Source organism: Chlorocebus sabaeus, chromosome 4 (genome assembly GCF_047675955.1).
Source record: "Chlorocebus sabaeus isolate Y175 chromosome 4, mChlSab1.0.hap1, whole genome shotgun sequence".
Taxonomy (NCBI): domain Eukaryota; kingdom Metazoa; phylum Chordata; class Mammalia; order Primates; family Cercopithecidae; genus Chlorocebus; species Chlorocebus sabaeus.
Genome location: NC_132907.1, coordinates 24,305,943 through 24,376,323, shown reverse-complemented (window position 1 = coordinate 24,376,323; position 70,381 = coordinate 24,305,943). Strand labels below are relative to the sequence as shown.

At 41.6% G+C, this 70,381-nt stretch overlaps 2 long non-coding RNA genes and 1 pseudogene across 2 annotated transcripts; all 3 read left to right on the top strand.

Moving 5' to 3' along the window:
• Positions 1-12,914: 12,914 nt before the first annotated feature.
• On the top strand, positions 12,915-14,942 carry LOC103225142 (cold shock domain-containing protein E1 pseudogene; annotated as a pseudogene).
• Positions 14,943-16,681: 1,739 nt separating this feature from the next.
• On the top strand, positions 16,682-42,212 carry LOC140711568 (uncharacterized). The gene is made up of 3 exons (XR_012092845.1): positions 16,682-17,472; positions 39,034-39,119; positions 41,858-42,212. It is a non-coding gene; the product is annotated as an uncharacterized lncRNA (long non-coding RNA).
• Positions 42,213-47,466: 5,254 nt separating this feature from the next.
• On the top strand, positions 47,467-60,843 carry LOC119628312 (uncharacterized). Its single transcript, XR_005244585.2, has 2 exons — positions 47,467-47,697; positions 60,394-60,843. It is a non-coding gene; the product is annotated as an uncharacterized lncRNA (long non-coding RNA).
• Positions 60,844-70,381: the final 9,538 nt, after the last annotated feature.

Here is a 70,381-nt window from a genome sequence, read left to right as displayed (position 1 = left end):
GGGAGTGAGGTGGGGTGAGCAGAAGCAATAGGGAGGGGGCCAGGTGTTGGGGGCATCAGCAGCAGAGGAAAGGAGGGATCCAAGGAACAAGAAGCTCAGGGTACCAACTCCTCGCAGGCAGGAAACCACCTCTGATCAGCTGAAGAATCCATCGCAGCTACACACAATCTTTCCCATATTTTATTCCGCTTTGCAGCCCCAGGGCAAGGCCAGGGCGGAGCCCCAGGAGTCCGGGCAGAATCGAAAGGATTTCCCTTTTAAGTCTGCAGAATGTGGGGACTGTCACGTTGAGGGCGTGTTGTTTTCTCCAGGCCAGCTGACCCGCGGGGACATGCGCCATTTCAGGCTGCATGGCTTTGACTGAATGGGGCAGTATCCAGGATCTGACATCATCCCGGCATCCAGCCAGGGGACTCAACACTGCTTTATGCCAGGCTGCTCCATGCTCACACAGCGTTGTAACCCTGCCTGTGACATTCACAGAAAAGACTTTTCCCTCTTTGCCTGCGCTGCCAATCACCTGAACAGTCACCCTTTAAAACTTGTGAAACCACCCACTGGGTGTCAGGAGCTGAAACTCCCAACCCTCTCATTAAGCTTGGATGGAAAGATTTCTAATCAGGCCACTGGCGCTCCAGCTCCGTCCTGGCTTATCTGGATCCTGACTGAAAGTGAAGGGAATGGAAGTTTGAGCTGAGCCAACTGAGATGCATGAGCACGAATGGGATATGGCCTTGGCTCAGACCCAGTAAATAAGTTTCGAATTGTGTGCCATTTCACAGCTTGAATAAGAGCCAGAGGTCTGACAGCTCTAGTGATGAGGTGGGGAGATGGAGGAGGACCATGGCCTGTGATTGATGAGGTAGAAGCAGCAGTAGCAGAACTCTGAATGGGCACTGCAAAATCCTAAACTCTATTCAAAATGGCTTTCCACCTCTAAGGTGTCTTTATTCCCACTTCATGTGCAGTCATCCAGACCAACAGGATGATCCTTTCAACCTAGGACTAACTTAACATCAGAACACCATGAGATTTTGTTATTTTTAAAAAATGTTATTAAAAAGACAAATCATAGTCAGCTCCATTAATTTTTTTTTTTTTTTTTTTTTTTTGAGACAGTCTCGCTCTGTCGCCCAGGCTGGAGTGCAGTGGTATGATCTCAGCTCACTGCAAGCTCCACCTCCCGGGTTCACGCCATTCTTCTGCCTCAGCCTCCCAAGTAGCTGGGACCACAGGCGCCCACCACCACGCCTGGCTAATTTTTTGTATTTTTAGTAGAGATGGGGTTTCACGTGTTAGCCAGGGTGGTCTCAATCTCCTGACCTTGTGATCCACCCACCTCGGCCTCCCAAAGTGCTGGGATTACAGGCGTGAGCCACCACTCACGGCCAGTCAGCTCTATTTTTTTTTTTTTATTGAAAAATGTTTATTGATGCATAATATACATCGTTTGGGGGTACATGTGATAATTTAATACGTTCATATAGTTGGCAAAGATTAAATCAGTGTACTTGGAATATCCATCACCTTAAATATTTGCCTTTTCTTTCTGCTGGAATCATTTGACTTCTCTTCTAGCTATTTTGAAATATACAACAGACATTGTATTGCTTTATAGAAGTGTCTTTATAAAAAAGATATTATAAAGTCTAGTCAAGCTACTGATCTATCTAAAACTAGATCTTATTTATTCTATCAAACATACATTTGTACCCGTTATTCAACTTTTCTTCATTTCTCCCTCCTGTCTACCCTTCCCAGTCTCTGGGAACCACCAATCTACTCTCTCTCTTTATGAGATTACTTTTTAGCTCCCACGTAAGAGTGAGAATGATTTTTGTCTTTCTGTGCTTGGCTTATTTTACTTAACATAATGACATCCAGTTCCATCCATGTTGCTGCAGATGGCAGGATTTCATTCTTTTTCAAGGGTAAATAATATTTCATTGTGTATATATGCCACATTTTCTTTATCCATTAGTCCACTGATAAACACTTAGGTTGATTCCATATTTTGGCTATCGTGAATAGTGCTGCAATATATAGGGAATGCAGATGTCTTTTTAATACATTGATTTCCTTTCTTTTGGGTATATACCAACTAGTGACATTGCTGGATTATATGGTGGTTCCATTTTCAGTTTTTTGAGGACGCTTCATACTGTTCTCCATAGTGGCTGTGCTAATTTACATTCCCACCAATAGGGCACAGGGTTCTCCTTTCTCTGCATCCTCACCAGCATCCATTATTGCTTGCCTTTTAGATAATAGCCATTTTAACTGGAGTGAGATATCTCATTGTAGTTTTAATTCGCATTTTTCCAATGATTAGTGATAGTGAGCATTTTTTTGGATATCTCTTGGCCATTTGTATGTCTTCTTTTGAGAAATGTCTATTCAGATCTTTTGCCCAGTTTTCAATTGAATTATTTGTTTCTTTGCTATTGAGTTGTTTGTATCCCTTATATACTCTGGTTTTTAATTTCTTGTGAGATGGGTAGTTTGCCAATATTTTCTCCTACTCTGTGGGTTGTCACATCACCCTTTTGGTTGTTTCATTTGCTGTGCAGCAGCTTTATAGCTTGATGTAACCGCATTCGTCTATTTTTGCTTTGGCTGTCTGTGGTTTTGGGGTCTTGCACAAGAAAATTTTGTCCAGACCAATGTAACGGAGCATTTTCCCAATGTTTTCTTCTAGTACTTTCAGACTAGTTTCAGGTCTTAGATTTAAGTTTTTAAACCAGTTTGATTTGATTTTTATATATGGTGAGAGACAGGGGCCTAGTCTCATTCTTCTGCATATAGTCACCCTGTTTTCCCAGCACCATTTATTGAAGAGACTTGTCTTTCCCCCATTACATGTTCATGGTGCCTTTGTTGAAGATGAGTTGGCTATAAACGTATGGATTTGTATCTGGGTTCTCTGTTCTGTTCCTTGGTCCATGTGTCTGTTTTTATGCCAGTACCATTCTGATTTGGTTACTATAGCTTTGTATAAATTCTGAAGTCAAAGAGTGTGATGCCTCCAGCTTCTTTCTTTTTGCTCAGGATTATTTTGGCTTTTTCGGGTCTTTTGTGGTTCTATATCAGTTTTAGGAATGTTTTTTCATTTTTGTGAATGATGCCATTGGTACTTTGATAGGTACTGCATTGAATCTGTAAATTGCCTTGGGTACTGTTGTCATTTTAACAATATTAATTCCTTTAATTTATGAGCATGGAATATCTATTATTTTGCATCTTCTTTAGTTTCTTTCATCACTGTTTTATAGTTTTCCTTATATAGATCTTTCACTTCTTTATTAGATTGATTTCTAGGTATTTTGTATTCTTTTATTGTAAATGGGGTTGCTTTTTTTTTTTTTTTTTTTTTTTTTTTTTGAGACTAGACAGAGTCTCGCATAGTCCCCCAAGCTGGAGTGCAGTGGTGCTATCTCAGCTCACTGCAAGCTCCACCTCCTGGATTCACGCCATTCTCCTGCCTCAGCCTCCCAAGTAGCTGGGACTACAGGCATCTGCCACCACACCCGGCTATCTTTTTGTGTTTTTAGTAGAGATGGGGTTTCACTGTGTTAGCCAGGATGGTCTTGATCTCCTGACCTTGTGATCCGCCTGCCTCAGCCTCCCAAAGTGTTGGGATTACAGGCATGAGCCACCACGCCCAGCCTGGGTTGCTCTCTTGATTTCTTTTTCAGATTATTTGCTTTCAGTGTATTATAAATGCCACCAATTTTTGAATATTGATTTTGCATCTTGAAACTTTACTGGATTCATTTATCAATTCTAACAGTTTTTGTAGAGTCTTTAGGTTTTCCTAAATATAAGATCATGTAATCTGCAAACAAGGCTAATTTGATTTCTTCATTCCAATTTGAATGCCCTTTATTTCTTTCTCTTGCCTAATTACTCTGGCCAGGATTTACAGTATTATATAGAATAAAAGAGGTGAAAGTGGGCATCTTTGTCTTGTTCCAGATTTTAAAGTAAGGAAAGGCCTTCCATTTTTCCCCTTTCTGTACAATGTTGTTAGCTGTGAGTCTGTCATATATGGCCTTTGTTAATTTGTTATATATTCCATCTATACCCAATTTGATGATGGCTTTTAATAAAGGAATGTTGAATTTTATCAAATGTTTTCTGGCATCTATTGAAGTAATCATGTGGCTTTTGCTCTTGGTTCTGTTAATGTGATATATTATGTTTATTAATTTGCTTATAGTGAACCATCCTTGCATCCCTGGGATGAATCCCTCTTGATCATGGTGAATTATATTTTTAATGTGTGGTTAAATTCAGTTTGATAGTACTTTGTTGAGAATTTTTACATCTATGTTCATCACTGATATTGGCTTGTAGTTTTCTTTTCGTGTGTGTGTCCCTGCCTGGTTTTGGCATCAAAGTAATTCTAGCCTTGTAGGGTGAGTTTGAAAGCATTTCTTCTTTATCAATTTTTTTGAAGAGTTTGAGTAGATTTGGCATTGGTTCTTTGAATGCTTGGTAGAATTCAGCAGTGAAGCCATCCAGTCCTCGACTTTTCTTTGATGGGAAACTTTCATTATGGCTTGATCTCATTACCTATTACTTATTTATTGAGGTTTTCTATTTCTTCATGGTTCAATCTTGGTAGGTTGTATGTGATCAGGAATTTATCCATTTCTTCCAGGTTTTCCAATTTGTTAGCATATAGTTGTTCATGATAGTCTCTAGTGATTCTTTGTATTTCCGTGGTCTCCTTTGTTATGTCTTCTTCTTCATTTCTGATGTTATTCATTTGGGTCTTCTCCCTTTTTTTCTTGAAAACCAAAGTCCAACCAAAGGTTTGTCAGCTTTGTTTATATTGTCCAAACAATAACTTTCATTTTTCTTCTGTATTGGTTTTTTTTTTTTTTTTTTGGTCTCATTTTCATTTATTTCTGTTCTCATCTTTATTATTTCTTTCCTTCTGCTAATTCAGAGTTTGGTTTGTTTTTACTTTTATAGTTCCTTAAGGAGCATCATTAGATTGTTTATTTGAAGTCTTTCTACTTAATTGATATAAGCATTTATAGCTATAAACTGCCCTCAAAGCACTGCTTTTGCTGTGTCCCATAGATTTTGGTATGTTGTATTTCTGTTTTTATTTGCCTCAAGAAATTATTTAATTTCCTTCTTAATTTCTTCATTGACCCATTTGTTGTCCAGGACCATGTTGTTTAATTTCTATGTGTTTATGACGTTTTCAATGTTCCTCTTGTTATTGATTTGTAGTTTTATTCCATTGTGGCCAGAAAAGATACTTGGTATGATTTCTACCTTTGGGAATTTGTTGAGACTTGTTTTGTAGCATGAGATATGATCTATTCTGGAGAATGTCCCTGTGCTGATGAAAAGAATGTGTATTCCACAGCAGTTCGGTGTGCTGATGAAAAGAATGTGTATTCCACAGCAGTTCGGTGAAACGTCCAGGACATGTTAGTTAGGCCTATTTGGTCTAGTGTATAGTTTAACTCTGATGTTTCTTTGTTGACTTTCTGTCTCGATGATCTATTACAGAAAGTGAGATGTAGAAGTCTTCTACCATTATTGTATTGCAGTCTATCTCTCCCTTTAGTTCTATTTATATTTGTTTTATATACTTAGAAGCTCCAGTGTTGGGTGCATAGATAGTTATAATTGTTATATCCTCTTGGTGAATTGACCTCTTTATCATCATATAATGACCTCCTTTGTCTCTTTTTACAGTCTTTAATGTGTAGTTTTTTACCTAATATAACTACTCTTGCTCTTTTTTTTTTTTTGTTTCTAGTTGCATGGAATATCATTTTCCACCCCTTTACTTTCAGTTTATGTGTGTCTTTATAGGTGAAATGGGCTTCTTTTAGGCAGCATATGGTTGGGTCTTGTTTCTTTATCCATTCAACCACTCTATGCCTTTTAATGGGAGAATTGAGTTCACTTATATTCAGTGTTATTATTAATAAGTAAGGACTTACTACTGCTATTTTGTTGCTTCTTTTCTGGTTGCTTTGTAACTCCTTTTTTCCTTTCTCATCATCTTCCTTTGGGGTTAAGTAATTGCCTCTGGTAGTATGTTTTAATTTATTGTTTTTTAATTTTAGTGAATCTATTATAGGTTTTTGCATTGTAGTTACTGTGAGGCTTACAAAAAACATCTCATCGAAATAAGTTATTTTAAAGAGATGACAACTGGTCTTAGATCACAAAGAATAGAACAGATATATATATACACATTGAGACAACTCAGGTGATCCTCCTGCCTCAGTCTCTAGAGTAGTTAGGACTACAGGTGTGTGCCAGGATGCCTGGCTAATTTTAATTTTTATAGAGATGTGGTTTCATTATGTTGACCAGGCTGGTCTCAAACACCTGGCCTCAAACAATCCTCCTATCTCAGCCTCCCAAAGTGCTAGAATTACAAGCGTACACCACTGCATCCAGCCTCAATTTATATATTTTTATGTTACCTGTCTCTTAACATGTTTCTATAGGTATTATTGTTTTTGATAGATTGATGGGGGACTTCATACTACTGTTATGAGTGTATTATACACCAAAATTATAGTATTAGACTATTCTGGGTTTGTCCATGTACTTAATTTTACCAGTAGGTTTTATATTTTCAAATGTTTGTGGTTTTTTTTTTTAAATATTAGTGTTTTTTTCTTTCAGATTAAAGAACTTCCTTTAGCATTTCTCCTAAGATGGGTCTGGTGGTGATGAATTCTCTGTTTTTGTTTGTCTGGGAAAGCCTATCTCTCCTTTATATTTTAAGGATAACTTTGCTGAATACAGTATTCTTAAATGACCTTTTTTTTGTTGTTTTTTTTTTCTTTCAGGATTCCCTCCTGGACTGTATGGTTTCTGTTGAGAAGTCTGTTGCCAGATGAATTGACACTCCTTTATATGTTATTTACTTGTTTTCTCATGCTGCTTTTAGAATTTTCTATTTGTTCTTGATCTTTGAAAATTTGATTATTATATGCCCTGGGTTAGTCTTATTTGGATCAAATCTGTTTGGTGTTCTTTGACCTTCTTGTACCTGGATATGTATATCTTCCTCAAGTTTTGGGAATTTTTTTCTGTTATTACATCTCTAAATAAGCTTTCTATCCCTTGCTGTTGCTCAGCTCCCTCTTGAACACCAATAGTTCTTAGATTTGGCCTTTTGAGGTAATTTTCTATATTTTGTAGGTGACCTTACATAACATTTTTGTTACTAAACATTATGTTTGTGAGATTCATCCATATTGTGTGTAGTTGCAGTTTCTTGACGCATGGTTTTATTGTTCTACAGTAACCTGTTGTTTAAATATGTGATTTATCTATCCATTCTACTGAAGAGGACATTTGGGTTGGTTAGGTTTGTGAGCATGTGCATAGTGTTTCTGTGAACATTCTTGCATATGCCAGATCTTATTTTAAAAGACCGATGCAGGGCTTCCCATCACTGGACTAGCCCTCTTTACGAGGAAGATAGTTCACTCCCAAGATTAACATTTTTGGAGTTATGGTACCCCATTTTTATTTCATTAGAGCACCTACTCCTCCCAAAATGATGTATAGCATAAGTCTTTCTTGATACAAATTTACCTAGTTTAAGGGCATCGCAATGTCATCAGCATCTACTCATCTCTGTGTGACCACAGCACCTTGTCCAGTGCTCTGCACAAAGAAAGTGTTTATAACACTTGCTTAGTTGAATTGTTTAAGAACAAGCCCCCACATCCCCACCACCTCCACAAGTCCCACCTCTCTTCATCTTCCCCAAGCAAAATACCATAGCTCCCTTAACCATTTCTTACAGCAATGGTACTCAATTCTTTTGTTCTAGTACTTCCAGGGTAAAATAATTTTTGAAAACTCTACACCCATCCACATTTTCAAGCTGACATCTTTACCATTCATTTAAATAAATGTAAAGAGTGAAATTTCTACCATCTTATAAATTGTTTAAATATTTTATTAAAAAAAAAAAAACAATGAAACTGCATGTTTGGCTCATACAATTTACAGAAAAGGTCAACCATATAACATAATTGGCAAAGCTGTTGTCATTGTCAAATTAATTAGCAAATCAGGCTTACTTTCACATAGCCATAGTTTTCTATTATGTTTTCTAAACTATTTCAAATACACATGTTAATACACATCCCTCAGCAAACATTACTTCTGAATTCTCATTCTAAGCTACATAGCTGCATGGATGGATGCATGGCTGGATGGATGGATGGATGGATGGATGGATGGATCGACAGATTGATGGATGGATGGATGGTTGGAGACACAGAAATTCACCATGACTTTCTCACCTGAATGAAACAGTGCCACATCTTTAATATTTCCTCCCAAACCTTCTTTTCCTTTAATTTCCTGTGACTCTCTCTCAGGAGGGATGCATGTCTAAATTCTTTATTTGGTACCCAGAAGTCTTTTAAAGTTCAGGGTAATAATGCTACACAGGAAGATGCAGCATTGCAGGGAGAGCTGGTTTTCTTCTTTTCTAAACTGGGGGCAGAGAAAGGGGAGGTGGGAAGCTATGCTTGGAGCCAATTTGTCCCATGTTTTCTTTCTGAAAGCACATGAAGGGGAAAATGATTGGTGTTTTAAAGATGTTGGGTCACTTTACTTTCTCATGCTATTAGGCCAAGCTATGACCCTTAGTTTCATCTCCAGATAATCAGATATAAAAGGCCCACAGGAATCCAGAAGCTAGACAGAGCTCAGGTGTTCCAATCTCTCAAGAAAATGGGCAGTAAGAGATTTACTAATAGTATGTTTGCTCACCTGGCATTTGGAAAGTTCAAAATTCTCCCTTTTAATTATTCTATTTTGTTTGTTAATATTGTGATCAGGTATTTTCTATATTATGGTAGAATCAGTACTATTATCATTCTTAATTATCTAACGATATTTATTTTGTTCATTACCTGAGGCCAAATTTTAATTCGGGTTGACTTTTCCCTGAAATTTAGCACAACAAACATCTTAGCTCATTTACCCCCCACAGCTCAAATAGTTTAAGCTCATGGAAGGCAAACTAATTTTAAAATAAGCAAGGGACTTGAAAGGCAAGCTTTTGTTGCAAAAAAAAAAAAAGAGGAAAGAAAAGAAAAGAACATAATACATTATTAGTCAATTGGTATTTCTCCGACATCTTGTAACCCCTATTCTCCAGAACAGCTGCAAACCTGAAATAGCCCCAAAGGCCTCTGGGAGTGAGCAGTGGTTCACTTTGGGAAGATTCAACCTTGAAGGTTACAGAAGACGTGAGGCAACTGATTCCTTTTCTAGACAACAGCACACACCTAAGACAACAGGATCTCTGAAGGCTATAGAAGCCAGTCCACAGTAATGTCGAAACCCAGAATCTCAGGAGACCCAGGACAGGAGGAACTGAAAAAAGTGATGAAAATTGGCAACCGACCAACCAAAACAGAGGAGCCAGAGCAAAGCCTAGAAATGTTGATTTGGGAAAAAATAGATGTCCCAAGAGTGAAGAGAGGGGACTTATGGGAACCTGGAAGACTACCAAGGACAAGTAGCCCCAGCCCAAAGAGAAGAGCAAACTGGAGACGCTCAGTGTTAACTACCCTTCCCTGAACACTTCAGGATGGCTGAATGCCTACACATGGTAATGAAGGAAGGGCCCTCATTCTAGCTAGATTCTTCTGGCTTCTAAGAACAGAGATCTCTGCATTTCAGCTCCTTAGTCTTCCCTCAGTTGACTTTATCTGCTTCACCACAGTGACTGCTTTCTCACAGCTTTGCTTACTTAGAGACCATCATGGACTCTTCAGCCCTGACTTTATGTCACAGAGGTTTTGTTTAGGCTCAGCTTGCAAATCTTTACCTCTTTCCATATGTGGCTTAAATTACTGAGCATCCTATTTGTCCAGCTGAACTTTTTAAGCCAGACTGTAGGTTAACGATCATTGACCAGCTTGTGGACTGGCTACTTTTGAAACAGGTGTTCATTTTTATTCAATCAGTTGGGAAGAGAGTCACATGCTTCAAAGCATAGCTACCCTAGGCCTGCTCATCAGTGGAAATTGTGGCAAACAGATGTTACAAAATGTCTAGGGAGACCTTGAGCCACCTAGGAATATTAATTTAGTTTAACATTCTCTGTTTGATAAAAGCAAGAAAATCTGATAAACTGCCAATAAAGATTTTACCTCTTAAAGAAATAACTTTCAATTACGTAAAAAGTTCACTTATTCTGAATACCATATAGAGAGGTTACTAGATATTCTCTTTCAGATGACATAGTAGACTGGTAGATATTTTTTCTTTAGCCTGAGGAGTTAAAGTGGCAGTTGTAATGTTACCATCAGTGAGTCTTCTGCTGAGTATAGCTACTTTTTTTTTTTCTTTTTTTTTTTTTTTTAGACGGAGTCTTGCTCTGTCTCCCAGGCTGGAGTGCAGTGGTGCAATCTCGGCTCACTGCAAGCTCCGCCTCCTGGGTTCGCACCATTCTCCTGCCTCAGCCTCCTGAGTAGCTGGGACTACAGGCACCCGCCAGCACATCCAGCTAATTTTTTTGTATGTTTTTAGTAGAGATGGGGTTTCACTGTGTTAGCCAGGATGGTCTCAATCTCTGATCTTGTGATCCACCCTCCTTGGCCTCCCAAAGTGCTGGGATTACAGGCATAGCTACCTTTTTTAACTGGAATGGTTGAGAGTATTCTTACTGATGCTCCTTAATCCATTTAACCCACAACTTCTCACAACTACAGGAAACATGACTCATACATTTCTTGGGCCTTTCATGGAATTAAGTTTTGGCATTATGTGCAAGTACTGACTTTAAAAATTTTTGTATCACAGCTAAGAAATGTATATATTTGTCCCTGTGCAAAATGGCAAATAGATAGCTCTTCATTCCTACGACAATGATATCATGCTCTTACTAAAAACAGGGTCGTAGTCTAAAAGCCAATGAGAATGAAGTTGGTATAAACCATTATAATTGGACCGCATTTCTCCTGCCCCTCTGCCAAACCACATCCACTTATCCTTCCAAGCCCAGCCAAATCCCACCTTGTCTGTGAAATTCCTGAGATAATAATGATTAAAAGAACAAGGACAGGGAAAGGCAAGATCCTGGGAAATAGCTTGGGTGACTAAGAGAGGTTCCTATAGCCAATAATAAAGAGGGAGTGTAGGGAGAAAGGCGTCAGGGAAGAGGCCTCAGCCAGTAGCTGGAACTGTCCACATGAGCAGCTTCAATGGTAGGGCCAGTTTTGGAAGCTCCAAAGAAGGAAGAAAGGCAAATCTCACTTCCAGTACACTAAAACTGGTGGACACTGGGGACAGGGCAGAGACAGGAGATACTTGTCTAGAATACAAAATCAGAGTGGGAACAACAGAGGGAAGGATGGAATGCTGAGCCGTCATCCTGGCCAAGGGGCAAGGATGGGTAAATGCAGTGTTCAATGTTTGAAATGGGCTGGGCAGAGCTAATGGCAGGGATTATTTGAGCCTACCTTCTAAGTTTAGAGGAATAAAAGAGCAGAAAATTAAGATATCAACTGATCTTTCTCTTCTCTGAACTCTTGGGAATTCTTAATGCATAGAAACATACAATTTAACACTAGCTTGTTCTCACCTTGTCTCTTAATCTAATTTTTTTTAATTGCAAGGGCCAGAAACCTATTCAAACTAACTCAAGTTAAAAGGGATGTCAAATGGCAAGACTATAGCAAGGTCTCAGAGAGATTCAGGAAATGCAAAACAAATAAGATCCAGGAAGGGAGAAAGCCAGGAATCTTGAAGACCAGCCACACTTCATTTCCCTCTCTCTTATGGATTGCCTATTTCTTTGTATAACTATTTCATCTAGATTTCCACTGTTCTTTACCTGGTCCATCTGTACCTCCATTTTCTCAAAACCCCAATGGTCCCATTATAGCTACCCAAACCTGACTTCATGACCTCTCATTCGAGCACCCATCACCAATTTGTTGAGTTTCTCTATTTCCTAAGTGTAAATTCCTTGTTAGGGGAATATAATTGACTTGACTTTTCTTTTCCATAAAGACTCCAAGGCATGGGCGGCTATCTGTGGGTGGGGTGTTCACCTCAAGTGATCTGGGGGATAAGGCAAGTTGAACCCCTTGGTTCTAAACAGTGAATGAGGGGAGGACACCTCTGTGGATTATGAGTAAGGCATATGGGAACACATTTCTAGGACATATTCCCAATACATTGTGAGATTCTGGAGGGCTAGAATAGTGACATGTCTCAGGTATACATGTAGTAGAACCTCCCTTATTCAACCTCCACTTAGCTGACTCTCCAAATTTACTTATGATCTCCATTTCCTCTAGAAAACTTACTGCTCCATGCCCATGGCATAGAGAAGTCTCTCAGCTAGGAAGCCGCTCTGTGTCTACTTCTTCCCTTGAGTTATGAGCTTGCCAAGGATCAGCCATGCTTGTTGCCCTATGTCCTTACACCAGTAGTGCTTTCACTTAATAGATAAATTTAGAGCATGTGAATTAGAAAACTGTTTCTACAAAAACTGATTTGAATGCTGTGAAAAGACACATAAAATTGAATCACACATACACAAAAACTTCACTCTCAAATTAGATGTGAGAAAGACAATCAAATAATGTAGGGGGAAATGTATGAAAAATCTGCAAGTCATACACAGTCAGCTTGCATGAAAACTGTCTTTATGTTGTTGAGTCACTTGAAAGAAACCAAAACTGGAAATAATAGATTATTCATTATGGATATGATTTTTTCCAGAAAGATCATACAGAACTCTTATCAGCTGATCTAGAACCAAAGCACAGGTCTTAGCTTTCCATGAAAAAGTGGCAAATGAATTTATATGTATATGTATTTATATGAATTTATATGTTTACATATTAACTTCAGGTATATGTACAATTAAAAAGTTGGATTTATTGAAACAGCCAATCATGATAAGGAAAACTTTTTCCATTACAGTGAGTTCTCTGGTGATGTTGATAGCTTGGAACTGGGGGTCATGGTCGAGTATAGCTTGTCCAAAGGCAAAGGCAATAAAATCAGTGCAGAAAAAGTGAACAAAACACACTCAGTGAATGGCATTACTGAGGAAGCTGATCCCACCATTTACTCTGGCAAAGTCATTCGCCCCCTGAGAAGTGTTGATCCAACACAGACTGAGTACCGAGGAATGATTGAGATTGTGAAGGAGGGCGATATGAAAGGTGATGTCTATCCATTTGGTGTCGTTGGGATGGCCAACAATAGGGATTGCCTGCAGAAAGGGGAAAGCATCAAGTTCCAATTGTGTGTCCTGGGCCAAAATGCACAAACTATGGCTTACAACATCACACCCCTGCATAGGGCCACAGTGGAATGTGTGAAAGATCAGTTTGGCTTCATTAACTATGAAGTAGGAGATAGCCAGAAGCTCTTTTTCTGTGTGAAAGAAGTTCAGGATGGCATTGAGCTACAGGCAGGAGATGAGGTGGAGTTCTCAGTGATTCTTCATCAGCGCACTGGCAAGTGCAGCGCCTGTAATGTTTGGCGAGTCTATGAGGCCCCAAGGCTGTTGCAGCTCCTCGACCTGATTGGTTGGTCAATCGTTTGAAGAACATCACTCTGGATGATGCCAGTGCTCCTCACCTAATGGTTCTTCATCAGCCAAGGGGACCAGATAACTCAATGGGGTTTGGTGCAGAAACATCCGTCAAGCTGATGTCATTGACTAACCACATCCACAAAACATATCTTTAATCCACTATGATCAAGTTGGGGAGAATCTGGTGAAGGGTTCTTGATATCTCCCTCTTCATCCCTCCCGAATCTGGAATACTTATTCTATTGAGCTATTACACCAGTTTTAACACCTTCTTCGACTTATGTTTAAAAAAAAATAAATTTAAGAAAACCATTTTAAAATAATGCACAGTTCAGCCTGGAAAACTTAAGGTGGTGTCTTATAGTGTCAATTTTAGGAGCTTTATTTGGAGCATTTAACGTAACTGGTAATTGCAAAATCCACTTCGTCTGTGTAAGTGAAAAATATAGACTGTTATCTTGTTGGCCCTATGAAATTCTGCACTTTTCATTATATACTCTACCTTCATTAATTATTTCTGGCAAGATATTCTGCCTTAGCACTCAGTTGCATTCTTTTTCTTTTTCTTCCTGTTCATGATGCTTTAATTCTGAGAACCATATGAGGGTAGAATACATTATCTTTTAAAAATTACACAAATTTGTATAGGCAAACCATTTCTTAAAGTTGATGGCCAAATTTTAAAATGTTATTTTTTATATCATTTATAATCTTGTCACAATCCACTTAAAGAAGTTTGTTTATATTTCAGCGAAAATTATCTTCCAGAGTAGGTTTTATTCTTGAGTTGAGGGGTAACTTTACTACAATTAGTAAGTATGGTACAGAATTTCATGCAAATGAGGAGTGCCAGCAGTGTGATAATTTAAACATATTTAAACAAAAACAAAAAAAATGAATGCACAAACTTGCTGCTGCTTGGATCAATGCAGCTTCTAGGACCCTGTTTCTTTTACTGATTTAAAAACAAAACAAACAAAAAAAATAAAAATGTTGTGCCTGAAATGAATCTTGTTTTTTTTAATAAGTAGCCACCTGGTTAGTGTGTCCTGTAAAATACAGACACTTGACCCTTGGTGTAGCTTCTGTTCAACTTTATATCACGGGAATGGATGGGTGTGTTCTTGACTGTCTTCTTGAATTGGCCATAGACAGGGTCCCTGGCCAGTGGACTGAAGGCTTTGTCTAAGATGACAACCGTCAGCTCAGGGGATGTGGGGAGGGCGCTTTTATCTTCCCTCTTGTCGTTTGAGGTTTTGATCTCTGGGTAAAGAGGCCGTTTGTCTTTGTAAACACAAAACATTTTTGCTTTCTCCAGTTTTCTGTTAATGGTGAAATAATGGAAGTGAATAAAGTTTTACTGATTTTTGAGACACTTAAAAAAAAATGTTTTGGGTAGTTTTTTTGTTTGTTTGTTTGAGATGAAGTCTTGCTCTGTTGCCCAGGCTGGAGTGCAGTGGCGTGATCTCAGCTCACTGCAACCTCTGACTCCTGGGTGCACAAATCTGCCTCAGTCTCCCGAGTAGCTGGGCCTACAGGCGCCCGGCACCACGCCCGGCTAATTTTTTGTATTTTTAGTAGAGACGGGGTTTCACCATATTAGCCAGGATGGTCTGGTAGTAGTCTTCTTTATTATTATTCTCTTCAGTAGCTGCCAGCCATCAGTGCAGTCAGATTAAGCAGGACTTCTGCAATTTTAATCCTTCCTGCCCCTCCCCACTCAGTAACTTGCTTAAGCACCGAATATGTAATAGGCACTAACAAACCCCTACTCCTTGACAACCCCAAAGGAGGTAAGCAGTTAAACATCAACGAACACCCTGTGCCCAAATAAGCTTCATGGCCCAATATTCCTCACCACTGAGCCAACTGTTAGTAATAATGAACTTGAGCCAGTTCACTGTTAATTCCAAGAAAGAAAATAATGTGATCTTTTGCTTTGAATTCATTGTCAAAATATTTGGCATGCTTTTAAATATCCCCCTAGACAGTAGGAAACCTGCCCTAAACATTGTCCTACCCCTAGAGATGGGGTAAGCGAAACAACAGAAAAAATGCAAAGTAATGATAGCGCATTCTTTGCCCTGCCATCTAGTGTAATGGGTAAGAGCACAGCTCTGGGGGCTGAGGCTCCTTGGCATTAACTTGAAACAAGACCTTGACAACTACTTAATCTTTCTGAGTCTCAGTTTCCTCTTCTGTCAAATGGGTTGTTGTAAGAACTAAATGTAAATGAAGTCATGGATGAATGGCAAGATAAAGTTTTCTTTTCCCCTCACCCCCCTTTTTCCCTCCTCTAACCACCTGCCCACCAAGGAGACAGGGAGGGTGGAAAACACAATAAAGAGAAGAAACTGTCCCTCTAACAATGCCTGGAGTATCTACAGAGCAGTCAGCAATAACAAGAAAGAGGTATGTGTTATGTTTGCTGCACTCTGAAGAAGAGGAAGGGCCTAAAACCTTCTCAGCGTCTCATTGTAAGGCCTAGAGCAACAGCGCCTTGAAACTCTTCTTCAGAATGCAATCATTCACTCATTTGTGCAGTGAGTGCCATCTAAGTGCCAGGCATTGATTCCGACACAGCAGTGAAAAAAATAAAGTCTCTACTCTCATGGCGGTTACATGACATTCTAGTTGAAGAAAAAACTAAAAGGTTACATGTGAAACCTATGCATGATACCTGTTACCTAATAAGTACTCAATAAACACCAGCTATTTTAATTATTATTGTCATTATTACCAACCTGATTGCAAAATCTAATTCAGGATGGTTAAAATATGTCCCTTGACTAAGAGATAAATAGCTAGTTCCTACCCTAAAGCTGGATCCATCTTCCATTAGCTATCTCAGGAGCCAATTGGGGGACCCAGTGCCCCTCCAAAGCACACAACTCCTTGTTTTAGGATTTTTTTCCTCCCTTACCTTCCTACCTGTTCTTGGAAGTCAGCACCATTTCGCAGCTCTCCAGAGGTTAGGAATGGAAGCAGGGGAAGTCACAGCTGCAATGGTCTATTAAAATATGAATAACTGATGCCCCACCTCCCATCCTATTCAAGCAGTAAAAGACAGCCACCCTCTGCAAGGGTCTCCAGCTGTATGCACATGTATGAGCACAAGGAAGGGCCCGTCAACTCACAGGGACAGCAGGCTTATCTGGGATTGCCTATTTCGTGCCTAGCAGGTTTACCCCTGGGGCCCACCCAGGTCACTCTCTTTAAAACTGGAACCCCCCACACACTCATGCTGTTAGCCTGCTCTGTTTTTTTAAAATTACCTTCCAATATGTAATGCACTTATTTATTATGTTTGTTCTTTATTTTCTCTTTCCTCCATGATAATGTTAGTTCTTATGAGGGCAAAGATGTCTGTCAGTTAGAACCATGTCTGTTACATATTAGGCACTTGGTAAATATTTGTTCAAGGAATGCATGAAAACCTCAGAGGGAAACGCTTTTTATCAATCCTGGTAGGGCTTTGTGGCACTGAACAAATGCTCCAAAAAGCCCTTCTCCCCGGCGACGGGCCGAGGCAGCAACCTGAGAGCAATGCCCCTTCTGCTTTCTGGGATCTGGGCTGTGTTGCCTTCTCTTGTTTCTATTCTTTTAATCGCTCCCTTCCTGGGTTTTATATTGCACGCCCGGTCTTCCAGCGTCATGATTACTGTAATAAACAAACTGAAGGGCTGAATGCATCTTTTTCTCCCCTTGCAGCATGAAGAGCAGTTCGCGGTATCCGGTAAATAGGAAGCACGAATATATAACGAAACTGGGATTTGAAAGCGCCACCTTCAGTTCTAAGATCTAAGGGTGGACTGCGCGAGCTGAGGCCGGCAGGGCTGCGGGCAGGGCCGCTTTCCTGGGCCTCCTTCGCCTAGACAAGCAGGGCAGAGGTGAGGACAAACGAGGGAAAAGGACGGGAGCACCAGCTCTCTCCTTCCCTCCAACCCCCACGTTAACTGGAAAAGGCAGCGTGTTCTGGGCCTTTCCCGGCTAAAGCAGCAGTAGGCGACCGACGAGGGAGGCGGGTGGAGAAGTGACTGGGAGCCCACAACACGGACCCAGGCGGAGGAAGAGCGAAGGGCGGGGAAGAGCGAGGGGCGGCGGGGAGGGGCCCAGAGGGGCTGCTTCGGGCTAGGGCGGGCGCCTCCTCCCGGCCGCCCGCCAAGCATGCCCGGATCCCCTTAGCCGCGTCCCAGCACATGGGCTTGCTTACACTCGCTGAGAGAGGGAGGAGCCACGCTGCAGAGCGGTCTGGGCGCTTTTTCCCATTTTTGCTCCAGGATCCAGAGATTTGAGCAGGGGTGGGTTGAGGTGAGGCGGCGGGGTCCCTCCCCTTCCTTAGGCCCAGCCAGTGAGGTCCCCCGTCTCTCTGTCCTTTCCTCGCCGTCGCCCTTTCTCTGCCAGGCTCTCCTGTTCGTCCTCCAGGGGCCCACGCTAGCCCCTCACCTCCCCTTGAAGTCTTTTCTAACCGCTGCGGCCTCCTAGGTCCCCGACGCGTGTGTTCCTGTAGGAAGTTTACAGTTCACACGATGTCTCATCTCTTGGTATATGTCTCCCCTCTCGGTATATGTCTTTCAAGTAAATTGTGAAGCATAAAGAGCCATATGCTTTTTTTTGCTTTCAGCCATTTTTTTTTCCTAATTATAAAGTGCTTCCTAGTTTCTGTTGTAAACAATAATGCTGCCCAGCCGCTTACTGTGTGACCTCAGGAAAATCCTGTCTGAGTTTTCTCATGCAAAATGAGATTTGTAAGGTCTCTTCCAGCTCATAAATTCAGGGACTTTCCTGAGCGAGAGAACTGGAAGTTAGATAGAGCTGTCCTAGTACAGTGGTTTGGGGTCTGAATGCGTCGTTTCTGGGGGCCACGGGTAGGTGGCATCTGTGAGCAGCCCTCAGAAAGAGGGGCCAACAGTGACCCCGGGTTTCTTCTGTCCTGGACACTCACCACCTGCCTCAGTTCTTCTAAAACTGGGTCTCCGAGCCACACACGTATGACCACCCAGCCACTGGCTCAGACAAGGAAAAGATCTCTGTTCCTGTAGTTCAGGGCTGAAAGGAGGACATTTTTCACAGAGACATTTTGCTAGGAAATGATGAAGTACAAAAACACAAAACCGTAGAAGCATCCAATCAGAGCCCCCATTCTTGTGAGGAGCTTTAGTAAGAGGCAGACACTGGCAGACAAATTTTAGGCAACCTTGAGGCTCAGGTCATTTTCCTCAACTGAACCATGAAGACAAAGGAGGCCGCGCCAAAGACAGGCTCACTACTACTACACTGAGTATGTGGCCCCTTTCCTGGAGCCGGACAGAGAAGGAGCACGGGCTTCAGGATCATTCACATGTGAATCTGACTCCAGTGTTGCCGTTTTTTGGCTGTCTGAGCTCGGACAAGCTTCTTAACTCTCCGATTCTCGATTTCTGTTCTATTAAATAGGGATAATATCTTCTATCCCACTGGGTTGAATGAATGTTTTTGTTGTTGTTGTTGTTGTTATTTTTTATTATACTTTAAGTTCTAGGGTACATGTGCATAACGTGCAGGTTTGTTACATATGTATACTTGTGCCATGTTGGTGTGCTGCACCCATCAACTCGTCAGCACCCAGCAACTCGTCATTTACATCAGGTATAACTCCCAATGCAGTCCCTCCCTGCTCCCCCCTCCCCATAATAGGCCCCGGTGTGTGATGTTCCCCTTCCTGAGTCCAAGTGATCTCATTGTCCAATTCCCACCTATGAGTGAGAACATGCAGTATTTGGTTTTCTGTTCTTGCAATAGTTTGCTGAAAATGATGGTTTCCAGCTGCATCCATGTCCCTACAAAGGACACGAACTCATCTTTTTTTATGGCTGCATGGTATTCCATGGTGTATATGTGCCACATTTTCTTAATCCAGTCTGTCACTGATGGACATTTGGGTTGACTCCAAGTCTTTGCTATTGTGAATAGTGCCGCAATAAACATACGTGTGCATGTGTCTTTATAGCAGCATGATTTATAATCCTTTGGGTATATACCCAGTAATGGGATGGCTGGGTCATATGGTATTTCTAGTTCTAGATCCTTGAGGAATCACCATACTGTTTTCCACAGTGGTTGACCTAGTTTGCAATCCCACCAACAGTGTAAAAGTATTCCTGTTTCTCCACATCCTCTCCAGCACCTGTTGTTTCCTGACTTTTTAATGATTGCCATTCTAACTGGTGTGAGATGGTATCTCATTGTGGTTTTGATTTGCATTTCTCTGATGGCCAGTGATGACGAGCATTTTTTCATGTGTCTGTTGGCTGTATGCATGTCTTCTTTTGCAAAATGTCTGTTCAGATACTTTGCCCACTTTTTGATGGGGTGGTTTGGTTTTTTCTTGTAAATTTGTTTCAGTTCTTTGTAGGTTCTGGATATTAGCCCTTTGTCAGATGAGTAGATTGCAAAAATTTTCTCCCATTCTGTAGGTTGCCTGTTCACTCTGATGGTAGTTTCTTTGGCTGTGCAGAAGCTCTTTAGTTTAATTAGATCCCATTTGTCAATTTTGGCTTTTGTTGCCGTTGCTTTTGGTGTTTTAGACATGAAGTCCTTGCCCATGCCTATGTCCTGAATGGTATTACCTAGGTTTTCTTCTAGGGTTTTTATGGTATTAGGTCTAACATTTAAGTCTCTAATCCATCTTGAATTAATTTTCGTATAAGGAGTAAGGAAAGGATCCAGTTTCAGCTTTCTACTTATGGCTAACCAATTTTCCCAGCACCATTTATTAAATAGGGAATCCTTTCCTCATTTCTTGTTTTTGTCAGGTTTGTCAAAGATCAGATGGCTGTAGATGTGTGGTATTATTTCTGAGGACTCTGTTCTGTTCCATTGGTCTATATCTCTGTTTTGGTACCAGTACCATGCTGTTTTGGTTACTGTAGCCTTGTAGTAGTTTGAAGTCAGGTAGCGTGATGCCTCCAGCTTTGTTCTTTTGGCTTAGGATTGTCTTGGCAATGCGGGCTCTTTTTTGGTTCCATATGAAGTTTAAAGCAGTTTCTTCCTAGCCTCGATGGTCTTTACATTTTGGCATGTTTTTGCAATGGCTGGTACTGGTTGTTCCTTTCCATGTTTAGTGCTTCCTTCAGGGTCTCTTGTAGGGCAGGCCTGGTGGTGACAAATTCTCTAAGCATTTGCTTGTCTGTAAAGGATTTTATTTCTCCTTCACCTTTGAAACTTAGTTTGGCTGGATATGGAATTCTGGGTTGAAAATTATTTTCTTTAAGAATGTTGAATATTGGCCCCCACTCTCTTCTGGCTTGGAGAGTTTCTGCCGAGAGACCTACTGTTAGTCTGATGGGCTTCCCTTTGTGGGTAACCCGACCTTTCTCTCTGGCTGCCCTTTGTTTTTTTCCTTCATTTCAACTTTGGTGAATCTGACAATTATGTGTCTTGGAGTTGCTCTTCTCGAGGAGTATCTTGTGGCATTCTCTGTATTTCCTGAATTTGAATGTTGGCCTGCCTTACTAGTTTGGGGAAGTTCTCCTGGATGATATCCTGAAGAGTGTTTTCCAACTGGGTTCCATTTTCCCCCTCACTTTCAGGCACCCCAATCAGATGTAGATTTGGTCTTTTCACATAATCCCATACTTCTTGGAGGCTTTGTTCATTTCTTTTTACTCTTTTTTCTTTAGACTTCTCTTCTTGCTTCATTTCATTCATTTGATCCTGAATCGCTGATACTCTTTCTTCCAATTGATCGAGTCCGTTACTGAAGCTTGTGCATTTGTCATGTATTTCTCATGTCATGGTTTTTATCTCTGTCCGTTCGTTTATGGCCTTCTCTGCATTGATTATTCTAGTTATCCATTCTTCCAGTCTTTTTTTCAAGATTTTTAGTTTCTTTGCGCTGGGTACGTAATTCCTCCTTTAGCTCTGAGAAGTCTGATGGACTGAAGCCTTCTTCTCTCAACTCATCAAAGTCATTCTCCATCCAGCTTTGATCCGTTGCTGGCGATGAGCTGCAACCTCCGTGTTGGGAGATCCACTGCTCTCTTCAAAGCTGTCAGACAGGGTCATTTGCATCTGCAGAGGTTTCTGCTGCTTTTTGTTTAGCTGTGCGCTGTCCCCAGAGGTGGAGTCTACAGAGACAGGTGGCCTCCTTGAGCTGCTGTGGGCTCCACCCATTTTGAGCTTCCCAGTGGCTTTGTTTACCTACTTAAGCCTCAGCAATGGTGGGCGCCCCTCCTCCATCCTCGCTGCTGCCTTGCACTTAGATCGCAGACTGCTGTGCTAGCAATGAGGGAGGCTTTGTGGGCGTGGGACCCTCCCAGCCAGGTGTGGGATATAATCTCCTGGTGTGCCATTTGCTAAGACCCTTGGTAAAGTGCAGTGTTAGGGTGGGAGTTACCCGATTTTCCAGGTGTTGTGTGTCTCAGTTCCCCTGGCTAGGAAAAGGGATTCCTTTCACCTTTGCGCTTCCCAGGTGAGGCGATGCCTTGCCCTGCTTCAGCTCTCGCTGGTCGGGCTGCATCAGCTGACCAGCACCGATTGTCCGGCACTCCCCAGTGAGATGAACCCGGTACCTCAGTTGAAAATGCAGAAATCACCCATCTTCTGTGTCGCTCGCATTGGGAGCTGGAGACTGGAGCTGTTCCTATTCAGCCATCTTGCTCCGGAGCCTGAATGAATGTTAAATGAAAATGAATGTCATTCAGAGATATTAATTATAAACACAGAGCTTCTGTTGGTTTAAGCACAACAGCTGCTTATTAAGGGATGCTGAGGACCAGAATCCCTAGATAGGCTGGGGAATCCAGCTTGGAAGTCATGAAGCCAGATAGGCTTCACAAATCCCATCACCAGATTCTCCTGCAGATTCTTCCTGCTGCAGCAGCTGGCATGGGCCTCACAGCTTGCACCACCTGTTCAGGCCTGCAAGGCATCTATTAGGGCTTCTGGCACTGCTGCTTCTGCTAGTTGTGCTTTCTCAAAATACCATGTTCATTGCAGCATTGCCTTCCAAATCAAAGTCTCACACAACCTAACAGTTCTGACTGTTATTATTCCTGCAGGTCTGTCTCTGGTCCTGGGAAGGCCCACCCTCTTCAACCCATATTGTTTGATTCATTCGAGACAGCAATCTATCTGTTTTTAAGGCTGATTTTACCCTTGGGTGAAAGTCAGCTTTTTAAGGTCTTCTTCAGGAACAGAATGGTGGGACCTTGGCAGAAAGCACCAGTGTTTGCTGCAACCTCACCTCTTCTCCCCAACCCCTGATACAGCCCCAAGTTCACTAACTTGTCTTGTTTTCCCCTTCCTGCCCCCCTGCCCACCCCTGTGCTTAAAGCCTACACTATCTTTAGGCCACCTAATAAATTCCTATTTCTTGCGTGAGTCAAGTTTCAGTTACCTGCTGAGCCACCACCTGGTTGTTCTTTGATTCAATACACAAATGCCTCCAAGGCCTAGACCAGTGGTTCTCAGCTCTGGCTGTACGTTAGAATCAAGGAGGAGTGAGGGGCTGGGCCTCAGGCAGTCTGATTTAATAGATCTTGAGTGAGTCCAGATGTAGGTATTTTTGGCAGCTCCCTAGTTTATTTGACCAGGGAAACTGTCTTCTAAAATCCCATCATGGTTTTACTTACAATGCCAAAAGCTTTAAGCAAGGAGTGAACATCAAAAGTACAATATCAAACGAGAAGAAGAGGGTAATATACTCCCACTTTCTGATAACTATCTGCAAATACTAACTTTTGAATTAACCATTTGGCAAGTAGAGGCTACAAATTAGCCTTTTTGGGTCATTTTAGCTTTTGGGCTTGAAAATCATATAAATTCCTCCTAAGTCATTTTGTACCTGTTAATATTGAATTTATATAGAAAAGGGGATTGGGCACAGTGACTCACACCTATAATCTCAGCAGTTTGGGAGGCCAAGGTGGGAGAATTGCTTGAGCCCATGAGTTCAAGACCAACCTGGGCAAAACATGAGACTTTGTCTCTACCAAAAAATATATATATATAATAAAATAAATTAGCCAGGGGTGGTGGCGCATGCCTGTAGTAACAACTACTCAGAAGGCTCACTTGAGCCCAGGACTTCCAGGCCACATTGGGTTATGGTTGCACTACTGCACTCCAGCCTGGTGACAGAGTGACATGGGGCCTCAAAGATAAAGAAATAAATAGAAAAGGGGAGAGAGGAGAAGGAGGCTTTAAGGGAGTGACACAATGCCTCATTGTCCAGTCTCTAAGATAAATGAAGAATGGGAAATTCTAAATTCTACTTATTTCAAACATGTGGTTCATTCATAACATGAATCATCTGATGATAAAGTGATTGAAGTAAAAATATCAACAGCTGTGAAACTACCAGGGTGTTTATTACTCATTCTTGTTTCCATCTCTTGTCAATTTCTCCATCTATTCCCCATTTTGAACTGTCAATTATAATGATAAGAACAGACAGAGGGAAACAACAGGCCTTCAGTGATGAACTAGGTAAGATACTATGAACAATGGAATTGATATTCTACTGCTGCTGCCGCTGTTGAAAACAAGACGACAGACCCCAAATTGCCATTTGGTGTGCAACCAGGTAGCAATGCAGCCGCTAAGGAACACAAGGACCCACCAGTAGGGGGCAGTTGTCATTTTTTTCCCCAATTAACAACTGAATCCCTGCCCTATGTTTGGGAATCACCCACCTCCCCAACAGAAGCTAAGAGCATCAGACACACATTTTGCACGCTGCCTTTGTAGCTAGGGCATAGGCATAGCTACTGGACCAGGGTCCACCAAGCACAGACAACCCACAGTCTTAGAATCAAAAGCTCAGTGACCAGAAGTGACACGTGATGGCAGCTATTTTCAGTTGTCAGATGCAGCAGTGGCAAGGATTCTTACAGATGGGTCCAGTATCAAAGGCATTGGTGGGGGGCAGGCTGCAACATTGGGGATGCAGTGCTGGCAGTGGAGAGGGCACTGCAGGACCAGTTCTATACTAAGATGGAGCTGGCTTTTAGACCTCTTAGATATATATGATGAGCTACCCAATATCCTTTGAATAAAATATTTCTTTTTTTTTTTTGAGACAGAGTCTCTTGTTGCCCAGGCTAGAGTGCATTGGCACAATCTCAGTTCACTGCAACCTCCATCTCCCTGGTTCAAGTGATTCTTCTGCCTCAGCCTCCCAAGTAGGTGGGATTACAGGCATGCACCACCACGCATGGCTATTTTTTTTTTTTTTTTTTTTTTTTTTGGTATTTTCAGTAGAGACAGGTTTTCGCCATATTGGTCAGGCTGGTCCCGAACTCCTGACTTTAGGAGATCCACCCACCTCAGCCTCCCAAAGTGCTGGGATTACAGGCATGAGCCCCTGTACTTGGCCTCTTTTCTTCTTAAATTACCCTGGATTATTGCAACAGTCATGCAGTCATCTCTACCTCGAGCCTTGCCATTTTTTGCAGGTGTTCTCAATGGAGTAGTTAGAGTTCCTGTAACCATATCAATTATAGCATAACATTTCTCTATTCAGAACTCTCCAATGCATCCCATCCCACTCAGTTAAAAGCAGTAGACTTTTACAGTGGCCTACAGGGCCCTATGCATACCCACCCCCATTATGTCTCTGAGCACATAGCCTATCACAGTCTCCTTTACTCAGTCTGCAGCCTTTACTCAATCTGCAGCAGCCACTTAAAGCTATCTGCCTCAAGGACTATTTGTGTGCTAAATTTTACCTGGCAAGTTCTTCCTGCAAATCCTCATGACTCACTCCCTTACCTCCTTCAAGCCTTTGCTGAAATATTCCCTTTGTGAAGGCTTCTCTAACAATGCTACATAAAACTGCACCCCATCACCCCCTTTTCCTGCTTCCCTGCAACCCTTATCCCCTTTCCCTGCTTTAGTTTCCTCCATAGAACTTATCACTAGCTAACATGTTACACTCAACTTGTTTGTTTATGTCTGTCTTGCTCAGCTCCCATTAGAATGTAAGCTTCAAAAAGGCAGAGATCTTTGTTCACTGCTGCATCTATGGTGCCTGGAATAATGAGTGCCTGACACAGAATAGGTTTTCAATAAATATTTGCTGGCTGGATGACTGACTGAATGAAGAGGATGTCAATGATAGGTGAAAAATGTAAGTTTCCCTGATAAAGGGAAGATAGCAGGAAGGAGAAAGTGACTTTGCAGATTGGCAACTAGAGCTCAGCTGACGACGCAGCATATCTTCCTGGAAGTCAGTTGGGAGAAAGAAGTTTGAACACAGGAATAGTCAGAGACATCTTGAGGATTCTTTGTTTTTGCTTATTAAGGAGTAGATTGATCTTTTTCAGTTCAATATGGCCAAGAGGAAACCAGCAATCAATATTGGTGGACAGAAATTCTGATTATGCAACAATTGCATAAATTCACTTAGGAAGAGTTGGGCAGTATAATCATGTTACTAGTGAGAGCAGCTACCTCTCTTGATTGCTTACCAAATGCCAGGTGATTTCCAGGCTATACATGGAGTATCCCATTTAATCCTTACAACAAACTCATGAGGTAGGCACTACTATTTTCATCTTATAAGTAAGAAAATAAGCTAAGCAACCAAGTCAAAGACCGTATACCTGGAAAAACGTCATTTTTCATTTGGTTATGTTTTGAGATGAGACAAGATCGAACATTTTAGGTTGATCTCTGTAATCTAAAAATGAGCCTACAGAATTGTATATAACAAGCATGAAGTTGTGGAACATGAACAGGCAAATGAGGTTTGAACATCAGATCTGCAACTCTCTGTCTATATGACTTTAGGCAAGTTACTTATCTCTCTAAGTTTAGATTTATCCTCATTTGTAAAATGTAAAAAATCATACAATTCTTGTAGAGTTGTCACCATTAAATATAGTCACACATGGAAACAGCTAATATAATGTCTAACCCAGAGAAGGCACTCAAGAAATAGCATTATTATCACGATTATTATTATTGTTATTATTATTATTGAAGGAATTCAGAGTCTACTCTCTTGGCTCCATACTTGTGAGTGCCCACAAAAGCATACTTCTCAAACAATGTTTAGAATCAATTGGGCAGCAGTTTGAAAGTGCAAATACCTGAGTTCTACCCCCAGAGATTCCAATTTAGAGATGATGGGAGTCTAGAAATCTCACTCTCAAATGGAAAACTGGCATTCTCTTAACTCCAAAAAGAACTTCTTACTTTCTAATGTTGTGCGACCTAATGTATGCTACCTGAAATTCCCATGTGAAACTAACCCCTCCAAAGCAGTGTTGCCTAAGGTTAAGGGAATGCGTTCTGGACCCTTGGGCAAGCACATCAAGCTCTCTGGTCCTCACTGTCTTTATCTGTAAAATTGGGATAACAATAATTCCTACTTCATACAGATGAATCAGGGCTTAAAATAAACATGTAAAACAATTAGAAAGAGCCTGACATAAATTAGATAATCTAATAAAAATAATAAAGACAACAATTATTATTTTATTCTATTTCTCATTCTTCGATCTCCTACTGATGGAAGGATTTTTTTTTTAAGTGGAGATTATTTTCAGTCCCAAACTTTGCACACAGTATCCTGGCTGGCCTTCGCCAATGAAAGAGGCAACACACTGAGCCCACTTCTGCTGGAGCCTGTGCTGAAGAAGGTAGGGCCTGCTGAGCAGTTCCAGACTGGCCTTAAGGAGACTTGACAATGCTTCATATATGTGAGCTAAACTAAATCTCACAAATAAAAATTTCATGTATTCTAGTGTGTAGAGAAGAGGATGCTAGTGCATCCATCTTCCCAGCTGCTCTGAGGATGCAGTAATTCCTTCCACTGGTCACTCGTACCCACCCAATCAGGTCTCCACTCTTGGTGTAGCTGCTTCCCTTAGCAAAGAGGTCTTCTCTGGCTACACACTCAAAAGCACCCCACTCGCCTTGCACCTCTCCTATATTAATCTGTTCTCACATTGCTATAAAGGAATACCTAAGAGTGGGCAATTTATACAGAAGAAAAGGTGAAATTGGCTTAGGGTTCTGCAGGTAGTACAGGAAGCATGATGCTGGCATCCACTTGACTTCTGAGGAAGCCTCAGGAAACTTACAATCATGGCGGAAGGTGAAGGGAAAGCAGTCATATCATGTGGCAAGGGCAGCAGGTGTGGGGGAAGGAGGTGCCACGTGTTTATGAACCAGCAGATCTCATAAGAACTCACTATTGTGAGGACAGTGCAAGGGGATGGTGCTAAATCATCCACGAGAAATCCACCCCCATGATCCAGTCACCTCCCACCAGTCCCCACCTCCAACACTGGGGATTACAATTCAACCTGAGATTTGGGTGGGAAAACAGATCCAAGCCATAATCACCTCCCCACACCCAAATGGACACATCATTGCTCTGCCATTTCCTCTATCTCAGCCCTTTGTCTACTTTATAGCTCTTATCATAATACATAGTCTGATAATCATTTCACTTATTTTTCTGCTTTCCTGTTTCCAGGCTGTGCCATCTAAACAGACACACACACACACACACACACATCCTTGTACGTTTCAGGAACACTGGGATCCCATTTGTCTTGTTTTCTCCTTGCTTACCATCGTCTATCTCAGTGCTAGCATTCAACACACAGCAGCTCTCACGAAATATTGAATAAAGACTGAACTTTTTAGACTTGTGACTCTAAAAAGGCATTTCCTCTGGATGATTCTATCTGGAAGAAAAAGCAAAGGGATGGATCTGAATAAACAGAAAAGGAACAAAAACACCAGTCACAGCTTCCACAGTTTCCTAGAGTGTGGCCATTAGTGGGGTCCATACCAACACTTTTAAGATCATTAAATGAAGATTTCCTGTCTTAAATGTGAAAACCAGAAGCTACACAGAGGCTGAAAAAGTATTAAAGTCATCGCAAGGGATTACGAGTAACATAAATTACAATATGGTTTTTTTAAGAGAGACAGAGAAAAGAGAAAAAAACTTTAATGAGACCAGATCTAAAAGCTCTTGATCTTTCCAAAGAGAGAAAGATTAAGTCCTTTCTTCTCTTTACCATTTTTATCAGTTTGATTTTTAAGCTTGAATTATTCCCTCCACTCTCAAATGAACCACTGTCTATGCCCTGTCTGTCCCCACCTCCCACCCCCTTCCCACCTACATGAATGACTATTAGAGCTAGAAGGACTTTGAAAATTATCATGTCCAATCCTTCCTTTTGTTGAAGAGGAAAAATAAGTCTGGGCCACACTGTGAGAGAGTCTCAGGACTCAGAAGGGGGCCCAGATCTCTTGACTCCCCAGCCAACCCTCCACGCCTCCAGGCTAGATTCAGCTCACTTTGATTCATCTCCTTCTGATTTACCAGAGCCTGGTCCACTTTCCAGCCTCAGTGTTATCTCTTAGTTATCCATCCACAGCCCCTTCTGAAGGTTCAGGAAGCAAATAGTTGATATCCTGTCTGTTTCGAAGCCAGGAACAGCCCCACAGATATCAGCCAAGAATGTTCTTTTCTGGCAGCACCAAGTGAGTATTCCTTTGTCCAGTCAGCACTCCAGCCAGAATATGTTCCCATTCTTGAAAACAATTCCTTCTCTCTTCAGTCAGTCTGTATTCACTCTATAAGTCTGACATGCATTGGAAATAGGTATGGAGCTAAAGAAAGCCCCACAGTTTACATTCTAATTATCAGAAAGCCCTGCCTTTCTCTCCCTGGGAATGCCAAAGCCAGAACCTTCTCAATCTTCTTTTGCCCTATCCCCACCCCATAAGGAAGGGGCTACCACAAATGCGTTGGTGAATTATGAAGTAGTGTTCAGTCCTGACAGGTCACAGGGGCATTGAGAAAAGACCATGTCCTCATTCACAGCCAGTCTGGGGTGCTGCTCTGAACCACACTGACCCCCAAAGTCTGGGGGACAGAGCTGAGTCAGCTATTTCTGTCTTGTCCTCCTTTCTGTCCACCCCACCACAGAAACTGAGATATGCTTGCAAAATCTTACTCTATGATCCTTTTCTCCCTAGAACCTTCATTCACTCAACGATAAAGCCCATGAGCAGTTCACTTTTTTCACGTGGTTCCATATATGGCCTAGTCCCATTTTATTCTTGAATTTTTGTTTGTTGGTTTAGGGTTCTTGGCCAGCTGTGGGGGTGATGGCGAGTAGGATCTGATAATTTGAAGACAAAGTGACCCTCTCATTTCAATCTCGAAAATTATTTTTATCTAAGCTCATTTTCCCTTCATCACTTTGACTCATTCACTCGTGAATACCCGTATTTGGGTTGTTTATTGATTTTTATTGTTATTGTTGTTTATGAGTTTCATGGTTTGTTTTGGCTTTTTGGTGAGAGGGTTATTGATTTTAAGATAAGGAGTCCATCTTCATCTCCATCTCTCAAACTATCTATGCCTGAAGGGTTATTCCCTGCATAGTTTTCAGATACCCTTAGTGATATCGTCTTCATGTTCTCTCAATCTGCGAACTAGGTTGTCTTCAACTTTTTCCTTTTTTCTCCATTGGGTCACTCCCTCTTCTTAAAAGAGTTTCTCATAAGAACTTAGTTTTGGTAATGTCTAACTTTGTATTTGTCCTAAGTTTTAGAAAATATTGGCATGAATTCCAGAGAAGACGGTATTGTGAATTCAAAAATTGAGGCTTTGTTTTGCTTCAGAGTCATTGATTGCCATGACCTACAAAAAAAGGAAAAAAAAAAGAGGCCAGGCATGATGGCTCATGCCTGTAATCCCAGCACTTTGGGAGACCAAGGCAGGCAGATCATCTGAGGTCAGGAGTTTGAGACCAGCCTGGCCAACATAGTGAAACCCCATCTCTACTAAAAATACAAAAAAGTAGCTGGGCGTGGTGGCAGATGCCTGTAATCCCAGCTACTAGGGAGGCTAAGGCAGGAGAATCACTTGAACCTGGGAGGCAGAGGTTGCAGTGAGCTGAGATGGCACCATTGCACTTCAGCCTAGGTGACAAGAGTGAAACTGTCTCAAAAACAAAAACAAAAAAAAGTAAAAGGAAACTCAAAAACCATGGCCATGTTAAAACAAGATATGTATCTCCATGTACTAGAATCAGAAGGGAAACAATGGGTGGAATGTGAAACCACTGAGGTCTGAACCAGAAGTGAACAGAGGTGACCCAGAGTTCTAGCTCCTGTGGGGTTATGGGAACCAAACTACCCCAGAGGTGGTGGTGGTGGGGTGGGATGGGCAAAAGCTCTTAGTTATCCATCCACAGCCCCTTCTGAAGGTACGGTATGGGGCAGCCACATTTTGGACCACATCACCCTGCCCCACTCCTTCCAAAACTGGTAATTGGACCAAGCCTGGGCACTTCCCCAAAACATCGAAGCCATACCTGCTGTGAGAGGATCTCGAATGAAAAGTTCTACCAAATAAAAAAGAGCTGGCCCTATAAGATTCTTGTTCCAATGAAATTAAATTGGGAAATGTTGGAGGAAGTAAACAATTTTCAGTGGAAGCTGAAGCTGAAAGATCTTAGGTTTGAGAGGAGGCAAAAGGTTCATGATCAAGCCAAAGCCAGAAATTCTAAGATCAAAAACTTATTAGATTCAGAGAAAAGCTTTAGGCTAGAGGATAAGAAAAGAATAACTTTAGACTGGAGGATAACTGCCTGATAGCTAAAAGAGGAAACCAGACCCAGAGAGAGATTTGGGGTCATCTTAATGTAGAAGAGAAAAGCAAAACTCTACAACTCCCTCTGCTGAGATCCAGAGGAGTTCTTTGGATGCTGAGGATCTTCCTGACCTCAGTCTCCATGAGACCCAGCTCCACAGTAATTCCTGCTCTTCTTGGGATGGGTTGTCTGGCTCCTCCTCAGCTACTGTAAAGCTCTGGGCTTGGACCCTTATTTCCTTGGTTTCATGTATCTCTTTCTAACTGTCTTCCTCCCTTCACTCCAATCACTTGAGGTTCTTGAGTGAGATTATTCAAGAAAACCTAACTGAAACATATGCTTGCTCATGTAATCCTCTCAATGGCCCTGTGAGATAGGAGTACTATTTCCATCTTACAAGTGAGGAAACTGAGGCTACGGGACATTACGCAGCAGGATCATGGAACTGATGGGCTAGTTGTTTGCTTTGTGTGACCTCACATCTATTTCCCCACCTTCCTCTGCTTTGCTGGCCAAGCAAAGTCTATTTTTTAAGCTCCCTTGCCAACTGGCTTCTAATTCACCAAGAGGGTCACTGGTGGGAAATTTATGAGTAGAAAGAAGGGAGAAGCCAGGATATTTTTCACTGTGTGTTCTGGGCAGCATCTCTGGCAAGGATTGCACCTTCTTCATGTTCCAGATCCCATGAGAGGGCCTTTCTTCCATGTTCCAGTTGCCTCCCATCAGGCAACCCTCAATCCTCGAGTCCTAAGAATGGGAGCACTTTCTGGCTTTTGCTAATCTTTGGGTGGCCTCCTGTCTCTTGTTTAGAGTTTCACTTCTTTTAAACAATTTGTGACTCATTCTTCATGTTAAATCTCACCTATTACCTGGAATGGCTCTGTTTTCCTGAACGGACCTGACTGATGCAATAGTTAACCAGGGGGCAGAGTGACGATGTGAAGTTCAGTCTGTGTGACTCCAGAACCCACACTCCGAAGACTGCATTATATTGACAGTTAAATCACAGAGAGATTTCTCAAGTTTCATTACAAACTAGTGATGTTTCCCCCAGAGCAAGCCCACAGAGAGGCCTTCCCATAACATGTTTCCACTGCTGATGGTTAAGAGTTAATTTTTTAGTATCCCACCCCAAAGATCAATATGGGGCCAGAAGAGTTCATTTCTAAGGGCTGCCCGTGGCACCACAACCTGTTGCCCTTTTCTAACACTGCTTCCTGAACTCCCACGACCAATCTAGTAGTACTAGATGCTACCAGGTGAGGAACCAGGTGAGGAATTGCCATGGCACCAAACTGAATGTACACTATTGAACCAGATTGAAATCTCAAGGTACTCAATAGGCTTACCACCGCTCACAAGCAATAAACAGGAAATTTCAAGTTCTGTAGAATTATTTCAAGTTCTATAGAGTTATGTAGAGTTATTTATAATATATAATATAATATAATTATAAATTTTAAGTTCTATGGAGTTATATTATTTAGGAAAATTGCAATAAACCTAGTGCTCTTGGTTTCTTATCCCTCTCCTAGCTTCAACCTTCAGAGATCCTATTTTCTTAGGATAATCCGTCCTACTGACACTCCCTGGTCTCAGTATTTTGTTTGTGTTCTCTCTTTCTCTCCTCTCTCTCTCTTTTCCTACTAGATTTCTGACCATCTGACCTCCAAAGCCAAGTGTCTACCTGCTAAATTGTGTATTAATAGTTCTGTGTTGGTCATTTATCAAGATCTACGTCACCTCTGACAAGCCATCATCATCTGTTTTATGTTGCACTTAAGGTCTGGCTTACTGTACTGTATTGAATTTACAGGAGCCTAGAAGCAAGTGAATGTTGGAGTTTTCAAAAGTAGCTGCTATGCCAGAGAGAGCAGAATGTTCATATCATCTTCCCTGAAAATCTAAAAAAAAAGTCAAATCAAGAACAGAGGCTTCAACTTTATGGTCTTTAAATAAACCCACAATTTCTTCCCTAATTGTGAATGTCTCCTGCACCTGGTCTCAATCCTTTAAACACTAACTTTAGTCCATTCATGGGTAAAGGTGGATAATTTCAGCATCTAATTAACAAGTGTGTGGTGGGAAGTATGTTACACTCTTGAGGTTTGTACTACACAATATCCCATACTACTGACAAGCGACAGTCTGTATTTCGCAGACCACAGTTGAACAATCTACACGATCATTTGTAAAAATAACCGAGTCTTGTTACAGAAATGGGTGTTATATTTGGTATCTCTCTCCTCACTCTCTCCAGCTACCACCTCCCACATCCCAGCTGTCTCCTGATCCTGTGAGGGATTTTGTTTCTCTGAAAAGCTTTAGTAACTTCTCTATTCTGTCCTTTTCTCTAAAGAAATCTCAATGCTAACAGAAACGAAAATGGATGGCCATATGTCACAGAGAATGAAATCTCTGCTCCCAATCCCTGTCTTCAGAGCTGACCTAGAAGACAGCCACTCCACTCAGACATAAGTATGGACTGTGCGAGTGAGGAAGATTCCTCCCCCACCCCATGTCCCCCAGCAGGCAGCTAGCTCCTACTCACTATTCAGGTCTCAGCAAAAGAGTGGCATCTTTGGGAAAATATTCTCCACCCCTAGCCTAAGTCACTGTCTTTTGTTACGTGTTCTCACAGAACCGCTATCCATTCCTCAAGAGTAATTAACTCAGTTTGTAGCTATATCCTTACCTGTGTCCTCTGGATAATGACTGGCTACTCTATCAGTCTGTAAGATCCATGAATATATGTGTCCCAAACTATTTTTCATGAAAGTGGTGGTGGTGATGGTGGAGTCTTGTAGCAAATAAATTTGGGAAATACTGGATTAAATTAAATTAAGCAATTTTCTTTATCATAGGACTTCTTGGAGCCTTTTAAATGCTAATGTGTGTAATGAATCACCAGCATTTCTCAAGCCACACTAATCATGGAACCTTTTCTCATAACAAACATTAACATCTGGAAGAATTAGAATTCTGTAGAATATAGTTTGAGAAAAGCCAATATAGAATGAATGATAATTTCTGCCTTTATTCCAACATTATAGCAGAGTGGTAATTACCATGAGCACACAAATTTCAAATGACCTTGGAAGCTGCAGTAAAAAAACTGTGACAAAACTTCAGAGTGAAATAATCACAAAGGAAGAAATAGCAGGGTAAGGGTAAGTTTGAGGAAGACACACACAAAAAAAAAGAAAGAAAGAAGGAAGGAAGGAAGGGAAAGAAAGAAAGAAGGAAGGAAGGAAGGAAGGAAGGAAGGAAGGAAGGAAAGAAAGAAAGAAAGAAAGAAAGAAAGAAAGAAAGAAAGAAAGAAAGAAAGAAAGAAAGAAAGAAAGAGAGAGAGAGAGAGAGAGAGAGAAAGAAAGAAAGAAAGAAAAAGAAAGAAAGAGAAAGAAAGAAAGAAAGAGAGAAAATGAGAAAGAAAGCTAACTTATTGAGAAGGCAAAGATGCAGTTCCAATTAAAGTAGAATCAACGCCAGGCAACAGAGTAAAAGGAGAATTGGCAAGATTCTCCTAGATACTTGATACTGAGAAGCAAGAATTAATATGGCGCCTGCTGCTGGTCCAAGACAACGGGGGAAAGATCGGTGACGTTGGGTTTTCTGGCTGGTTTTCAGATAGAACTGAACCATGTGATCAACTTGTTTATGTCCAAAATGGCAAATTTCAAGTTCGATAGAATTATATTGTTTAGGAAAACTGCAGTATACCAAATAATAGTTGATTATTTAAAATACTATAAATATATACTTTTCAGATTTTGGTAAAATGATTTAAATGGTTTTTTTAATTATTATACTTTAACTTCTAGGGTACATGTGCACAACGTGCAGATTTGTTAAATATGTATACATGTGCCATGTTGGTGTGCTCCACCCATTAACTCGTCATTTACATTAGGTATATCTCCTAATGCTATCCTTCCCCTTTCCCCCCTCCCCACAATAGGCCCCGGTGTGTGATGTTCCCCTTCCTGTATCCAAGTGATCTCATCGTTCAATTCCCACCTATGAGTGAGAACATGCAGTATTCGGTTTTCTGTTCTTGTGATAGTTTGTTGAGAATGATGGTTTCCAGCTGCATCTATGTCCCTACAAAGGACACAAACTCATCCGTTTTTATGGCTGCATAGTATTCCATGGTGTTTATGTGCCACATTTTCTTAATCCAGTCTGTCACTGATGGACATTTGGGCTGATTCCAAGTCTTTGCTATTGTGAATAGTGCTGCAATAAACATACATGTGCATGTGTCTTTAGAGCAGCATGATTTATAATCCTTTGGGTATACCCAGTAATGGGATGGCTGGGTCATATGGTATTTCTAGTTCTAGATCCTTGAGGAATCGCCACACTGTTTTCCACAATGGTTGAACTAGTTTACAGTCCCACCAACAGTGTAAAAGTGTTCCTATTTCTCCACATCCTCTCCAGCACCTGTTGTTTCCTGATTTTTTAATGATTGCCATTCTAACTGGTGTGAGATGGTATCTCATTGTGGTTTTGATTTGCATTTCTCTGATGGCCAGTGATGATGAGCATTTTTTCATGTGTCTGTTGGCTGTATGAATGTCTTCTTTTGAGAAGTGTCTGTTCATATCCTTTGCCCACTTTTTGATGGGGTTGTTTGGTTTTTTCTTGCAGATTTGATTGAGTTCTTTATAGGTTCTAGATATTAGCCCTTTGTCAGATAAGTAGATGCAAAAATTTTCTCCCATTCTGTAGGTTGCCTGTTCACTCTGATGGTAGTTTCTTTGGCTGTGCAGAAGCTCTTTAGTTTAATTCGATCCCATTTGTCAATTTTGGCTTTTGTTGCTAATGCTTTTGGTGTTTTAGACATGAAGTCCTTGCCCATGCCTATGTCCTGAATGGTATTACCTAGGTTTTTTTCTAGGGTTTTTATGGTTTTAGGTCTAACATTTAAATCTCTAATCCATCTTGAATTAATTTTCATATAAGGAGTAAGGAAAGGATCCAGTTTCAGCTTTCTATTTATGGCTAGCCAATTTTCCCAGCACCATTTATTAAATAGGGAATCCTTTCCCTATTTCTTGTTTTTGTCAGGTTTGTCAAAGATCAGATGGCTGTAGATGTGTGGTATTATTTCTGAGGACTCTGTTGTGTTCCATTGGTCTATATCTCTGTTTTGGTACCAGTACCATGCTGTTTTGGTTATTGTAGCCTTGTAGTATAGTTTGAAGTCAGGTAGTGTGATGCCTCCAGCTTTGTTCTTTTGGCTTAGGATTGTCTTGGCAATACGGGGTCTTTTTTGGTTCCGTATGAACTTTAAAGCAGTTTTTTCCAATTCTGTGAAGAAAGTCATTGGTAGCAATTTAAATGTTTTTTAAATGAAGACATATCAGTACCACTGTGAACTATTTTTTTTATTTGAGATGTGAAAATAAATGCATATTAATATTCGAAGGAGCTGCCTCAGACTTTTTTAAGAAATGGAGGTATAGACTTAATAAATTAACTTAGAAATAATTATTCCAAGTTTAGTGGCTAATAAAGTGACGTCTAAGACGTTACTATGCTATAGATTATCTTCTAGCATTAATCCAGTGGGCAGGGATTTTCTTTCTAGTTCAACTTCACAACAAGGTGTATGATCACATGTGAAAAATGGGAATTCAGAGTGGAAATCTTGTTTTGAAAATCAACTAACATTTAGTTTTCCACTTCAGTCAATTCAGATCACTTCAGTCAATTCAGATCGCTGTGAAATCTTGTTATGAAAATCAACTAACATTTAGTTTTCCACTTCAGTCAATTCAGATCACTGTGTTTATTGTGAGGACTCAAACAACATCAGGTAAAATGTCCCTTTCTATATGATAGTAGCAGAGAGAACGTAGAAGTTAGTTATCAGAGAGTTTGAAGGATTCCAAATGTTTGCATTATTGCTGAAAACAATCTATAATTTAATGTAGATTAACTCTGGACTGTACATGAACACCAGTATATGAAGAGGAAGGTAACTTTGAAAAATTATATACACTGGAGGATTGGCTTTATTGTGGCTATCTTCTATGTCAACTCTGAAATCTGTCTTTGATTATTATTAAAAGAAGTTTAATTTCAAAGGATGGCTCCCCTTTAAAATGATTCTTGGGTCTTGACACTGGATGTAGAAGCAGAACTTGTATAGTCTGAACAAAGGGGTAGTTAGAAAAGATTGTTTCAAGCCTCTGTGTTCCTAAGATCATGGCTAAATTTCCCAAATTCTGAATTGAGGTGAAGGGTCAGAGAAAGAGTTCATTTGGAATGGGATCTGGAGGTGTCCCTAAGGAAAGGAAGGTTGGCTGGACCTGGTGATTCAGGAGAAATCCAGTCTACTCTCACCTGCTGCCATCTGCTATCTGCTTCTGCTCCATCTTCCCAGTCTCAGGGAATCCCCTCAGCTCTACCCTCTGGGTCCAGCCACCTCAGACTCAGTGACCCCAGACCCACTCTCTATTCACTACTAACCCCACAGAAAGACTACTTAGTTTAAGTTTCCTCAAGAGGGGTTGAAAACATAAAGTCTCTTTACTTCCTCTTCCAGAGAGTTGTGTGTGAGCACGCATGTGTACACATGTATATGTGTGCACACATGCATGTGTGCAGTGGATGTGCACTTGAGTTCTTTCAGTGTAGGCTATCATGTGAAGACTTCTCAGACTTTTAGAAACATGATACTTGCCTCTCTTTCCTGAGGTCAGGATAAAGAGACACTCAGACCTTTAAGACTTTGTGCTTAATCCGTCGTCCTGCTGCGTGAGGAATAAGAGCTCACTGTGGGGTTTGCTTGCTGGTCTCCAGTTGGACTCTCAGGAGCATCCAAAGCCCAGCCAGAGCCTCAGCCTGCTGCCTGGGCACCAGCCTCATCTGCCTGCTCATGCATGTCTGCTCTTGCTTCCTCTGACTTTTGGACATGCCCAGCTTGCTTTCATATGTGTCTCAGATCTGCTTGCTCTGCACTTGTCCACATGGACTTTTCTGGCTCCAGACTTAGCCTTGTAGCTCTCACATAGTGCCAGAAAGATCTCTCAGCTCCAGGAGCCACGGCTGCCGTAGGACATTCTAGTTCCTCCCAGGAGGGGGAGATCAGATACCCTTCAAGATATAGCCCCCAGAACAAGAGATGTGTTTTGCCATTCTTCAAGGAAAGGAAATTTCTATTTCTCTTTCTCTCTCTCTCTCTCTCTCTCTCTCTCTCTGTCACTCTCTCTCTCTCCCTCTCCCTCTCTCTCTCTCTGTCATGACAAGTGCATGAACAATTTGATTTCAAGTTTTATGGTCCAGAGCATCCTAGGCACTCGGTATGGTCCCCAAACGATTGCCTTCTAACCCGCTGCAGGCCTTTTGGGAGAAAGTCAACTCTCTTCCTTTTCTTAGGCTCAGTCTGGTTATTCAACCCAGAAAGGGGAAGCTGGGGCTGGGGCCACAGTGTTTGGACTCAGTGTGAAGTTCTCCTTCTGTGATGGTTAATATTGAGTGTCAGCTTGATTGGATTGAAGGATGCAAAGTATTGTTCCTGGGTGGGTCTGTGAGGGTGTTGCCAAAGGAGATTAACATTTGAGTCAATGGACTGGGAGAGGCAGACCCACCCTCAATTTGGGTGGGAACCATGGCTAGAATAAAAGCAGGCAGAAGAAAGTGGAAAGTATATGAAGTCTTCCAGCCTGCATCTTTCTCCCGTGGTGGATGCTTCCTGCCCTCAAACATCAGACTCCAAGTTCTTCAGCTTCTGGGACTCTTGGACTTACACCAGTGGTCTGCCAGGGCCCCTCGGGCCTTTGACCACAGACTGAAGGCTGCACTGTCGATTTCTCTCCTTTTGAGGTTTTGGTACTCAGAACAATCCACCGCTGACTTCCTTGCTCCTCAACTTGCAGACAGCCTATCGTGGGACTTTACCTTGTGATCACGTGAGTCAATTCTCCTTAATAAACTCCCTCTCATATAGACATATATCCTATTAGTTGTGTCCCTCTAGAGAACCCTGACTAATACATCTTCCTCCTTTCTGTCTTTCTCACCCAAACTAGAAGGCTGCCACCAGTTGTGATCACAACTGTCCCAGTGGTTTACAATACTCCTTTCATAGTCATTTTAGACCTTTAGGTTTGACATCTCTTCTTGTAGAACACTCCAATATGGGCAGAGTCCCTTCAGCTCAACTGACAATCAGTTTACACATACTGTACCCAAGCTGTCATTGAGGAAGAAACTGACATCTCAGCCAACCCACCTTGAGACCAGAAAGGGGCCTGAGTAGCCTCTGTGCTTCAAATACCCATGGGGCAAACAGCCCCATACTCCACAGACAGCCCTGTGGCATCCTGAAACTCCTTGTTATCTTCAGGACCTGTGTTTCGTTCCAGGATAACTGAGGGATTTTTTGGTTCAAGGTTCAGTTCAGGAAAATTCTATATCTTTACAACTTATATTCTATTTCATTCAAAATGAGTATGTCTTCATTGATTCCCATGGGAATATATATTCTTTCAACTCTATAATTATGAATAAGATAAAACCAATGAAAACTTGCCGTTGCCTTTTAGACACCAAATATTAATATTCACATGTTTCAGAAGCGGTGACATGGAGAGAATTTTCTGATCTTTCATCCTAAATGGGTCGGTGGGCACCATGAAAAGATGGGCAGGCCGCTCTCCACCTGTGTGCAGCATCACTGGCGTGTGCTGACACTGAAGCAGGATCTAACTCGGTTCCCAGGCCCTTACTCAGGCCTTCTTTCTGCTTCTTCAAAACTCCAAACTCTGGGGCAATTTTGGGGTGATTTTTGTGAATGCGGTGCAGGCTTCCGGAACATCTGGGCTTCAGGGAAGGTATCTTCCTCCCTCTGTTCTGTTCCCAGAGGAGCCCTACTGTGCACAAAAGGAAGAGGCACAGTGAGTTAAATGGATGGATGAGTACTCCAAAGTGAAATTCCTAGAGGTTATCTCACTTTTCCACTTATTATAATCCTCATACTATCTTAATAACTTTTCCAACATTTCAATTCATTTCATTTATCTTCTTAAGATAAGATGGAAGAAAAAGTTTTTAAAAATTACCTCAGGGTCCTTTGCATCAACGGGATAAATGGAGAGGTCTGTGAGTGGTGAATACCTTGCAGCAGTCTTTCTCTGGCATCCCATCAGGACAGGTATGATCTGGTTCATATCAAGAGGATGGCCGTAGGTCTCCTAGAAGTCATTACCAACTAATTTCCGAATAGAGATAAAAGCCAGTGAAAGATGCTAAGGCTCCTTTCTAATTAAATAATTCAATGAACGAATTCTGTTAAAATTTAGTTTCCTCATGTAGAACAAGTGCTGTCAAATACCCTAGGGAGTCAGGACAGTGGGTGAAAAATGAATCTTTAGTGATGAAATTTGGTGATCATCTGCTCACAGAGAGTGTGTCAGCCACCTGGAGGGTTATTCAAAGCAGACTTTAATCATATTTTGGTCATGTTTTGGTCTCTTCCTTATGTATTCCACAAACCCTTTGCAAAGAATCCACTCCAGCCTGCACCAGAATAGTGGAAGACTACCACTGCTTCCACTGTGGTCCAAGCTACCCCTATCATTCTCAATGGACTCCCTCCTTCTGCCCTTGTCTCCCTACCATCTATTCACAGCATAGTAGCCAGAGTGATCCTGTTAAAATGTGAGTCAGACCATGGAAGTCCTCTGATCAAGACCCTCCAAGAATTCCCTATGTCATCCAACATAAAAGCCAGAACCCTTTGGCCTTCAGGGCCCTTCCTAATCCACTGTCTACCACTCAGATATCTAACTTCACTCCTTCTACTCTCCCCAGCCACACTATTCTCCTTGCTTGTTTCCTTACTTCACACAGATTTTTTTTCATGGGTCATCTCAATGAGACCTTCCCTCCCACCTTGATAAATATTGCACCTCTCCAGCGTTCTCTGTTCCTCTTCCCTGCTTTAGTTTTTGAAACAGTTTTTAATAACAATGTGACATATGTATAGTTCGCATATTTATTTTGTTTATTTTATATTTCCCCCCTAACTTCTACACTGTCTACTCACTCACACACCGTAGAACATAAGCTCTAGAAAGGCAAACATTTTTGTTGGTTTTCTTCAGTGCTTTCTTCACAGGGCCTAGATCAGTGACTGACACATATTAGACACTCATTAAATACTTCTTGGACCCAAAGTCAACCCATCAGTCATCCATTTGGAAGCCGTTTCCAAGACAGTGAGCAAAGTGGAGCAGAGCAGAGCAGAGACTACACATAGCAGGGCAGATGGGAAGCAAGGCGAGGGGAGACTGTAAAGTACTGAGAGACAGAAAGAGTAGCCCCGATCCTCAACTTTCTAGTTCCCAATTCCAATTCCCATTAGGCATCTGACATGTAATTTGTTTCCTGTCTTTGTATCATCCACATGTGCCCATAATATTTCCCGCTCTATCCTTACAACAACACTGTCTAACTTGAACTGGCTTGAAAAGGAGAATAGGAGACAATATTAGAAAAGGAATGGGTAAACCAGATGACATTAGAGCCTTGCAAGCCATTGTAAATACCTGGATTCTTGCTCTGTTTGAAATGAGAGGCCAGCAGAGCAGGGTTTTTTGTTTGTTTGTTTTTTATCAAGGAATTATGCACTGACTTTCATTTTAAGGAGCTCCCTCTGACTGCTATATGAAGAGAACTGCACTCCAGCCTGGGCGACAGAGTGAGACTGAAGAAGGAAGGAAGGAAGGAAGGAAGGAAGGAAGGAAGGAAGGAAGGAAGGAAGGAAGGAAGGAAGGAAGGAAGGAAGGAAGGAAGGAAGGGTTCTCTGGAGAAACAGAACTAATAGAAGAAATAACATGAGAGCAAGAGAGAGATGGATTTAAAGAATTGCCTCATACAACTGGGACTGCTGGCAAGTCCAAAATCCCCAGAGCAAGCCAGCAGGCTTCAGATTCTGGTAAGAATTGATGTTGCTGTTTTGAGTTCAAAGGCTGGAAACTCAGACAAAATTTCTCATTACACCCCGCTCTTCTCATTCTCTCTTGAAGCCCCTCCAGTTACGCTTTTGACCCTATCAGGTCCTCTTCCACAATGGCCATAGTTGAGGCCACCAGTCTTGTGACTTAATACCACATCTATATGCTGAAACTCCTACACTTGTATATGTGGTAATCATATGTTGCAATCTGGAGGTAGAATCCCTTCTTTTCCAGGAAACCTCAGTGTTCACTCTTAAGATCTTCAACTCATTGGATGAGGCTTACCTACATAATGAAGGACAATCTGCTTTACTCAGAGTCTACTGATTTAAATGTCAATCACATCTAAAAAATACTTTCATAGCAACATCTAGACATATTTAACCAAACAACTGGGACCTATAGCCTGGCCAAGTTGACATGAAATTAACCATTACAGGGGCCAGGGTGAAATCAGGGAAGCCAGTAAGGAAACAATTAATATAATCTAGATGGGCAGGAATGGTAGCATGAACCAGAGTGTTAAATAACAGAGGTGATGAGAATTGGTCAAATTTCAGATATATTTTGAAGGTCAAGCTGATAGAATTTGCTAATAAATTAGATGTGAAAATAAAGAGTCCAGGATGACTCCAAAGCTCTCGGCCTGAACAACTGGAAGAATAGAGTTTCCATCAACTAAAATGGGGAGCCGCAAGGGGAGCAGTTGAGGGAAGAAGGAAGAAAACTCAGGGGTTCTGTTTTGGATCTCTTACATTTGGATATTCAACAAACATTGGAGTAAGATGCTGGAGGGGCAATTGGATATATGAGTCTGATGTTTAAAGGAGGGGTCCAGATTACAGAAATGTAGGTATTTCAATATATAGTTGTCATGTGAAGCAACAAGACTGGTGCCCTCAACTATAGCCAATGTTGAGGAGTGATAGGGTCAAAAGCTTGATTGGAGAGGCTTCAAGAGAGAATGAGAAGAGAGGGATGATAATAACGCAGTGCAGCTAGGTAGAGGGGGCATTCATATACATACTTTACAGGTGAGGAAATCCAGGCTCAGAGAGTGAGTGTAACTTGCCAAAAGACACACAACTGGTAAGAAACAGAATCAGGTTACAATCCAAGTTGCCACAATGAGTGTTTCACCCACTTCTCCAGCCCAAGTGCCGTCTCTGCTGTCCCTTCCCTCCTATGCCCCTCTTGGGTTTTATTCTTTGGCAAAGGAGATATGGGGGGTAAGGGGAAAGAAAAACTACAATTGATACTCAAACGAGATAATATATGTAAGGACCGTTGAAAACTGTAAAGCCATATAGATGAAGGGAAGTATTACTATTAAGTTTGGGAAGGTTTATTTATAACATTATCCCTTCCTGTGATGGCTAATCATTTTAATTTTCCTCAGAATTGACCTTTAAAATGAGGAAAATTGGACTTAGGTTAGACAAACTAATGCCCTAATTAAAACATGGTCAAGAAGACTTCAGGGATCTTCTGGCAAAGAGACTGGGGAAGACACCCATCTCTCTGGTTGACTTTCCCTGAAAGCAAAGTAAGTCATGAAATAGATTGTGAAAGAGTACTGTTCATTTTGCCATGAAATAGATTGTGGAAGAAATATTGATCATTCAATGAGGAGCTATCAAAAATGGTTTTCCTTGGAGGCAACTCTGATTTTTTATAATGTGATCTGGATGGGGACACTACCCATCCAGCCAAGGAGCATTTGTGGAGGAAATCATGAAAGCTTCAAGAAAAATCTATCTGCCCCATGAGTAAAAGAATGCCCTAATTTGAGGTCATGTGTGAGAGAAAGAAAATAGCATTAACCCAAAATGAAAGTCTCTGAGTCAGAGAAACCTGTGTTTCCACTTTCCTCTAGAATTCTCAGCCAGCCAGAAAGGGAAATAGCATGATCCCATCTAAGGACTTTGTATTGAGAAACTAGGTCAATCATCGTCTAGCTAAGAGCCTTCTATTGAAGTAAATGAAGGCTGTTTAGGAGATTCAGACAGATGTGTTTATGAGTGATTATCTAAATGTGACCCCTAGTGTCCAGCTTGTGTGGCACTCACAGGGGAAAATCTAGGTGATTTGATGGACTGGAAACCACGGAGTCATCGAATGCTCGAGCTGGAAAGAATTAGAGAGCATCTAATCCAGTTTTCTAGCTTTGCAAATGACTGGTTACTAGGTTTCTATCACTAGGCAAGTGATTAAGTGACCTGCCTAAGGTGAGACAGTGGCAGAGCTGGAATGGAACCAGGTCTCCTAAGCCCCAGTTTAGTCATTTCCTGTCCATTTGAGAATGTTTTCCATAAAATGCCACTGTCTTTATGTAGTTTGATATAGGACTTACTTACAGAAGAACATGGAAATTAAGTGTTGATTTCACATCGGCTAATATGAAGAGGGTATTGACATCATTTATATGATGTGAAGCAGTGCTCGTTAGTAACTGAATCTTAAATTGTTCGTGTTAAGAATTGCTAGAAAGATTGAAAACTCTTTCCATATTTTCCACATTGCATATCACACATTTAAGTGGCAGATTATGCCACTTCTTCTCAGCCCAAGGTTCCTAGTGATCTTCAAAAGAACGAAATTATATGATGGAACTAGAACATTCAGTCAGGGTAGAAACCTGCTGGACTGTCTCCCAAGGTTCCTAGCTATGGCCATTTGCGTAGGTAGCTATTATTTTCCATCCATGGTTCCAGTAGTAACAGAGGACATTGTGTCCTCATGCATACTGGTTCTCCTAACCCAAATGCTCCTCACTACCATCCTGTGAGTATTTAGGCCACTCACTCTCTAATTTCTTCCAATAGTTTGCTGCACATTCCATTGTCCTCAAGCTCCATCCCCTTCTGGATCCCCTCAGTCTGTAGAATGACCTTGCCCCCCAACTTTACTGAAAAAAATCAAGGCAATTCAACATGATCTAACAAAGCTTCCCTTTTCTTCACTCTACAATGTCTCTTTATCTTTTGTCTTTTCCAAAGAAGAAATATTCCTTTTCTTTTCAATGGTTAGTCTTTTTGTCCTTGTGAACCCTTCCTGGGACGTTGCTTCATCGGTTATCAACATTCTCTTCTTCAGTTTCATTTTATCTTCTCTTTATGACTCCTCCCTTAGCTAGAAAAATGCCCACAAAACTTTAAAAAAAAACTTTAAACTCGAACTTAAAAAAAAACTTTAAACTTAAACTTTAAAAAAAAGAATCTGTTGACTAATTCCTCTCAAGTTAAATCCATTTCCACCCTCCCTTTTACTTCCAAATTTGCTGAATGATCTAATTTGCCACCTTCTTTACTCCTTGCAATTTCAGTTTTAATCAAAGAGTCTCCCAGAATTCTTTTCCTAGAAAATTAAAATAATCAAAATTTGATCATTTGACCCAATGACCTATTCTTAGTTTTCAGACTTTCTTGATCTTTCCATGGGGTTTTGTCCATTCCGAAAATATTTACTAAAGATCTACTTTTGCAAGGCTCTGAACTAAGCCCTGTGGGGAATAAAGATGAGAAATGCCCTGCCAAGAGCTTAAAAACTAGTGGGAGAAACAGAGAAATACACCCAGTGAGTGCTTTTTCCTTACAGCAATTTGGTTATATAAGTCAGTGATATTTTTCACATTATTTGTGTGTGTGTGTTTAATCACCCAAGTTAGAGTATAAGTTTCTTGAGAAAAAGAACCTTCGTCTTCTGTCCCCAGTGTGCCCTGCATAGAGCCTTGGCCTTGGTAAATGTTTGTGGTAATCAGCCTCTGAGATGGCCCCAGTGGTTCTTGCCTCCTAGTTTTCATGCCCTTATGTGGTCTCGTCAAATATTGAATAGGTCTAGTTTATGCAACCAATAAGATTTTGAGGAAATGATGGTCTGTGACTTCTGAAGCCAAGTTACAAAAAAATTTACACTGTTGTCTTGTAACTGAGAAAACTATGCAGCTACATATACAGTATACCTTTTATGGAAAAATAAATATGACTCGGGGGTAGAACCAAGAACTCAGAGCATGGAGCCAAGCACAATTAAGACTCATGCTGGGAAAGAGTAACACTGACTAGTGAGGCCTCCTGTGAACAGCCCATGAAGAACTGAGGCAGGCCTCTGGCCCACAGCCATGTGAATGCACCATCTTAGAAGTGACTTCTTCAGCCCCAGTCAAACCTTTAGATGACTGCAGCCCTGCCAAGATCTTGACTGCAACTAAATGGCCAAGCTAAATTGCTCCTTGATTCCTGACCCACAGACACTGTGTGAGATAATAGATGCTTTTTGTTTGTTTGTTTTAAACCACTAAGTTTTAGGGGGTAATTTTTTATGCAGCAATAGATTACTAATACAGTGTTTAATAAATATTTGTCCAGGAAATAAATCATATCTCAAGAAGGAACGTAACCACATCCCAAGTGTGCTCAGTAACTAAACTAAACAAAACAAAAAAACCTTGAAAACATATACTCCTAGGCCCCTGGCAGGGAGAAAAGTTGACTCTCAATCATAATATACCCTCTTTATGGACCCATAATACAAAAAGAAAGCAAGGAAAGATGTTGTGATTCACTTCACTGTTGACCAATGTAGAATGTATATTGTTGTCTTCTTCCTTGAATATGCAAGGAATGTCCAAAATGTATGTGGACTGGCAAGAAAAACAGGCCATGTGACCCAGGAGATAATAAAGGAGTTAAGGCTCTTCACTCACTGATTCTCTCTCCTTCCCTCTCTTTTAGGCCTGAATCTTTGTTATCACTGCTTCATTTTCCAGGATTACAAGAAAAAACCAAAGTATTGTAGGTAAAAGCAGTACAGCCAAGAAACCCCATCTTATGTTTATACATTTAGAAGCATCCTTTGGAGCAGGAAAAGTTTAAATTCTAAATCCCAAGATAGCTAACACAGATGCACTATTCCAAGGAGCCAGCAAGGAAAATACAGTCCTGCTTCTCAAACACATCCCCTGGAATTGGTGACAAGTTATCTTCAGAGAAAAGAATTGTCACCAGATTAAGAGAGTAAAGGACCCGATGAGAAGCACGCTTGCATTGCATTCACAGGGCTGGCTTTCAGTTCTCCAAAAAAATTCATGTCATTGCCTAAAAATTACTAATGGAAAATGGCACGCAGACAGATACAATACTGTTGTTGTTTTTGGTTGTGGTTTTGCTTCTACTAAACCCCACAGCACTGCGGAGAAATTATCCTCTGAACCGAAAAGTCCTCAAGTTAAGCTTGTATTTGACTTCCAACAATAAACACCGTGCTGAAAATGGCTTCAGCAGATAGAGCTTTTCCCTCCAGTGACCAGGCAGTGAGGAGCAGGCAACCTAGGCTGCTTCTGACTTCCTGTTCATGTTCCAAGCAGGAGGAAGGGAGAAAGACAAGAGCGAAAAGGCAGAATGGGCATCCAGTCTCATCTGTCCGTTTTAAAAGCTTTCCTAGAAGTTCTACCCAGCAACTCCCACGCCCATCTCATTGAGGAAAACTGGATCACATGACCACTACTCCCGGTGAACGAGTCTAAGAGGTGAATATTTTCATCTTCTTGCTTCTCCATTAGAGGAAAGCAGGGAGAAAGGAGTTGTGTGTACCGGTGGGGCCAGTTCACAATGTCTGCCACACTAGGGCTACAGGAGATCTTGGGTAATTCTGCAAATCTGTTTTTCTGCCTCACATAAGATTATTTCCCAAATATAATGCTCTTCATTAGAGTATGTGGTGAATACTATAATACAGAAAACGATCTCTTGCCCCTCACCCCTTCACAGCAGAACAAAACAGCACGACTTTCCTTTTAGAAAGCAGATGCCTTGGGAGCTACTTCACCTGGGGCCAAACCCATCATCTCAGCAGCAGAGGTGATTATTTTTCTTAATTACTATTGCTTTGCATCTTGTTATGTGAGCTGTCAGCGTCTTAATTTAGCTGATGACTTTCCACAATCATTTTAGATTTATTTGGTGCCTAATTTACTTAACATAGCTTTTGCTGTGAAAGTTAATCAGAGGCCCAAAAACTCTTAATAAGCTCAATATTTTACAGTGAACACTACCCTGAGGACTGCTTTATGAAAATGATGACAAGGCACAGGGTCTGTAGCTTTCAGAATCAATAAGTCACTGACTAATGAATTAGAAAGGTCTTGAACTTCTACTTCAGTACAGGCTTCATGTACCAGATGCACAAATGAGCATTAGTAAATGGAGCTGGTTCTTAGTAGAAAATTTCCATTAATCCAACACCGAGTGTAGAAGAATCTCTGTAGTCTTATAAATAGACTTAAGAACATTTATCGTGATTAATTTATTAATTAAAATGATACTGGTTTTGCCACTATTTCTTCAGGCATTTCTCTTGAGATGAAACTGTTTTGTTCTTCTGTTTCTACCAGTCCTGACTTTTGATATCAATGGAAATCAATCAGCTTAGCAAAAAAGCAAGCAAACAAAAAACAACAACCAAAAAAACACCCTTTTGAGGTATCTCTCTCCATATACCACTTAGGGGTGAGTTCAAAATTCAGGGACCCGTTCTGTGTGTTTTACAATCCAAGACTGAAAATACAAATGAAGAGGAACACAGAGCAATCATAAAACAGGCACACCACTTGAAAATGCAGCTAGCTGCCCCACCGACTGGAGCACCTCGTGTGTGCCTGTTACCTTCGCTTCCAAATATCTAAATAGTGCCCTGCAAACAAGTAGACACTTGGGGAACATCTGTGGAATAAATAAATGCTTTTGACAGTGATGGAGAGTAAAAGTGGAGAAAGGAGGAGAACAGGCAGAAAACCCTCATAGGGGAGGCAGTCAGTATGTGCTTGTGAGGAAGGTGGGATGTTTCATTTCTCTCCCTGGGATTAAAAGGAGCAGGAGAGAAAGATTGTCTTCAGAGCTGGTGGGAAGACAAATCCAAGATTCTAGGTTCTAATTCAAAAGCACAGAGGATCTAGTAGGATCTGAAAAACAGACACAGGAGCCCAGGGAAGAAGAGAGAGAGGCTGGGGAGTTGGAAGGAGTTGGGAGGAGTCGAGAGAGGTGCACTGCTTCTGGACTCTCAGCCTCAGTTCCCTCACCCCCAAATTAGGAACAAGAAGAGGACTAGCTCTGCCTATTTCAAAGGCGTTGTAAGGATGCAGTGAAATGGTAAATGTGAAAGTGTTTTCAAAACTTCCAAACATTCTGTTAATATGATAGGTCCTTTCAAATCTAATGTTGGCCCTGGAACAAGTGAGCAGGTGGTTCTGCTCACCATAATGGTAAACTAGGCACGGAGGCAAGTCACGAAGGGGTTGTGGCCCTGGGATAAAAATGGTCAGGGTGCTTGAAAGCTTTGCCAGGAGAGTCTCAGATTGCCTCTGTTTCTTAGAAATATTTTTTACTCTGAATGTTTTTATCACCAGCAAGTCCTTATGAGGAATAAGGAGCCTGAGACTCCAGAATTTAAGGGGCTTTTTTTTTTTTGTTGATCATTTTTTTGTTTCTTGTTGCACACACAACTGGTTAACAGCAGAGCCAGGAAGAGAGCTTATTCCTCTTGGCTCCTAGTCCAAAACTCTGCCCATCCTGGAAAACCCTCCAGCATGATTTAAACCTATTAGCACTTTGTTTCAAGCCCATACAAGCTAATGAGCAAGAACTAGGAAAGATTATATCATTCCCTTGGGCTTCTGATATCTTACCTTAGAGCAATTTGCACAAGGAAAGTCATAGACTACAGGTTTTCTCTAAATTGATTCCCTTTTTGCAAAGCCAAGTCCATCTGTTCTCCTGGGAGGAAAACAGGGGTACCTGTGCTGTAGCCTCCCTGTGGAGTTCTGCACGGGGGGTTCACAAGATGAGAGCATCACAATAGGCCAGCCTGCCTGGGCTTCGTAGTGGAAGAGCTAGACTTGTATTTGATTGCGGAGGTCCCATCTGTTTGAGAGATCATCAGCTTTAAGCTAGATTTCTTTATTTTGAAGCCAGGCAACACATGGATTTAGGTGGTTATGCTAAAGCTATGTGTTGTTTTTCTTCCTTCCCTTGCCCGCTTGACCTGATGTTGACTCTGTCTGATTTATGTCCCTCTAAGGAGTGAAAGCAATGGCCCATTTTTGGATTTCTATTACAGAAACTATTTTCCTTCCTACTGAAAAGAGAACAGAATGAATATTCAATAAAATAAGTACTCTTGTGAAGTTAACTAATGAAGGTGTGTTATCTGATAGAGGTGACTTCCTTCCCTCTTCATAATATAAATAACTAGTGTTACCAAGGCAAATTTGTATTATAAACTTTTTATCAGGGACTTTCACATACGTAATTTATGTGCATATACAGTAATGCATTGCATAACAACGTTTCAGTCAACAATGGACTGCGCATATGACGGTGGGCCCATAAGATTATAATACCGTAATTTTATTGTATCTTTTCTGTTAAGATACACAAGTACTTACAAGTACTTACGCAATTGCCTACAGTATTCAGTACAGTAACATGCCGTACAGGCGTAGCCCAGAAGCAACAGGCTATACCATATGGCCTAGCTGTGTAGTAGGTTATACCATCTAGGTTTATGTTCACACAATAACAAAGCCACCTAACGTTTCTCAGAATATATCCCTGTCGTTAAGCCAATGCTTGACTGTACATATTTGTGAACTTTTATAAACCTTGGAAAAGCAGCCTAAACACACACTTCATATTGCTTCTATAGACTATACCACACAATGAAGCACTTAATTATGCAATATTTTTTCACGTTAATTTGGAAAGTCTTTAAAAGTTGAAGATTACATCTACTAAACTTCTTTATGTCCTCCACAAGACCTAACACAATCCTAAGCACATAGAAGGTGTTTAAAAATATTTTTAATTGGTTGATTTTGAGAAATAATATGTTAATCCTTGGGTATTGACAAGGAGGGTCTGGTTGATGAAGAGCTATAAATACCATGTCAATGATGACAACACCTGCAACCTAGGAAGTGGTTTTGATGGTCTAGTGGAGGACAAAGGTAGAAGGGGAAAGAAGTGGAGAGATGATGCTAGCAGGGAGATCTTTTGGAAGCTGTTAGAATGGTCTGAGTGGGAAAATGTCTAAATAATGGCAGTTACAGGGGACATGCAGAAGATGACACAGATGCAAGAAATACATACTGAATACTATCAGTGGGATCCCATTGGAGTGAGGGAAAAGGGAATCTGCAATGATTCCCAGGTTTCAGGTTTGGACAGTTGTGTCATTATCCAAAACAGGAAGCACAGCATGATGAAGAAGTTGGAGATAGGAAGAAATAAAGAGTTTCATATTGGACATTGTCAATTTTGGGACCAGCAGGAAACCTAGATTAAAATGTTTAGTTAGAGGGTTGGCAATGTGTGGGCCAGTCTCCAAGAGAGGAGGGAAGTTTGGGCTAGGGATTTAGACTTGGAGGTTGTCAGAGCATGGATACTAGTGGCAGGTGTGGGTGTCAGTGAGAACACCAAAGGACAGCATAGAGAAGGATGTTAGGATTTAAGGCAGTCCCATGACAGAACTAGAGAAACAGCTATAGAGGGAAAGGAGGGAAACCGGGGTGATTCCCTGAGGGCTTGTGGAGGCAAGAGCACAAGACTGGTGACTGCAGTCAACAGAACAAAAGGTATAAGGTCTCAAAGGATGAAAAAGCTGAAAAGGGGGAATTCTCAAAGTGGGCAATTGATAGTCAGGTCTTAGAAAAAACTAATGTCAGATGCATGACCGTGCCCAAGATGTGCTCATGTGGGACACTTGAAGCTGAATTGTGAAACTTCAGCTCTGCACCATGCCCCTTTGCTAGAGCCTCACAATCCCTCCTCTTTTTTTCTTTTCTCTTTTTACGTACACCTTCCCCTCCCCGTAATCTCACAGTTCACCCAGAGTATAGCCTGCTCTCGCATGTAATCTCTCTATCAATTCCAAACATACATTCTGTTGTTTGGTTTGAAATTGGGCTAGTGGGGCAGGACTTGGTGGAGAGAAAATTAGGGTATTTGGCCAAAATACAAAGCTGGGTCTCTGTAGACAGCAGATGCTATAAGGTGCAGCTATAGGCTGCGTTGACCCAGCCTTTTGGTAAATGCTCAAATGTGGTGCCATTTGCTGATGATAATTGATGTTTGAGTGACTGTGAAGAAGATTAAAAGAACATACTTTACTGGAGCAAAGCAATTTTACTCTTCACAGTCAAGGTATAGAGGGCAGGCAGGGTGATGGTCCCAGGGGATTTGCACAGGTCAGTCAGATCATGCATAGGGATGAACACTTGACAATGTGTGCTATGAAGAAAAGGTGATTAGTCTGGAAAAGAGAGGTAGTAGTGGCCACAAAAAAATCTTAACAGTGCTGCAGTTTAAAAATAATAGTAACGGACATTGATTGAACCTGCATCAGACACTGTGTTCTACAGAAGCTTTACCTGTATTGTCTCATCTAACACCTGCAACACCCGTAAGAGATAAAATAACAACTAACACATGTATCACTTACTAAGTGCTTACAGCTACCCGATGAGTTAGTGCTATAATGTTTTGAAGATAAGGAAACAAAGGCACAGAGAGGTTAAGGAAGCCCATTCTAAATCAAGCTAGTACACAGTGGAGCCTGAAGTGGAGCCAAGGCAGCTGGAAGTCAGAGTCCAGCTCTTAAGCACAATGCTTATCATAGGCATTCTACAGATGAGGAAAACAAGGCACCAAAAAAATAAGCCTCTGAGCCACAGCGACACAGCTAGTAATGATGAGAAGGAATTTGAAGCATTGGAAAGCAGTGAGCAATTAGGAGGCAGATTATGGTACATCTTAAAAAGCCTTGCCTAGGCCGGGCGTGGTGGTGGCTCACGCCTGTAATCCCAGCACTTTAGGAGGCCAAGGTGGCCCTTACGAGGTCAGGAGTTCAAGACCAGCCTGGCCAAGATGGTGAAACCCTGTCTCTACTAAAAATACAAAAATTAGCCAGGCATGGTGGCAGGCACCTGTAATTCCAGCTACTCGGGAGGCTGAGAGAGAATTGCTTGAACCCAGGAGGCAGAAGTTGCAGTGAGCCGAGATTGCACCACTGTACTCCAGCCTGGGTGACAGAGCAAGACTCCGTTTCTAAATAAATAAATAAATAAATATTTTAAAAGGCTTGCCTAAATACCAAAGCTACATAATAGTGAGATGGGCTGTCCAGTGGGGTTCTGAGTCCTCTATGCCCAGATAAAGCAAGGAAATGAGATGGTATCCTTAACTGACATCACACGTTATCATTTCTGAGGTGCTTTATGGGGAGACACTCTTTTTTGGCTTTGCATCTGATGACCTTGCTGGTTCTTCCCAGTCTACTCTGGTCAAGAACTTCAAACTGAAAACAGACCCGTTGTTTTGGCATGCCCTCTACTAACTGCTGTCATTGGCACTTGAGTTGGTTTTTGCAAAGGTCCTAGATAATTCTTTCCTACTGAGCAGCATTTGCTGAACCATTACATTATATTTCTGTACCTGTGTTCCTCATTCATTCATGTGATTATTCAACGAATGTTTACTGAGTATCAGAAATGCCAGGCGCTGTTAAGGATGCAGCCTTAACACCTTAATCTAGGTGTTAAGGATGCAGAGAGAAGAAGCCATAGTCCCTGCCACAGAGGCTGTTGGTGCCCCACTTATATCCCCCTATCCTGAAGGTCCCCAGCACACAAGTTTTTGCAGGCCACAGGCATCCAGCCTCTCTCTGCCTGAGGGTTTTTCTGTCCATGCTTGGCCCATGGACAGGAGTGTCCCTCAGTCCACAGGGGGAGGAGCTGTTGGGTAAATGTCCCAGCTTCCCTGCCCTTCAATGAGACGATGTGCAGTGTGCTCCAGACTGTCCAAGGCTCCCCAGGAAAGCTAAGCCCCAGTTTTGGAACTCACAGCAGGAATATCATTAACGCTCCCTTTATTGGCTCTTCTCCATTCCCTTCCTCATTTCCTCACTCCCTCACTGTAATTCTTGAGATCATTTTCTAAACAAACTACTTGCACCCAAATCCTTGTCTCAAGCTCAACTTTTGGGGGAACCTGCCCGCAGGGACTTACAGTCTAGTGGCTAGGACATATGAAACCTTGGATTCATTCAAACAAACTACACTGAGAAAATGAGAGGCACCCGCCTTAGGAGGGAGAAACACATCACATAGCCATCCCTTCCAGTGTCTTTCAGTCAGATGCTAACATGGAACAAAGACACCCAGGGGTGCCTGCAGAGCACAGTCAGGCGAGAGTACTGGTGCTGAGAAGTGATGCATTGGCACATGGGGATGGAGGTTCTCGGTGTTCTACAGGCAACATCATCCATCACTCGTACAGAAGGGAGCGCAAAGTACAGGAGAAAAAGAGAGACCATGTTCAGGTGCCCTGTAAAGATTTTATTTAGCCACCAATTCCTTGTCTTCAATGGGGAGCACATACTCTGAACTCAGCAGGATGCTTTGCCCTTGGATCCCTTCTGCAGCATCTTGGATTATTGGCTACTAGCCTGGTTGGGGTAAACTTTAAAAATCTGTAGTTCATGCTTGCAAAAGAGCAGCATCAGGGGAAAGGGGTATGAGCATCTGACAGGCAGCCTAAATCCCTTGGAACACAGATTTAAACAAAGTAGGATCACAGGCACAATGTTCTCTGGGGCCATCCACCTACCATCCCCTTGTCAGACATGGTTTGTGTCATGAGAACACAGTGTGAGTTTTAGGGTCTGTTCCTCACTGGATTTTAAGATGAAGCATGTTTTGCAAACCACTGGAAATGCTTCTAGAACAGAGCTTCCATCCTAAGCTAATTTGCATGAGGGCTTTTATTGTTATTAGGAGAAGGTTTTGCCCTCTGCTGTCTGGTGAAATGAAAGCAGACATAAAAAGTGTGCGCCCCGGGCTAGGCCCCAGGTATCGGTCATTTCAGCTTTGTGGGGAGGACTTCAGGAAAAGGTAGAAGGAGCGATGGTGCTCAAGCACTCTGTGACTCGTGGGGGCCCCAAGCAGCCCCACTTGATTTGGGGCCCATGTGTGAGCAGAGTGACAGGGTTCATGAGGGATGGTGCTCTCCTTTTCCACCTGTAGCACAGCAAGGTACTGAGGTTGGAGGAGATGCAGGGGTCTGCAGGCTTGGGGGTCCATGGGAGAGGAAGCCAGCAGCCATGCCCTCTTGGTGGCTCACTGAATGTGTTCCAGCAGCCAGGCCCCCTCATTTAACAGACAGCACAGACAATGAGGAAGGGTCTGCGAGGAAGACCATGAGAAGATGCTGGGTGTTCCAATACAATACTCTCAGGATCCCACAAGTAATTGACAGATATTTTTGATTGGGACAGAGAAAGAATTTTGCTTCCTTTACAAGGAGGTGGGAGTGAGGAAGCAGGATTCAAGGAATCAGTGAAATCTTCAAAGCTAATGTGACATATGGGAAAATGGGAGTTAAAAATGCAATTTAAAAAAAGGTCAGGAAAACTGGGCAAAACATTTGTTCTGGAGAGGCAGGCACAGTCAAGTTCTGCTTGCCAGGCTCTGGGAAACTATAGGCAGGTACAGGTGGTCTTCAAGGATCTCAAGCTAAAAATCAGATCCTGTCCTGGTAGAATGTGCCACCTCTGGCCTTAGGCAATGAACTTCCAGCCAGTGAATCTAATGGTCTCCAAAGGCCAGATGTTCAAAATTTGTTTTTAAATAGGCCCAGCTCATTTTCATGGTTTTAACTGTTATCATGAACTTGTTTCAATTTTGCACCTTGATCCTTAGCCAGATTCTGTGCCTAGGTGCAAAAACAAGTCACACATCTAGGATCTTTGCGGCTCTGAATAAGGATTGCCAGATTTAGTAGATCTAATACGGGACCTCCAGATACATTTAAGTTCAGATAAGCAATAAATACTTTTTAGTATAAAAATTTTTATGTAATATTTGGGACACATTTATAACAAAAACTATTCATTATTTTTCTAAAATGTAAATTTATCCGGGCGCCCTATATTTTATCTGACAACCTTACCCTGAATAGACCTTTCCTAAGAAAGCAGAGCAACAAAACATTTAGCACAAAAGGGAAGTTCTATGACCGTTTTTTCTACTGAGTCAAACTGAAATAACTGACAGATTGATTTGTCTTTCTTAACATGTATTCCTTTTTTTACTTCCCAAATGACTGAAGTGTTAAAATAAAAAGCACAAACAATAAAACCATTAAAATGGAAATTTAAAAATCAAATGAAATAGGAATGAATGGTGGCATTTGAATTCCAGAAGCCTAGGCTGATACGGTTTGGGTGACCTTGACATTTGCTTCTGAACTCTCTGACACTCTGAAGCCAAAGTAAAACATTATCTGACACAAGAAAGCAGGCAATGAAAATGTTTCTTTCTGGTCCTTATTCTGAGAGTACTTTAGTGTGTGATTCACTATACCAGAGCAGCACATTAGCCAATGTGGTACAAAGGGAGGGCAGGATCCGGAGCGCAGATACCCGTGGCACTGGGCCTGAGCCCCACCTACACCATCGCTTCGCCTTTCTCACCTCATTTCCTCATCTGCAATGTGACTTGTAATGTAATGAACACGTTACAAATTTAAAATGCCATTACCAGCACTGGGACTGAGAGTATCAGCACCAGCAAATAATAATAATGTGTTCTCTGATCATTGTATTGAAGACACATAAACATTCTTTAAATGTCTGTTATTACATTAACCCCTGATTTTAAAAGACTGGGACACAATATTAAAATGTGATTCAGTGACAACCTTTCTTGCAAGGCAGGTCATAAACCCGTTAGTCATCCTAGATGACCACATGCCTCTTTGGACTTTGCGGGTGAAAAGCAGTTCAGGGCTTGTTGTGGGGGCTGTCACAGAGCACAGGTATACCAATAAGTCTTTTCTTTACAACTGCTAATAATCTCCTCAGAGCGTGAAGCCTGAGAATAAATTATCTTGACCTAAAAGCAAGCCGAAACCAGATGAAAGTATCCCTTCACACCCACGGCAGGGCTACAGGCAGTACTTATCTCAAGGAAATGGCAATGGTTGGTCTGAGTAGCAGGAGAAGGAAAGATATGTGTCTGTGGATATCACCGGATTTGCAGACAGGCTAAGGAATGCAAGTGCTTAGTCATGGAGAAATGGCTGCCAGAGAGCTGATGGAATATCAGTGTGACTGTTGCTAGGTTTCTTATCTGTCAGCCACGATTGTATGGTTCTCTTTCAAAGGGGAGGGTCAGAGGGTGCCCACCCTGCTCACAGAATCCCTGGAGAAAATATGCTTCATCTTAGAAATAACAATCTGAAAAAATGATAATGACAGTGATGATAAAACAGCTAGCATTAGATATGATGCTGTTTTATATGCCTGCCCTCATTAAATCCCTGTGAGAAGGTTCTATTATTACTCTCATTTTGCTATGAGAAAATAGATTTGAAAGTAATCCTCTCTTCCAGTGAGTAGGGGGATAAAGACCCCTGGGACTCAGGTGTATTAGTCTGTTCTCATGCTGCTATGAAGAAATACCTGAGACTGGGAAATTTATAAAGAAAACAGGTTTAATTGACTCACAGTTCCACATGACTGGGGAAGCCTCAGGAAACTTACAATCATGGTGGAAGGCACCTTTTCACAAGGTGGCAGGAGAGAGAATGAGTGGCAGTAGGGGAAATGCCAGATGCTCATAAAACCATCAGATGTCATGAGAACTCACTCACTTTCATGAGAACAGCATGGGGGAAACCACCCCCATGATTCAGTTGCCTCCCACGGTGTCCCTCTCATGATATGTGGGGATTACGGGGATTACAATTCAAGATGAGATTTGGGTGGGGACACAGACAAACCATATCATCAGAAAAGAAGATTGTTCAAATTTCTGTTCTTATTTGCAAGGCTGGTTTATTTTAACTGATAAAGGTGCAAGATCTGAGGGCCAATTATTCACAAACTTAAATAACTATTAAGTATCTACTGTTAGAATAGCATTGAGCTCATCAACACCAGGAATGCAAGGATGGCTGCCACCCACACATATTTACAATCTAGTTCAGTCTACAAATAAAATGAGGTAGAATATAAATAGAAAAGTACCTGCAGAATCTGGGGTCACACTACATCCTTTCTGATAAATGGTCTTTGAGTAGGTGGATTTGCCTATCAAAGGCAGCTAGAGGTGTGTGATAGGGGACCTTGCTCCTGATACTTCACACAAGAGAGGGAGGCTCTAGAGGCCAAGACCAACCCTCAGGACATCAGATATTTGGCCTGGCTGAGAGGTCATTCTGCTGGCTCCTTCGAAGGCATTCCTTGGTTCTTCTAGAAGCATGGAGGCCTTCAAACTTTGGGGTTCCCAGTTACATCATCCATTGGAGACATTGGCTCCCCTTATTTCCACGAAAATAATTAGCATCAACTCTTGGACAGAGAACAGAGGAGGAGGTGTGAGGGTGGAGGCTGTGACTCACTCTCTGGCCAGGAAGCTCTGCTAACTCACTCTAAATTGACAGCCCTGGTCAGTAAGGGTGAGGATGGCTGACTGCAGACGGGGGTGGTATGTCTGTCCTTAGGAAGGCTGTTCCTTAGTTGGAGGTCACAGCCAGGGACCACCACTGAAAGCGTCAGCTCTAAAGAGCAGAGAAGAAGGCCCCCAACAAGGCTCCCGAGCCCAGGTGCCAGATCCAGAGTCAGGGCAATCTGAGGCTTTCTCGGCAGGTATCCCTCCAGTTCTTGTGGTTTTCAGATCCAGTGTCCTGCACAATGGAGATTTCCTCCTTTGCTTTGTGTTCTTCTTGCATTTTTAAACAGCAGTTTCTCAGAACAGATGCTCTCTTCTCTCCTTCCCTGTGCCCCTTCTGCACAAACAGCAGATTGCCTGCTTCTGTCATCTTTATAGAGGGAAGGAGAGAAACATGCTAATCATGTTCTTTTTCGCTTCCTCCTGCCTGCAATTAGCTATGCGAGCCAAGGGCTCTCTCTCCTCTCTTACTCTCTTCCCTGAAGAACAAACACTCCAAGCAGATTTTCCTGGGCACTTTCCACTAAGCCTGCTTCCCTTAACAGACACCTTGGGTTTTGGCTGTTGTCATTTTGGATATTTACTTCCTTTGACCTCCTAAGAGCCAGGATGTCATGCAGTCACATAACTTCTTGATTTCTAGTTCCCCTGTATATGAAAGACCCAAGAGCATATTGAAATGTATGGAGGCCACCAGCATCAAAATTATTCTCATGCCTCCTTCTCCCAGGGCTGCTGCATCACACAACCACAGGGGCATTAGTCACACAGGACTGTGTGTCTATCTGATAGTCGTGCAACACTATGCACAGATGTCATGTAAAACAAGCACAATGCCAAGCCATAAAATAAGTTTGTTTTATGACAAAGCACAAGTCATAAAACTTGTGATGAAATGCAACAAAATTCTGTGGCATTTTTTTCTCATGACTGTGTTAATGATAGTTTTGAAATATCAAACATAAGTTCTCTTCCAATGCTTTTTTGTTTGGTGCAATACACTCCTGAGTAGCCCACCCATCCGAGTAATCCAGCACTGTGCAAACCCACTAGAAGGCTCCTTGCAGCTCCCTATTTTGTAGATGAACCATGCAGCAGACAGCTAGAATGGGCCCATTTAATCCTGAGAAGGAAAAGACTAGGACATTGAGACTTGCCCAAGCATGAGTCATCATAGAACAGTATCTGAAAGAATTTGAAATCAAACAGGCTGGATTCAAACACTTTCCAGACCTTGAGGAGTGGTTCAATGATGCCATGCATAATGATAATGGGGATTCTCTGCCTCTTATAGGTTCTTAATTTATATTGTTTATATATATTCAGACCTATATTTCAGGCTGCTCTGAAGAACAGTGGGCTTGCAGGACTCCTCCTTCCTAGCAAGGTAGAAAGGTAGGGTTACGGCAGGGATCCGTGTCACGGTGGAGAGGCAGCAGTTGGAGTCTAAGCAGGAAAATAGAAATTATGCAAGTACAAAAGTAGAGAATATTTAATGCAGGAAATAGATTACACAGATATTTCAGTTTGTGTTCCCCAGGAGATCCAGAGACAAGGATTCGAGTGCGAGTATTTTTGCAGAGAGGTGATGCAAAACTTTATAAATGTGCATACATATATATTGCATATTTTATTTTTTTCTTGGAGACCTGGTTGTTAAGCCTTTACCAGCACACATTTGGTGAAATGCATTAATTTAAAGATGATTCTTTCCTACAGGTTATACCATATCAGGACCCTGAAGATGTCATCTGATCCAGCTACCTTTACCATTAGGAAAGTATTGTCTATAGTCTGAGTTATATTGCAACATTTCTTTCCATTCAATTCATCACATGTTTAATGATCATTTACTGTGTGTTAGAAAGGTGTCATTAAATCACAGAGTCTTAGAGCTTTAAGAAATATTTGAGACAGTTTAAACTTCTCGTTTTCTTAATTGAGATAAAAGTCATATAACATAAAATTCACCATTTATCCATTTTAAAGTGTATTAATACAATTAAGCAGTTTTTAGTCTATTCATAGTGTTGTCAACCATCGCTACCACCTAGCAGCTCCAGAACATTTTATCATGCCCAAAAGAAACCCTGGGCCCATGAAGCAGGCACTCCCCATTCTTCCTCCCCCACAGCCCCTGTCAAATAATAATCTACTTTTTGCTATGAATTTGCCTGTTCTAACATTTCATATACATGGAATCCTACAAGATGTGGCCTTTTGTGTCTGATTTCTTTCACTTCATTTTCAAGGTTTTCAAGGTTTGCCCATTTTGTAACATGTGTTAGTATGTCTCCCTTTTCATGGATGAATACTATTCCATTGTATGGATATACCACTTTTAAAAATTCTTTCATCAGTTGATGAACATTGGGTCGTTTCCACTTTTTTGTCTATCATGAATAGTGTTGCCATGAACGTTCATGTGTAAGCTTTTGTTTTAACATCTAGTTCCCTTGGGTGTGGAATTGCTGGATTATGTGATCATTCTGTTTAACTTTTGAGAAACTACCAGACTGTTTCTACGGAGGCTGCACCATTTTACATTCCCTCTAGCAATGTCTGAGGAAAACACTTCACTTTTAAAAGGAGGATTCTAAGGCCCAGGAAGGTTCAGTGACTTGCACAAAGCTGTGACAGAACTGGGACCAAAATCCAATCTCCTGGCTTCCACTCTGCTCATTTGCTAGCCCATGGCCCCACTCAAAGGACAATGCAAGATGTTCTTTCTGTTGTACAACTTAAGGCAGGAAAATAGTTACTGCAGGAAAAAAAAAAAAAAAAAAAATGTTCTTTTTTTTTGGCCGGGCGCGGTGGCTCAAGCCTGTAATCCTAGCACTTTGGGAGGCCGAGACGGGTGGATCACGAGGTCAGGAGATCGAGACCATCCTGGCTAACATGGTGAAACCCCGTCTCTACTAAAAAATACAAAAAACTAGCCGGGCGCGGTGGCGGGCGCCTGTAGTCCCAGCTACTCGGGAGGCTGAGGCAGGAGAATGGCGTAAACCCGGGAGGCGGAGCTTGCAGTGAGCTGAGATCGGCCACTGCACTCCAGCCTGGGCGACAGAGCGAGACTCCGTCTCAAAAAAAAAAAAAAAAAAAAAAAAAAAAAAAAAAAAAAAAAAAAAAAATGTAATATTGGTGAAAACAAAAGGGATGAATTTTCCAATACTGTGAGTTCACCAGAAAATTCCATTAATCAGAACCCACCTCCTATCCCCCACTCAACCCCCATCCATATTGACCCAACTTCACAAATGTCTGTTTACTGAAGCAAATCCTTCCAGTAACACACTGGCCTTAGTATAAACAGTCAAACAATAAGATCACTGTTTAGGCCATTTTAAAGGCACTTTTCTTTTTTTCTTTTTTTTTTTTCCACATATATACTGGACTTTATCAAAATTTCATTGTTCTATACATAACTCCCAGTATTTTTTAGCAGAATCAATTTATTTTCTAATAAAGCAAGATTGTTAATATACATAAAGCTGATATGTAAAATTTTACCTGCATTTCAGATAGAAGCCAAAGCAAAACATGAGGAATAAAAACATTCATCTATATATTCAGAATCACACACAAGTTACCTTTACAGTTCAATTTACTATATAGAAATCATTGGGTTTTGTATTTTCAGTTAACTTTTGAACTGAGATTACAATATTATAACAAAAAACCTTACATTAATTATGAACTTTTTAGCATACCAAATTGAAATACATAGGTTCAAATTTCAGATTTATAGCAAACAGTCTTCAAGGACAATACAGACATTTCTTAAAAGTTTTCTAAGAGACAAGCATGGACTCTTTTCCCTTCCTCTTCTTCCTAGCTCTGCTTCAGGCCTCTGTCATTCTTTATGCAGGCTTTTAGGATCGCAGCTTCTCTGGCCTCCCTGGTTCCTGTTTTTCTCACTGCCCATCCCTCATTCCTCTGTCTCCAGCCAACTATCCAAACAAAGATCTTGTAACATCATCCCCCTGCTGCAAATAACATTAGTGATTTCTAAGAGTTCAAACTCTTTAGTGGAGCACTTCAGGCCCTTCCCAACTTAGGCTTTAGCTACCTTTGCAGTGTATATCTGCATCCCCTCACTCGTTTTGTGCTGAAACCAGACTAAAGGAACTGCACATCTCTCAACATGTGCAGCACCTTCATGCTTTCCATTTTTTTTTTTTCAAATTATATTTCATTCAAAAAGCAATACTTAAAGCTTTCTATGTGCCATTCTGAGGATTCAAATCAACATATTTCCTGTCTTCAAAAAACAGACTTACATCCACCATTGCAGATAAACCACCCACTAAGCAAATAATAGAAAATAGAACCTGATCTATGAAATAATAGATATACAAAGTGCAGAATAGACCAAAGTAGGAGATGATTAACTTTCTTTAGGAGTCATTCATGAAAGGCCTCACCGAGGATGTAATGCTAGAGCAGAGCTTTGAAGGATGAGGAGAAGTTCACCAAGTGAACGTGGAAGAAAAGCAGTCCAGGCAGAAGGAACAGCTGCTGAAAAGGTCAGGTGCCCAAACCAGAAAAGCATGTGAGGGAATTGATGGGCAGTTCTGGAGAACCAGAGCAGAAGGAGACAGGCTAGAGAACGGCAGGAGATAGCCCTAGAAAGGTCTATGTGTGCTAGATGCAAAAGGCTTGTGCGCCAGCTAAGGAGTCTGCACTTTGCCCTGTAAGCAATTGAAAGTTTTAAGCAGAGGACGGATTGGTTTTTATCTAGATAATTCAGGGAACAGTGAAGAGAGGACATTTGAGGAACCCCAAAGAGCAGGGGCAAAGAGACTCTCACCACAGTTCAGGCCTGACCGAAGGCCATAGGGAGATAACAGTGAAGCAGGGAAACCTTCTGTCCCTTCTTCACCTGGAAAACTATGACCTTCCAGAGTTCCTGTCACCCCCGGTGAAGGCAACCACTGTCTCTTCTGTTATCTAACGCTTGGTACAAACAGCTACCATAGCATGCCCCTCGTGGAAGGAGTTTTCTTTAACACATTCCCAGCCTTCATTGCGGCTTTGGGAAGGCAGAGGCCGGGATGCTTTATATCTCCAGCAGTCAGTACCCTGGTGCTTTCTAAAGCACTTCTCAAACATGGATTCAAATGCAGACTTTGGTTCAGTAGGTTTGGGATAGAGGCAAGATTCTGTATTTCTAACAAGCATTCACATGCATGCCACAGACAACTCTTTGGGTAGCAAGCACAGAGTCAACAAAAACTTGTTTGTTGAGAGCTGTGCCTCTCTCCAGTCAAAGACTTGTTGACTGTACAAGAACTGCTCCTGGGATGCAAGCTTACATAGCACACCCCCGTCTGCTTCCTGATCCTCACAAAAGGACTCCACATCACGTGGCATTGGGTCCTCGGTTATGGGGAGAGACATTCTGGGGAAAATTCTCCTTAATGAGGCCTCTTATCTTTAATGGAAATGCACACAATTGTTGAGTAAGAATGGCGAGTGAGTCCATATCCTTCCGATGGACGCTGAGTAACCGAGCAAAGAGCCAATCAGCTTTTCACATATTAACAAATGTCCTTGGTAGGCAGAAGGCCCTTGAATAATTGATAAACGGGAATGTTCAATGTTTGCTGCAGTTCTGGCCAACGCTGCTCATTATAGAAGATGATTCACTCAGTTCTATGGAACAAATTGTTCCAAGGTCTAACTCCACTTCCCTTGCTTTTTTTTTTTTGTTAATAAAAAAGCATGCACCTGTGGAATTCATATGCATGCAATTGTGTCCAGAATAGAAATGAAAGAATTAATTTGTGTCCCACAGCCCATAATAGAGCAACCCCAGAGGCCCCTGCCAAGGGGCTTAGCTTTGCAAATGACGCTTTTCCTGGAGAGGAGGAAAGATGTAGATATATCAAGTCTCTGCTGGCTGCGAAGATTGCAAAAGCAGCATGAATTGCAATGAGACCATCTTCCCAATAATGCTTATTATTGCTAGGTTTGGCAAAGGGACAATTGGTATTCAAATTGTATGCCTATATTTTAGACTGTGCATCTGGGAGCTAATTTAGTGTGTCCAGTTCCTGTTAGCCATGTGTCTCTAAAGTACTTAGGGCTGCCTTATGAATTGGGTCCAGAGAATGGTTTAGTTTTGCTCTCAAATCCTGATTGTTTAACAAGTACATGTCAAGCTGCTATGGCTTGGCTATATCCCTTCTCTGTCCCCCAAGTTTGGAAATTTTTGTTTCATTGCCCCAAATTATTGCTGGATGAAAAAATGTTCATTTGTTTTGTAAAATCGAGTAAAACCAGTAATTTCACTAAACACATTCCTGTAGTGGGTTGCACTTGGGCAGATTCAGCCCTGATGAAACCCTTCATGAGAGGACTCTTCTTCATACTTTAAGAATGAGAGACTGGGTGCGGTGGCTCACGCCTGTAATCACAGCACTTTGGGAGGCCAAGGTGGGTGGATCACCTGAGTTCAGGAGTTCGAGACCAGCCTGATCAACATGGAGAAACCCTGTCTCTCCTAAAAATACAAAACTAGCTGGGCATGGTGGCACATGCCTGTAATCCCAGCTATTCAGGAGGCTGAGGCAGGAGAATCACTTGAACCCGGGAGGCAGAGGTTGCAGTGAGCTGAGATCGGGCCATTGCACTCCAGCGTGGGCAACAAGAGCAAAACTCCATCTCAAAAAAAAAAAAAAGAATGAGAGACAGTTGGTCCACTAAAGCCTAAAGCCTGATTGTGCTAAGGCCTGACTGTGAGCCCCGGAACACATCATCCTTCACTTTCTAGCCCCAAATCCTCCTCCAATTCTCAGATGCTTATACAACTTGGCCCAGTCCCCAGAGTATAATCTGGATTGAGATGAGACCAAAAGCTGGGTCCAAGTGTGGCTGTCTTCTGGCTGTCTCTAGCATGACCTTGGACAGAGCTGGGCTCTGGGCCCTCCATACAAGGGATTAGATTTCCCTGCCAGATTGAAACAAACCAGCTCTTGAGGAATCTCTAGGATCCAGAATGACCAGCTTTGGTTCTTCTGAGCCACCAGAAAAGAGAGCAGCCTTCTTTATCCCCACTTTGATTCTGACCATATTCCTAGGACTTAATGGTAAGTGACTCTTTGAAGCAGGAAGAGAGGAAACAGGCTTTAGGATTTTTGTTCAACTACTTTCCTATTCAATTTTCAATAGTTGACTAAAAATGGCAGCTAGAAATGTTGGGGAAAGGTAAAGATCTTTAGTCTCTTCTCTCTTCTTTGTGGCTCCTCCTGTATCTACTACCTACTCTTGGTATCCGGCCTGGCAGGCAGACTCTCTTACTGCTCTCCGTGATACTTGGAAGGAGTAGTGTCTGGACAGCATTCCTATGTCTGGCTGATTCTAGAGTAACGAAGGATATTGGTCCAGATTTTCACATCCATCCACTCTTCATTCCCACTCTATTGTTGATTTTAAGCCCAGAGATGCCTTTAATACAGGGAGGTGTCCTGTATGCTACAAAAATGGCATGGACAGGAGAACACATGCTGAGTAAGGACACCAAGCCATGCATTGCCAAGGGCCGCTCCTCCACAGTCCCCTTGTGGCTGTGGCAGCAGCCAAGACTGCTGCTGCCGATGCTGTAAAGGAGCCCTTCTTTGGCCAAAGCTCGGGAAGAAATTTCAGGGGAACTTAGAAAAGTACATCATACATGCCAGCGTTGAAGCAGAACTTAAAATCAGAAGTCACCACCTGCCTGATTTTGAATCCTACCTATGCTGTCTTTCACACGTAGACATGCAAGGTGTGCTTGAATAGCCTGCAAGAGACTGGATACTCTGAAAAACAGATGTCAAGGCAGAATTAAATGTGCAGAGATTTTGGCCGGGCACAATGGCTCATGCCTGTAATCCCAGCACTTTGGGAGGCTGAGGCAGGTGGATCACCTGAGGTCCAGAGTTCAAGACCAGTCTGGCCAACATGGTGAAACCCCGTCTCTACTAAAAATACAAAAATTAGCCAGGTGTGGTGGTGGACACCTGTAAACCCAGCTACGCAGGAGGCTGGGGCAGAAGAATCACTTGAACCCAGGAGGCAGAGGTTGCAGTGAGCCGAGATTGTGCCACTGTACTCCAGCTTGGGTGACAAAATGAGACTCCGTGTCAAAAAAAAAAAAAAAAAAAAGTGCAGAGATTTTATTAGTGGAAGTACCTGAATGAAAGAAACAGGAAGGGAGCCAGGAAAGGCTGGGAGAGTCATCATCAAGATGCAAGTCTGACCTCAGTGAATGATAGAGGCAGGTAAGATTGGGTGGAAGCTTCCTAGATTGCCACGCAGGTCAAGACAGTTTCAGCAAAGCCTTTGGGGAGTCCTTCAGCCCAAAGTTAGCTAGGAGAGAGGCCCATGTTTCCCTGGAAGGCATCTGCTCTGGTACCTCTGCCGCATGGAGCACTGGCAGGGAGCAGCCTCCAGGAGGTGGGCCCTCCATGCCATCATTCTGCCTCCACCATTGCCGGCAGAGGCGGCAATGCTGTCTTTGTCCCTCCCTCTTACCTGGCTCCACAGTCTGCCCAGTGTCAGCCTACCTGCCTCCCAGAACAGGGAGAGAGGACAACAGACCACCTGCATGGAGCCAGACCGGAGTAGAGAGGAGAGGCCAAGCCTGGAGACCAGGAATCGGTAGAAACTCACACCTGTCTCCCAGAGGACACTTGGGGCAGCCATTTGGCAGCACGCAAGCTCCATGGATAGCAGGAATCTGACCTAGTTGGTTTAAAGGAGAGGGGTGTATGCTGGGTCTATAGCAGTTCGTTTAAACCCAAAAGTTAGCTCAGCTTATCATAACAGTCCAGTCAATGTGAGTGCCCAGAAATTCTTCCTTGAAATCCATCCCCAATGTTCACCTAGCCCTAACTGATGCATTTAAATGAATGCTGATCAGAATTTAGGGGATCAGCATTTTATTCCCAATAGGAACAGAAAATTTGAAATGCCCTCTGGTTCAAGATCCCATTGTTTCCCTCCTTCTTTGTAAAACCAAATATCGTATGTTCTCACTTAAAAGTGGGAGCTAAGTTATGAGGATGCAAAGGCATAAGAATGACATAATGGACTTTGGGGACTCAGGGAGAAGGTTAGGAGGGGCTGAGAGATAAAAGACTACATATTAGGTAGAGTGTACACTGCTTGAGTGACGGGTGCACCAAAATCATAGAAATCACCACTAAAGAATTTATCCATGTAACCAAAAACTACCTATACCCCAAAAACTATTGAAATAGAAAGAAAAATTTTAAAAAATAGCAATTCTAGGGCAGTTGGAATGGCTATTTTGGAAAATCTAGGGGCAATGACTAAACATACCATGAAATTGTAAAGTGTTACAGAAATTCTTAGTGATGGCGCATGGCATCACGGGGATCTGAGGCTTCAGTTTATCTGGGAAGCTCCTACATTCAGCCCCGGAGTCCTCTGCCTGGATATTGTGGCCTTTATCCCTAGCCTCTGATTTCTAGTGTGGTCTTTATGATGAGCCTGGAGCGTTGCCATGGAAAGCACTCACAGCTGCTGAACCAAAGTCAGGCTGTTTTCAGATCTGAGTCTGACTGCTGGCTGCTGCATACTATCTGTGGCCAGGCTTTCTGAATGATATTCAAAAATTACCAACACACACAAACAAAACACATGCACACATGCACACCAAGAAAGAGAAATCAACTGAGGAACAGCTTCCCATGATAGTCTATGATTTTTTTTCTACTCATTTTGATAAAATGTGACATTTGAAATTTCAAAATAAATAACCATAAAATCTGCTTTCTTGTGCACTCTATGTGCAGTGTGGCCAACATAATACATTAAGCAACTAGAGAGAGTAAATAAGAAAGAGGAGTTTGAAAGGAGGAAAACTATTTTACAGTCCAGGTTCTATTCCAGTAATAGACCAAGGATCAATACAAGGACACAGATAATTGATTTACAGGTAAAGACATGATTTTAAAATGGTGTTCTCTGCAACGACATGGATGAACTTTAAAAATATTAAGCTGAGCAAAAGAAATCACAAACAAAAGAGCATCTGCTCTGTAGAACCATTTGTATGAAGTTCAAAACTAAAATTAATAGTGATAAAAGCCAGAATCGTGTTTGTCTATGGCAGGATAAGGGGTGAATTAACCAGAAAAAACCATGACAGAATATTGTGGAGTGATGAAAACATTCTATTTCTTGATTTGGGATATAGTTACATGATTTAACACAATCGGTAGTATGCCGAGTCTGTCTCACACTCCTGAGGGTAAAATTTTTGTGAGCCAATTGTTAAACCATCGCTAGCTTAAAATCAGCCATGGTGGGAGTATTTAAACCATGAAAACCAACAAAGGCTACAAATCAAGTTTGGGTCTTTCTACAGAGGGTCACTTTACCAGCATACCCTTGAATACATTTATGAATTTTAATGTATATAAAATTACCTCAATAAGGCACTGGTAGCAAAGAAGGAAAAAAGGATAAAATAGTGTCTTCGATTAGTGAACCAGTCTAGTTCATTTGTGACTTTCATGTCCTTATATGCCGTTTCAAGCCTTCATAAGTTCCATTTTCTAAAATTGAGGCTCACCACGATCATAGTAAATAGCTGGCTTGACACTGGGTACTCTGTGAGCCAGTGAGCTACATTTGATTTATGTATAGTGAATTTTAATATAATCTGTGTCCTAATTTTTACCACCTCTCTTAAAATATCTTTACACACATAAAGTATCGGTCCATCCTTCTTTTTTAAAAAGTTTAATATGTTAAAGTCTTTATATGTCAAACACAGCAAATATTATATTACTACATATAAACTTGGTTCACCAAGTGTTCTTTTTAATAGAGTAAATCACTTTTATGCTTTATTTTCATTATCTTTTGTTTTATGGGTTTTTTTAAAACCTGTAAAAAGAGCTATGGCTATGTTGAATTCAAACAACACAAAAGGCTAAAAAGTCTCTCCCCAGACTCTATCCCACGTTCTACTGTTTAAAGAGAGCAACGAGTGGCCGGGTGCGGTGGCTCACGCCTCAATCCCAACACTGTGAGAAGCCGAGGTGGGTGGATCACGAGGTCAAGAGATCGAGACCATCCTGGCCAACATGGTGAAAGCCTGTCTCTACTAAAAATACAAAAATAATTACCTGGGCGTGATGGCATGCCCCTGTAGTCCCAGCTACTCAGGAGGCTGAGGCAGGAGAATTGCTTGAACCTGGGAGGTGGAGGTTAAAGTGAGCCGCTATCGTGCCACTGCACTCCAGTCTGGCAACAGAGCAAGACTCTGTCTTTAAAAAAACAAACAAACAAAAAAGAGCAACAGTTAGACATTAGGATATAGCCATCCAATCTTTGTCTACATTCACATTATACACAAATCAAAATATATATACACACATGCTACACTTTTAAGAAACAAAAATAGGATTATGTATAATGTCACACAACTTGGTCTGTTTATTTTATCTTCCATGCTCATCTTTCCATGTCAGTGTAGGTGAGCTCTACCTAAGAAAAGCTTCATAGGTACCACTATTTATTTAATCAGTCTCCTCCTGCTGAACACTTAGACTTTTTCTAAACTGTCATCATTACAAAATTCCTACAATGAACACTCTTGTGTTAAGTTGAATCATTTCAAATTATTGTTTGTATATATCAAAAAATAGTTGAAAAGCAGTAATTTCAAATGGCTCATACTATGCATTTGTAT